General features: G+C 40.3%; 3 protein-coding genes and 2 long non-coding RNA genes across 13 annotated transcripts in view; 3 read left to right on the top strand and 2 right to left on the bottom strand.

Moving 5' to 3' along the window:
• LOC111266393 (uncharacterized) overlaps window positions 1–7,299 on the bottom strand; it is a 23,196-nt gene extending 15,897 nt beyond the window's left edge. The window contains exons 1-2 of one of the 2 annotated variants that reach the window (XM_022843852.2): window positions 6,118–7,299; window positions 3,818–5,073 (exon numbers count right to left, since the gene is read on the bottom strand). In XM_022843852.2, coding sequence (XP_022699587.1) covers window positions 3,818–4,119 — 302 coding nt within the window. In that variant the 5' untranslated portion in view covers window positions 4,120–5,073; window positions 6,118–7,299. The remainder of the gene's footprint in view (window positions 1–3,817; window positions 5,074–6,117) is intronic. The other variant, XM_022843853.2, reaches the window with a different exon arrangement.
• A 715-nt stretch (window positions 7,300–8,014) lies between these two features.
• On the top strand, window positions 8,015–12,103 carry LOC111266395 (uncharacterized). The gene is made up of 3 exons (XR_015313421.1): window positions 8,015–8,085; window positions 11,583–11,690; window positions 12,090–12,103. It is a non-coding gene; the product is annotated as an uncharacterized LOC111266395 (long non-coding RNA).
• Window positions 12,104–15,939: 3,836 nt separating this feature from the next.
• Window positions 15,940–68,176, bottom strand: LOC111266396 (uncharacterized). 4 transcript variants are annotated; one of them, XM_022843861.2, is made up of 23 exons: window positions 67,502–68,176; window positions 53,127–53,350; window positions 49,685–49,910; window positions 47,207–47,304; window positions 44,490–44,611; window positions 44,093–44,178; window positions 43,516–43,643; window positions 42,993–43,124; window positions 42,392–42,495; window positions 41,552–41,792; window positions 40,636–40,850; window positions 40,084–40,254; window positions 38,925–39,081; window positions 37,712–37,941; window positions 36,813–36,967; window positions 35,723–35,944; window positions 33,805–33,922; window positions 33,028–33,172; window positions 32,474–32,604; window positions 20,886–21,119; window positions 20,544–20,645; window positions 17,077–17,549; window positions 15,940–16,643 (listed from the first exon to the last, which is right to left on the bottom strand). In XM_022843861.2, exons 2-22 carry the CDS (start codon window positions 53,311–53,313, stop codon window positions 17,382–17,384), a joined length of 3,372 nt encoding a protein of 1,123 aa, XP_022699596.1. In that variant the 5' UTR covers window positions 53,314–53,350; window positions 67,502–68,176; the 3' UTR covers window positions 15,940–16,643; window positions 17,077–17,381. The 4 variants fall into 4 exon arrangements, with proteins under 4 accessions (XP_022699596.1, XP_022699594.1, XP_022699593.1 ...); XM_022843859.2 differs by having other exon boundaries at window positions 67,642–68,176; XM_022843858.2 differs by lacking the exon at window positions 67,502–68,176 and adding an exon at window positions 53,612–53,931.
• LOC111266397 (solute carrier family 25 member 35) lies at window positions 18,668–30,266 on the top strand. 5 transcript variants are annotated; one of them, XM_022843864.2, is made up of 4 exons: window positions 18,668–19,858; window positions 21,763–22,004; window positions 28,729–28,890; window positions 29,073–30,266. In XM_022843864.2, exons 2-4 carry the CDS (start codon window positions 21,963–21,965, stop codon window positions 29,934–29,936), a joined length of 1,068 nt encoding a protein of 355 aa, XP_022699599.1. In that variant the 5' UTR covers window positions 18,668–19,858; window positions 21,763–21,962; the 3' UTR covers window positions 29,937–30,266. The 5 variants fall into 5 exon arrangements, with proteins under 5 accessions (XP_022699599.1, XP_022699601.1, XP_022699604.1 ...); XM_022843866.2 differs by lacking the exon at window positions 21,763–22,004; XM_022843869.2 differs by lacking the exons at window positions 18,668–19,858; window positions 21,763–22,004 and adding an exon at window positions 26,707–27,015.
• On the top strand, window positions 33,562–40,211 carry LOC111266399 (uncharacterized). The gene is made up of 3 exons (XR_002684066.2): window positions 33,562–33,722; window positions 35,469–35,665; window positions 40,125–40,211. It is a non-coding gene; the product is annotated as an uncharacterized LOC111266399 (long non-coding RNA).
• Window positions 68,177–72,089: the final 3,913 nt, after the last annotated feature.

The following is a 72,089-nucleotide window of genomic DNA, read 5'->3' as shown; positions in this document are numbered from 1 at the left end:
TTTAATAACAGCATGATTTTGAATTCGCTGCAACTGCACAAAGGGCATATCCTTGTTAGATTTCCAAGTAACTGATATAGTTGTCCGCTCGAGCAGTCTCTTCGTCCCGTTCCGTGTCGAATGGTAGATTTACGCGTCTATCAAACCGACAAGCGCTGCGCACTTTCGTACGAACGACACCCACCTCTCAGCTGTTGCCGCACATCCGCTAGAACTAAATCCGCAAGAGTTTTCTCGATGGCTGGAGTCTGTTAGACGTCGTCACTTCGACACGACGCTGAATTTCAAAGGTCTTACCATTTGGCCATACTCATTTCGGCGTTAAAAGAGAAATATATTCTTCTCTAGTAATACTGCTGATTCACGCAGATCTCCAAACGAATATTACTAATCCACCCGTGCTACGACTGCGATCATTTGCGCTTCCCTGTTCCTTTTCGAGAACGCCTCAAGCTGAGTGATCGCCATGTTGATTCAAGCATCCCTTACGAGAAGGCCACACCGGGCATAATGAACTGGTATCAAGAATCCATTTTGCAGACACTTCGAGAACGGACCGATTTTCATTGATATAGTATTTGACTGAACCTTAGCGACTATTTAGATGAAAACAAAACAAAAACACAGCTAAATATTGTCGGTGTTATTTATCAAGACCGCAACAAACAGCATGGGCTGTTTCTATGTTGTTTATATATCGTATTCCCGTTTAATCGCGGTCTTAGACGCTTGAACAAAACGCTCTTCTAAAAATCAGATCATGTTTACTGCCCCTCTAGGATATTTGTTTTCTAATCTATTTACTTTATTTATTATATTTATTTACACATCTTAAGATCGTAGTAGAAAACAACACTGGGCAGATGACGGGCTAGCGAGTATTAGTACGTGGTAGCAAATATCAACCACTTCGATCTCTTTCACAATACTGAAATCGATTTGAAACCCTTGTTTTTCCTAATTAGCGTATTGGTATTACGGCTACAGCGTTTTTGTTAATAACATTATCCTACGATTCTGAATCCTAAGTACACGTAATCTCTTCGAGTACCTCATGTAATAGTGATAGAGGGAAATTGGATCATTAACGAACTCAAACTTAATTGACGCCGGCTCATACCTAAATGTATAGTTAAATGTTGCGCTTGATCTCGATATAGTCATTTTGCGTATCTAGGTGCCCGTAGAGACCTACTGTATTGTTTCTATGCGTCTCAAACAGACCAGGTTGAAGCGGAAAAACTAGGCAGGAGTTCTGTTTTTGACGGTCAAAAATTCAACTTGCTGGACAAGCGACGTCCGAAGTTCATCGAAAAGTAACAAGCGGGTAAATCAATAACTTGATTAGAATGAAAGAGTAGTTCCTTAAGTAAATGATTACTTTAATTAACAAAGTGGATCTGGCAGCTGGACGCTCTCAAGTTGTGCTCTCTGTGCTACCGATCCATATGCCGATTAGGAATCTTCTTCCTTAATTTCGTAATTACTAGGAACGTTGGGGTAGTTTTTATCTCAGTATAAAACGAATGTTTTCAACATTACTCTAAATGCATATAGAAGCTTCCGTACATAAAATTTTCCGTGTCGTAAACGTGGCAAGTTTACCAGGTTCCGCATGATAGACGGATCACGAACATAATCCTTAAAGAAGCATGTAGTTTTCTGAGAAGATTGATTGTTCTGTACTAAGAAGTGCATAAGAGTACTTTATAAAAGAAACCTTATGATATCACTAAATACTTATGCGAAATAGAGTCCATGGTAGGCAATACTTGCGACTTTGGATAGAGCCGCGCCCGATGTAGTGATATCTGTTGTTGAAAAATGAGCACCCATTTGTCGTAATTGAATGGATCACACATAGACAACAGGTCAGCTGTAGTTTTAGCTGGACATTATTATTGAGAACCGCACTTTCAATGGCTGCCAAGAAAACCGGGGAACTAAAACATGTCGAAAAACGTCTAACTGATATAAACTAAGCCACAAATCGAAGCACCGTACCGACAGATAAGGCGTATATTGTCAGCATTGACCCCATAGAGCTTATCCCATAGGGATATAACTTAAGCCCATGATTAAAGGTAAAGTATCATTCTGTTCGTCATTTGAGATCCTCCGTTACTAAGTAAGGCGCCTGGTCCAGGAGGAGCATTCATCTGCCCCGTCCGCGTTGCTAGCGCGGCGTATCTTCCCAGAAAACGAATTAAGAGAGAGACTGTCTAAGATAAGGCAAAAAAATACCCAATATTGTCAATTAATTCCCAATATTGGCAATTAATATGTGAGTGGTGTCCTGTAGCTCCGCAAATAACGTGTTTTCCTCCCTAAAATCAGTTTGTTCCGCGCCTCAACTTGTCAATGTAGTCTTCGAATTATTTTATTGAATTTCACAGCCGCTATCACAGTTACCTCGCGTTTCCGACTGCTCGATCCCTTCCAGTATGGACCAAGCAACGCTAACTGCTCATTTGTTTACTGTTACGTTTTAGCGCCTTCAACACCTTTAGGCCGTTATCCTATTTTCCTACCTAATCATATCTTGCCACGCATTTTTAGGCGACCAGGCTAGGCTGGCACACCAGTAATTGGTAGCGCTGGCATACGTAAGGGTAGCGATGCTAATCACCATTGAGTCAGTCACCATAAGACAGTGAGACAGATATGTACAAGCGGCCACAGAAACCTAAATAGTCGACTCGGTGATCGTGATACGTACGTAAGGTTCCTAATCATGCGAACTAATACATTAAACACTTATCAAGGTCGGTAGGTTCACTCCGCGAATGACAAAAGTTGTGACACAATATTAAAGTAGGGACAGAGGTCGTGATGCTACGTGGCGAGCTTTCAAACACCAATTTCATTTCATCAGATAGCATGAGATATTGGGTACTAAGTAATCAGAAATCTTTTGCTAACGACGCCCTTGGTCGAGCTATTGCCGTCGACATCAAAGACTTACCCGAGCGTCTAACATTTGCAATGTAGTTACTGCAAATACTCTACCGAGCCAAAACATAGGATACACCATATTCGATTGATACGGACGTATAGATCGCTAGGTCAGCAGTAGCAGCAACAAAGGATCCTCGTTTAATGCTATAGATTGACATCGCTGAAAGGTCCACTTTTCAACCAAATTTAGATTGGGAAAAGGGCGATTGCTCGGCAGAAAAGCATTGTTCGCATGTAAAAACAGCACAATCCAGCCAGTGTTATACAAACTTCACTGCTAAATCATCTGCTACTATACATTGGGATCTGTTTGAGTAGCTGTATAGTGTAAACCCACCAGGTTCCACAGAACACCGCGAAACGAGTCACGCGCGTAATCCTGTGTGAATCTACAGGGCTCGCGTGTCGTCTTCTAGACAAGCGCAGTGCTATTGTATCTCGAAATAGGAAAAAGATTACCTCGAAAGCCTGATCTGAAACAATGTAATTACCAATTCAAACGGGGCACTGTGACCGGCATTTTTCTAATTTACAAACGATATTTTCGACACTTACTTTTCAAGTTGTTGAAGCAATTGCGATCTGTATCATCCACTAGTTCAAATGTTTCATTTTTTGAATGGTCTCACTGCTAAGTTGTGCACGTTTGTGGGTGGATATTTCATACTGATATGCGTGCTATCGCAACCGCACCGCCGTTAAAAATACACTGTTGGGAAACATTGCGATCTGCTTGGTAATGAATGATTTCGCTCTATCGTTTTAGGCCTTCGAAGAAAATCTCGACAAGAAATAGATTTATTGTCTCTGAAAAACCCCCATCCTAGTATGATCACGTATGGCGTGTGTAGGTACTAACTTTTCGCGGAGTCCCTGACTAAGTCCATTTTTACGAGTTCTTCGGGGCTCACGAGCTGTACTGGTTTCACCAAGTTGAGCACTATCGGCCGGAAGGCCGCCATTAAATTCAGCCTCTGCAGCGGGCGCTGGTGGATCGGTGCAAACACTGCTGGTTTGAATACTGGCCTGCCCTGCCCCTTTAATTTCGCCCTCAGCAGATTCATTGTTGCAGTTTGGATTCTCCTTTACGGCTTGTTTTGGCAATGCTGAATTGCCCTTGTCCACAGAGTTCTGACTGGAAAATGCTGCAGCGGGCTTCATATCGTATCGTTGCTTCGACTACGCAGGCGTGATTTCCTTTAGCTGCCAATCGAGACTTTGTCCTTGTCGCAATATACCGTGCGCCGCTTGTAGGTCGATGGCAGTCGGTAGCCTTTAGGCCGCCCGTGACTCCTGGATGTAGAGCAACTCGCAGGCTAAGCGCCTTGCTCGACCGTTCAGCGATAATCGTTCAGGAAAGTGCAGGAACAGGCGACAGTGCAAGGCCAATTATGCAAGTCAATTTGTAGTTTACGTTCACCACGGGGTGGAACGGAATGTTGATACTAATAACACCGTTACATACGGCCCCATAGATACTCCTATATCGGATAGACAGGGAGAGTACGAGACAGACCACTTGCAGGATAACCGAAACGTTCTATCTTTTTGCTTGATCTAATTTGGTTTCTCGTAGCGCATTATGCTAGGTATTTATGTATGTACGCCTGCCTTACGGTCGCGAGTATTCCACTGTGGCGCGCACAAAGCATTCATATTTTGGCACCCTTTGACTGTTTATTGTTCTGGTACACAATACGTGGGTACAATTCTCAGCCAGTCGCTGCCGCAGCAACAGCAGCTATCGTCTAGTTCGTCGCTTAGGATCCAACGATTAGGCGGTCGACCATTCACTGTCTAAGCGTGACCGATCCAACCTGCCACCGACACGTTTTTCAAACGCTTCTACCGTTGCGACGGCTGTGTTGGTAACGATATTCGTCTCTTGCTGTTCACAGTTCACTTGCTTTGTTGAAACCTGCCGATGTTGGCTCCGTGTTCGCTGATATCCTCGATTGTCATTGCCGATGCTGTTGCCGCAACAGTACTTCGTGTAGAGTTCCCCACTATTGGCCGCTTCGGCACAAGTTTCTTTAGTGCCCTGGCGGCGCGGCGCAGAGCGGACCTGATCCGCCTACAAGGCTTTAGTCAGATCGTGAACGAGATGCTCGCCACCTGAAATTTCGCAAATGGGCTATAGGCATTGAATACGAACCGACGCTATCCGCTTCGAAACTGGACGCTCTACAGTCGCACGGACGTAGCGACACTCCACACGAACGATAAAGCATCACACACGTACGCTTACCACACACATCATCAGATAGATTATATATATATATTAAAGGAAAAACGGCAGACACTGGCATCCGCACAGACACACGAGTTCACTCGCTAACGCACCCACAAAAACACGCTCGCAATAATAGCTACTGAAGTGGTAGCAAAGTTACATGTCTATACATTGGTCGCATGCAGGGCATCCGCTCGAGGTCGAATATCAAAATTACAGACGCTCAATACACCATGACGCCGTTGCTGGCGTTTTTCTGTTCGAATTATTTGCTTAGCTACCAACTAACTATCTTCTAGAAACAACCCTAGGCCAAAAGCCTGACGGCGTCATAATGCTTTTCTAGGGAGCAGCTATAGCGATGAGTGTGACCGCAGCAATGATCACTGCAGCCAATGTGGAGAAGAAATATGGCCTAGAAAAGGATTAGTTAGCCTTCAGCATTTCGCGGGGGAACAACAACAACGGCAATAACGATATGGACAATAAGTAGTACTGAGAGAACTATTGAATGAACAAAGTCGACGGCCGCGGCCCCGAGACAACCAGCTGTTAGCAAGCAAACGAACGATCGAAACGTCCGCCTGCCCATTGGCGTTCGTTTGTCGTCTACTTCTTACGTACATGCATGCACACATACATACATCTAAACTAGCAGTAACTTCTCTATTTCTGGGAAGCAAGAAGGACCAAAGTGTTTGCCGGCCCCATCCAGTAAAACCAGCATTAATAACAGCTAACTACTAAATGACTGCTGGTCACTTCGCTCCGTCTATAATGCTGCTAGGGTGAATCGGTGAAACAGTTACGGCACTGACCGAGCCGATATGTATATTGTACTTTGTTGGATTTCGCTACATACGACCATATTCGACTACGCTAAGTATCTTGTCCAGCCAAGCTACGAGGATAAACAGTTCAGTTACCACGGGGGTCGACAACACCCTGCCTCTTACAGCATCGCTCAACGGCAAACGTAATAACCGCAACCTGCCCCATCTGTTTGTACCACTTTAACTGGGACAGTGGCAAAACGCGACTGCAACACCACTACCGAAAAGTCTTTGCATGTGCAAAGAGAAACAGCAACGATTGATTGTTCGAATAGTTGTGCGCGTCATTCTCAGAGATCATCACATCTCGCCATGATTGGCCGTTACACCAAGAACATGTATTAGGTAGTATTCGTTCAGGCTCTGGAAGCAGGTGGGCAGGCGGTCAGCTACGGGCACTAGCAGAAAATAAATGCTGAACTCATTGAATAATACAACAAATAATGTTAGTGATAGCCTATCTTCCCCTGCACCGTTGCCGCTTTGATACAGTCACAATAGATGGAACGGTCACTCAACAATAAATAGTAGATCCTCAATGTGGACGAAAGCTCGAGTAATATGATTTTTCTGGTTTCGACCGGAAGTCTCCGGCTGTTCGCAATGGTCAGTTGCAGAAGCCTCGTGTCTTGCCCTTGTCAAATATTTAACTATTGCTATGTCTATCCGACTTGGTACAGAATTAGCACAACACAGAAACAATTAGCATTTACGACGAACGAGCAGAGGCGCGTATCTTGCGACTGTGGACATGTCCTATAAATAGGCACGGGATGCCTGCCGACGGAAATCGAGGACTGTCGGAGCACTGCAAGTGTCTATTAGAGAACGATGTTGTCCTTATCAAATCGCGTTTACTTGAGCAATGCTGGCCCCTTTTCTTGTTCTAGGTGTCGTTACAGCAATTATTGCTGTTTGTCTATTGTTCAGCAATAACGACGACTTCCTCATTCTTCGTTTAAGCGAGCACCGAAAACGTCGGCAGTACCCGTAAACACCGAGTATTCTGCATGATAGGTCCTAGCAAAGGTCTCTAGCGCACGACTTTCTACTATTGAGATGTTTCCGTTTACTGCTACGCTCGTTGCTGTTCAGCTAAAATACGTTGATGTTTCTGCGCGCTTTTCTTCCAGCGTTATTGGAGGCAGCACTGCGATATGACTGCGGCACTGCCGGCGGATGCAGTACTGCTAGCCGCAGGAGCGCAGTTCTAACGGCGGTAGTAGTTCCTCGATGTCCGTTCTTGGCCAAAGAGTGGCAGTTGGTTCAACGATGGCTACACGAATAGCTTGTGCCTGGGTCGCCTGACGCCTGTTTGGCCGGCTGACTTATTGACTCGCTCACTTACTGGCTGGCTGGCTGGCTGGCTGATTGCGACGGGTTCACCGCTGGCTTGTCATAGTAGTTCTGTAACGGGCGCACAACGAACAAACCGACTGCAGATAGTCGTCGTCGGACAGCGGCAGTAACAGGGTAGACACGTCGCGGCCGATGTATGTGTCTGGACCCGCGGCGTGCGCCCCCTTCTCCTATTTCCGGCGTTTCATCTTTTACCACCACAGTCACAACGCGACCACTATTTCTTATATATATATACCTTATTATGAGCAACCTGGTATGGCCATATGCTCGGCCTATATACAATCTATGTAGTATCTCGGCGCGGCTCTTTATCTTATTGTTATTACTGTATTGAGACGTGTCGGTCTGTATATCGTGGATATCCATGGTGTCTACTCGATGAATATCACGTTGGGCAACGAGCGACAGGCCCCAGTGATAGCGACGACGACAACTGCGCAACGGCGGTAGAGGCAATATCCGTAGCACGGTAATGCGACTACGGTAGAGGCAACGCTTGTAGATTCGTGCTATGGCCTGTTTCTCTTTCCATTTGTGTCTGGGTGGATGTGTGTGTATGTAGCTGCCTAGAATTGCCATAGGCCCTCTGCTCCTGCTGCTGTCGCCGCTGTTTTTGCTAACATTAGCTATTTCTTTAGGCTATAGGTCGTGCTACTAGAAATAGTGACTGACGGACGGCTCCTGATTCGTTCCCTGAATGTAAGAAACTAGCTCCGCCATTAACACTGAGGCAATGGCTATTTTATCTTCTAAGAATTGTTTATGTTGGGTCCTTTCGACAGGACAAAAAATGCTTGTTGTTAAAAATACAAATGTTGTTGCACCTGCCGCTGCTACTATAAGCGTTGCAGCTAACGTTGTTATTAGTCGTAATACGAACAAATTGCAGCGCTGTTACAAGCGTGATAATGCCAATGACGATTGACACCGGGCAGCCGGGAACGACGACGTAAGGGCGCCTCGGAGCCGTTGGCGGGTGGTGAAGCACTCAACGCCCTATGTACAATACATATATCAGCAGCACTCGACAACTATCGCTCGATAGCCACTCGAGTACTTTGCGGTTAGTCATGCCGGTGGTAACGCGTTCCGTTGACGTTACCATACGTCTACCATTGGTAACTTCGGTGGCAGCCTGGGAAGCAGCGAGCGGCATATAACTGATTCTCCCTCGGACGCAAACGTTATAACGAACTTTCCGTTATTACAGATTGGTGCGTCGTCTGCATTTGTAGTTGACCGGCGTTAATAATCGCATTATGTCTTTAGACGTTTGTCTGCGGTGAAGAACATTACCAGTAAGAGTTGCTTATGGCCGATGAGCATTCAAATTATCATTTAGTGTTTGTTACTAAAAAGGGTAGCTGCAAAGGAAGAATAAGCGACTGGTAGATACGTCTTTCCGAGTAATTAACATTATAATTACGCATAGCTGTTTTTGTTATAGTGATGCGATACATGCTGGCTGCAGGTTCCATGTTCTCTCGGAGGACCTTCCTGAAAGTCATTTAAGAGGTTCAATTTTTTTTCCACTGAGATTTTTATATTGCATCAACAGTTGTTAAATGCATTGAGCTGATCCTACCTACATTCAGAGCTTAACTATAGGAGATAACCAAGTATTAATGGAGGTTAACTTTTTAAGTCACAATTAGGTGAGGGGTCTAATTGTTAAGACGTCAAAGGCGTCATTTCAGGACCGAAATTTACGTAGTTTAAATAACTAAGCTTGATTGTAGTAGAATGGTAATGCAAGAGTTGGGGGAATCTCATATTCTTAATAGTAGCAATTTACAGTTTTTAAGCAAGTTTTATCGTATTGATAACATTGCTAAGGTACATAAGACAACTTGAGATTTTCAGCCTGCGCTTCGAACACATTTCTGTTTCGAAGAATATTGTTTATGTAGGAAGCCTAAGAACTATCGACCAATAAACGAAATTGCAAACACAGATCTAGAATTTAATCAAAAGAATTACCTGCATCGATTGATAAATGTTCGTATACGTTCAAACACCAGTTTGGTAAACCTGTCGAATTTTCTCACAACCCATCGCTAACAGCATTTTCCCTTTTTAAAGGCCAAAAATACGATTCAATGGATCGAGGAAAGGCAACAGCTAGCAGCATTAAATATAACGACAAAAATACAACCTAAGGTATATTGTTCCCCCCGACAAGGGCATAGTGGTCAATGCGGACTGACGAGCTTGTTGATCAGAAGGGAATAATACCAGGGTCCACCCTCGCACTCGTGACAAGGCGGCAGCCGGCACTCGTTTAACAACTACGATCAGTATCACCAAGACTGCCTTCGCCACTAGTTCCATCGACTGCCCTGTGTGCTTCAACCTTCCTTACACCTTCTTAGGTCTGTTTTCCCTTTTCCTAACATCCCGTATGTTAGACCGGTCGGCCTGTTTTCAAATCAGGCCTGGCTGAACGAGCGGCGAGGTTAGAGACACGTTGTTCTCTAGTCCGTAGTCGACTGTCGCGTCTGGGCGAAAATAGAACAAGCGATGATGGTGATGCTGATGACGGCGGCAGCGTCGGTCATGGTGATGAGTGTCTTCTGAGGGCCTCCTGCAAAAAGAGATCTCCGCCGCCGCCGATATTTTCACCCTTCTAACCAACACAAGTAGCATTACTGCTGCTGGTGCCCTTGGTCGTGTTGGGACTGCCGTGCTGCGGCGGAGGAGGCCATCAATTTACGAGGTTGACCGAATGCCCGAACTCTACTGCTTACCCGATTACGATATATAGTCTCTGGATACTCACAGGCTGAAGCTGGAACTCTTCCCTAGAGGGTTGAGTCGCCACGATAAGCCCGTCGAACTCAATGCGAACATAGCAATATCGCCTTGTTTTCCACTTCGGACACGTTCTCTTGGAAGGATCCCCGTGTCGGAGATACCTTGACATAGACTGCTTATGTGGGCGTGAGAATTTGCTCAACGTGATTTACCATCGGTTGAGTGCAGGCCACCGGGAAAAACATTTCGGCCATTCTAAACGAAGCACAAGATATTAATAAACAAGCGGCTTTTATCGACTGTGCTTTAATAAAAGTTGTGATAAATACTAAAAAAATGAGTCGGCCGATCGAGTTGATCTCTTCGACAGATGCAAAATTACCAGGTTAGAAACTATCTACTTCTAGGCTTTTAGGTTGCATGACATTAGCAGTTAAACGACATTACCTTTGCACGTAACTCTGCTCAATTTTGCACGAATGGTTAATTGAGATTCAGAATACATTTTAACATCTCTAATTCCAAGAAAGGCCCAATTCGGCAAAGAGATTCGAGGTAACTGTGGATAAGGCTGTCAACGAAGATGATAGTACCGAAACGTTTTAGTTTCTGCACAAAAAAGCCAAGGCATACCAGGAACCTACCTGGCAATGATAGGGCTCTTACCTTTGCATCCCATAGCTGTCTACTCAGGATTCTCTGCTAGCTATAAAATAGCTCCTAATTCTCGAAATAAAATTGTTGTGAAACGAAAAATACGATCCGAACTTAATAAAGGACGTTGTTCTCTGCAACCTTAAACTGCGTCGAATATCGTTGCGGTTAGCTGTTTAATTTTTTGGCAAAGATTGGCTAATTTTCTGCAAATCAGGAAATATAAACCGCTCGGTTGTCAAGGCCATGACCAACCCGGCTTGCCACAGATTAGGGCCCTCGCAGTTTTTACAGTCTAATCCAGTTTTTCGTTGATCAATAGCTGAATGGATGACAAAACATTCGTGATGTTTACTCTCCTGAGAATTCCTTTTGAGCAGCCATAAAAATATCATTTCCAGGTACAAAAAGGGGATTACAATACAGCGTAGGGTGAGCCATTGACAGATTGCAACATAGGCATGAAAAATTGAACATTGAAGTCTGAACATTATTTAAATATGTCCCGTGTACGATTTACATATAATAAACCGATTTTTTTTTTTTGCTCACAGTTCTTTCTGTAACAGAATGATATTCTGGTTTGCTCAAGGAACAATTGTAGTGTCCTTTGTTTCAGCTTCACGAACACTGGACAGTAGCTATATGGACATTTTTTTTTTTGTAGTTCCGCTATTAGTTTTCTTATAATGAAGTGTGCTATCTTTACTAGTTACCGTCTTCTGCTCTTTTCATTTTAACGATTCATTGCTTACTTCCATTGTATCTCTGTGAATGTGTCCATTTAGCGAGCTTCGAATACAGGTCTCCAGCGTACGTGATTGATACGGACTACACTAATTATGCCATCCTGTGGGCCTGTCAGAGTAATCTTATTAACGGACTTATGCGCCGAGGTAACGAAAGTGGCAAAATGCGTTTTTTTTTTTTTTTTTTTTTTTTCTAGTACCTGTATTCGTTTAGCTTTTATTCGAACCAGAGGAAGAGGATGCTCGTTAAATTCGAGATCAATTAAATATAGAAGAATAGAAATATATAGTGTTTATCATTGTAGCAACGCCAGATAAATCTATTTATAACGAATTATCAATCAAGTTCGATCGACGATCGATTCTCGAATAGACAATTTTTTACTCTTTGTCCAATTAAGACAGTTATTCGGTAGAGTAATAACACAACCGTCTAGCAGTCATAGGAATCTGTAGGTGCGAGTTGTCCATAGCCCAAGTAATTGTTAAAATACGCAAGCAAATCTATAGGGAGCTCCCTAACTAGCAACTAGCATCCTTTTACAGAAAATATATGGATCTTATCGCGTACCAAAACGTTGGATCCGTCAATGAAGAAGTCTCTTATCGATCGTCTCCGTGGAAAAACCTATGCATCTTACTTTTTGATGCCTACGGATCAGACCAACTGCAAATAGCTGGACGGAACGGCCTACGATGAACCGCAAACTATGTCCCGCTTCGTCAACCATAACTTTGCTAAGGGTCGACATGTCAATTAAATAACTGTATGGTTATATTGAAATAAAGACCTGATATTTGCGTAGCGGGTAAAATTTCCATGGAAAGGAGCAAAAAAAAAAAAAAAAAAAAAAAATCAAAGAACTCGTATCGTTTAGAGTGGTTGGTTTGTTGGAATTGTTTATCATGTCCGCCAGTGCGTTGAATAAAATCTGCTTGCCGCGATTAATTACAGATTTGTGCGCATCCTGGGCTGGCCGATAGTCATTGAAACCCCTTACTAGCTTTGTTAGAATCGTTAGCTTTAATATTGTGGTTATTTGGCTATTTTCGTGTTTTTATAAAAACAAACGCTTACCAATCGTATTATGTCATAAACATGTGTTAAATAAAAACGTACTACCATTAGTAGTAATAAAAATTGTTCTGTTGAAAAAAGGTCGTCTACGCCTGTTATTCAGCCTATTTGTACCCTAAGTTATAAAATCAGTACTGATGCATTAACCATAAAAGCAGAGCACACTCTTTATATGCGCCATAGGTAGCATAGGTAAAGGCCATGCACGCAGAACTCAGGTTTTTTTTTTTTTCATTTAAATAACAGGGATAAATCAAAAAAGCATTTTTTTTTGCAAAGAATTCGGGTACTTTCCAAATTAACGCTATACTAATAATCATTTTGTTATGCATAGATAGCATTAGTTTTTGTTATTTGACAGACGGACTCAAAAGCTATCTTTCAACTCAGTACAGATAATTTATGTTTCATTAGAAATCAATTTTTTATCCAGCCGCTGTTGATGACCTTTTTTTGCATTCTGCCATTGTGATTTCTGCAGTGTGAGCTGGTCGAGCAGGGTCGTACTATATATACGTTTAATCTTCGCTGCTTAATATGGAGTCTTTTCATCGTCTCCTCCAATCGTCGATACCACGTATCAGCCATGATCGACAAATCAGAACTTAGTAAACATACTTACGACCTATAAGCACGATAGCTCTCTTTCTATCTGTTTAGAATAATATATTGTTGCTTCAATAGCGTCTACCGAATGATGTCGGAGTCTGCGCTTCTCCGGTGCTGCGTTGCAATTTGCTGCGAGAACGTGTCACTTTTGTAGTGTAAAAGCAGACATAAGCATACGTTTTTACGTTTCCGTCTTTGATGCCTGCTCAAATCATGCGGTACCCAATGTTTTTCTTCATTACTTTATTGAGATGAACAATTTTTATATGCATCAAGCCTATAGCTAATATTTATGTACATTAAAATAGCTTGGCTTCTATAACAGCTTCCAAGTTTTTGTTATTACCTTCGCAGCGGATTTTCCAAGAGACTTGGAGTTTCCTTCCCGGGAATTTCTGTACCGAAGTTTACGGTGTTTTTGGTAGTGGAGCCTTCACCTTAGAAGTTCGTACGACTCGCTACCTCGGCCACCGTAAGATCTTCCTAAGCACAGAAATCTTTCGACCTTCAACAACTCACTACAACTTACCTACTAAAAGCTTGGCTAGTAACAATATCCGAATGAAAAGATTAGCGTCAATATTAACATGGCGATTAATTAACCGTTATAAACTAATTTTACAGTTTTAGGACTCAGGCCTTTCAACAGGTGATAGATGCTAGCAAGCTGTTGGGCATCTTTTCCGACTATAATATTCCAATGACCTTTGCCGCTCTTTCTCGTATATTTGCTAGAACCGCATATGATATTGCATAGGGTCATCATGTGATGTCACACAAACATAATAATGAAGTGTCATCATCTCGTTTGATGGAGAGCTGCAATAGTCAACTATATGTACAAGCATGTACGTTTGCTTTTCAATTTAGGTGCATATATGCCGATGCAATATAAGCTCCTCACACAGTCTTGCAAGTGTCAACCCTCTGTGAGCCTTAGAAGGCCAGCTTTATCGGTACACACAAGCCGCCCTTCAACTTTCATCCACGTTACTTATGACTTAGTAATTCGTATTGCCGATCCTGCAGTAAATAGTAAATTATGCATACGTATGCATCAACTCAAGCACAGCTTTCGGCATTAAGTAAGTTCCTATAGAAAATTGAAGGGTTCTTTGAAAGCAAACGTCAAGTCTACTGCATCTTCATTAACTAATGCAGTAACTCGAAGGACATATATAGCTTGCCGTACGTACTGAGATGCGCCACCTATCGTTCCGCAGAACATGCCTGAATCATTCGAGCAACTTTTGTTTAGATCGTGGATGATCTTCAACTTGAAATCCCATAGCTGTTTTTCTGCGACATTGTCCAAGTCAAGGCACACACGACTAGGGAGAGGAGAGGAGAGGGGGGGGGGGGGGGCATGGGTGAAAATATTTTCAGTGTCGATTTCTACTAATTCTCTAGATTTCAGTGTCAGATCATTAATTTACTGCTGAATTTACACTGTCATGTCGTACGGAAATAAGGACGAGGGCTATAGGCTCTTTAGCTGTACGGAATATTCGCGTCAAGCGCCGAGTAAAGTTGGATGTATACGCTTAACAGTGTTGACGCGTCATTTAGATCAGCCCACCAGATTTCACAGCAGTGTGTACGCTTCAGAAAAATTGTACTTTTAAGAACATGTATTATTGCAAAATTCAGAACTCCTAATAATAGTTAAATAATACTATAAAAAAAAAAAAAAAAAACGCGCGTCTAATTTAGCTAACTAAGTTGTCTAAGGTGATCATAAGAACCCGAAATGGCAGTTGTGATTATGAGAAGATCTTCTATTAATTTAACTACCCCCACGCAGCACTTATTCAAAGTATACCGATGATTATCTTCCAAGCACTGAACGACACGTCCAACATCACGAAATGACCGCACCGCTTTGCTCATACCAATACCTATGATCATCTTCGGAAAAGATCCGTACAACTTAAGACCGTCGGTATATTATTTGTGCTTTATAAGATCGAAGAAGGAATCACGTTTACATGTCAGACTGGTTCGATGTGAGCTTTAAGCGATTAAGACAGCTCTTGTATTTAACATGGAAACAGGCACTTTTTAAGTAAATGCATGTTTAAGAACTTGAACCCCCTGTAAACTTTAAGAGAATCACCGTCTATTCACAGAATACCTAGAAAAATAGCGTTCTACATAATTTCTTACCAACTCCGCGTGCGCGCTAATTATATAGCTATGTATCTGCATTTGGTGCATTTTATCTCATGAACCCGAGGACGATAACAAGAGGCCCACAGGTGTCTTATCAAGTAATATACAGGTGACCGATAGCTGCCCAATCTGATCCATCCGAGCTCAATAGGTTTAGATACGGATGCAACAGTCACAAACAGTTTTCCGGTCTTGGCAATCTTAAGTCTTAAGGGTACTTGGTGCCTAATTAGCAGATTTTCAGCTCGACAGCTTTCGAATTTTGAAGGCCTAAAAATCGAATTCGAATGGGTCCATATGGACGATGAAGGTAATTAAGATCAATTAGAGGCGTCAGGAGCTCCTGGTGGCATAGCTTAGGATCCTTCAGTAGTCACCGAGTGCTGCAACAGAAGGCTACAAGCGTAGGTTGCTGTCAGCGCTACCCCCATGGTCCACTCACAAGGAACCTGTTCTGTTCCTAGGCCAGTTGTAGAGACATCCCCTTTTTTCAGGATAATTATCTTTCGGATCATATAACAAAAATAAGAAAACATATAGTATCACACAGGTATTTTATTTTAAATAAACTTTCCGCCTGGGATGATTATTTGAAAGACGTTCTCGTCGGAAATCAGTCGACCCATCGTACGCTTGGATTATTTTGAAATGAAGGATCTCCTACCTAGACATGCACAAACAGATTGCCCGATGATCAATGAAGCGTGATGATTAATCTCAAAAAATATACAAAGAACATTTTGGTTCATAGATGTTTTTATAATGCACCTCGTTTACGTTGTTGGTACATATCATCTATTGCTTCCTATATACATGAGGAATGTAAGGTATTACACATACCGTGGGTAACTTTTTAATCGCGATCAGACGTAATGGGAGTCAAACCGATTATCAACATTCGCAGCTTTCTCGTATATATACGACTGGGAAGTTGAATAGAAATTGGAAGACTTATCAGAGGACATAGGCATGCACGTAGTAGCTGCCTAAGGTCATTGTATTTTCCTTTGCCAGATTTGTCGTAAACGCGTAGTCGATGTGTGTGTGCTTGATAGGAACATACGGATATAGTCGTTGATCTATTCTGTGTCTGAAGTTTGCGCGACAGTTAGAAAACACAACTCGACTTTGGTCAGGATATATCCATTCACATTAAAAATGTCTAGTATAATGTAACAATTTACGGTGGGGTAAATCCCCTCAAGCTGCGGTGAGTGCCATACGTACGGTAAACAATACATCTGTAAGAACGAATAATAGGAAAACGTTAGAAACAATGTTGATCAATTTCATTTCAACATCTGCTTGAATTCATCCACTTCAAGTCAAGTCAATGTAGTATTGAATTTAACAACTCTGATGGGGAACGGACAGAAATAAAGTACTAATTTAAGACCTATATCGAAATAGAATTTTCGAGTAGAGATGTATATATATATATATATCGATTTTTCATCACCCTCAGAGAGAACACCTGCCGCTACGATGTTATAGCACTACGTAATAGCAGGGATATTATATGTACAGATATATATCAAGCATTTAGAGTAACGACTCTCAACTTTGGAGCTGGAAGTAAACAATGTGCAAAGCTATAGCATGGCCCGTCAAGATACTTATTTAAAGGTTCATATTTTCATTATCACTCACTTCTCAACTATAACTACGGCTTACCTATTTCAAATCTATATAGCTGATCTGTTTCGTTCGTTTCACAAACCGCGAGAGGGTACCGAGATCGTCTGTTACTAAAATTGTTTGCTCTGCAGCCTTTCGGTTAGTCTATTACTGCTTCCTATTTCTGCTAGCACACTTTAGTTTTACTGGTTAAGGTAATTCATTATCTCATATTTATTTTTACTGTAGGGTGACAAGTATAGTGCTTTTTGCTTTGCGTTAAGGTCCACGGGTCCTACTGCCACTCAATTTCTGTGCCTTTGTTGAATCGAAGTAGCTCATGACGCTGATAATAAGCAAGCTTAGTTCTCCAGATCCGGTGGTGATGTTGCTTGATGTTTCGAAGCGCTCCACCGCGATCCCAACGTAACATTGGCTAAGTCTGTTCTTAGACTATTTGATGACTTGGATAAAACCTTTGAAGACTTTGTACTGGAATTCTGGCCTTCCTTTGACCGGGCAAACAGCCTCTGTAAATAGACAAATAGGCAGGCAGGCAGTCAGATAGGCAGGTCGAAATGGCTAACACGAACCGGACAGAACTAGGCGACGCACAAAGCTTCAGAATTCAAAAAAAGCCGCCTTAAATCCTAGTTGCAAATGATGCTTTGCCATGTGTCAAGGCCTCCTGGTGGTGGAGGAGCAAGCCCTTCTGGTTCACGTTCGCCTAGCGTTGTCCGATCTAGCTCAATATACTTAATGAATGAAAACATCGAACGGAAACAGAACGAGACTAAATAATGCTATGGAGAGAAGCAGCGCGGGTATGGGACTACATCTTCGGTCAAGTAAACAACCCATGCCCAGCGAGCCATACATAACAATAGATTTATTACATGCGTAACAAGTACACCCATTTAATACATGTGCCACATAAAATTCATGCATGTGTGTATGTATTGTCATTCATCGATCTGTACAACACACAAGATAAATTTATCGCGAGGTTCATTTTAAGTACCGAACCCTCTTTTAGTCATTAAACATTTTTTCAGTTATTATATTGATATTTTTTTATTTTAACGTCCAAATAAATAATTTGACGTATGAATATTTACATACATGACAGATATACATTTAAATAGATGCGGGTTTTTATATTCAGGTCTGTTTCTCTGCTTCGCATTAACTGACAGTAAATAAGTGTAAATAAGCGAACGATTCTTGACTTGGGGTTTGACGACAAGCCAGCTTCTGCTATTGCAGATACGTTTGCTGGCGTGACAAAAAACCAAGAAAAGGATCGAATTGTAACCACAACAAAGCAACGGGTCGATACATCTCAGCGAAGCGTGCAAAAATATCGTACGCTTCGAGCTTTCAGGCTGGTAATTTGAGCGCAACCTGCGAGCAATGCACGGCACGTAGCTCGTAATCGCAGCAATAGCAAGTAACATGGAGATGTATAATAACAACATCACAATAGAACACATAATAAGCAAACACAGTCACACTACCAGGCGTGCAGCACGTATCATTGAGATATTTGCAGACATACAGGCGCATATAGCTACGACCTAATTAGGCACATTTTGAAACAGACAGACAGACAGACAGACGTCCTATTAGAGGACACCGACAAGCGTAATCTTAGTCTCTTCCTCTGTGCTTCCCTCGAGCGATCTAACACATCCTATAAGTAGGCGCTTGTCTTTTACAGTCGTTCGCCATCGTTACGTTGATAGCACGACTTGTGCTGACTTTATGACACCTTAACAAACGCTTGCTATATAACCCTGATTGTATAGAATCTACTTTGGAATTGATGCAAACTGCAATGCACAGCAGGTCTCTTAATGAGCCTTTTTCAGAGCGGAGCATGCACCGAAAATATCGCTATCTCTACAGTGAGACAACAAAGCCAGCTATGTAAAGATCCTACCGAGAGGCTCCAATTGATTTAATAAGCCAAAAAGAAACAAAAAAACTATTATAACGAAACGGGCAAGCACGCCATCTTCTCATTGCGATAATGACTAAATCATTTATCTGTATTACATAGCCAACGAATCAGCGAGGAAAACAGCCAATCATCGCTATTCAGTGATTATTATATACGTGTGCGTATATCCTGGGCTAGAAGTGCGTTCTTCGGCGTTGACATCGGTAGTGCTTGTTTAACAGTGGCCATTAACTATACCAAATAAATCTGTGCGCGAGTTCATTTAATATGAAGTGTTATAAGGAAGAGCAAAGAAGCAACGACGAAGACAGAAGATTTACCCAAATCTAATCGGAGCTTTAGATAGTTCCGTAGCAGAAGCAGCAGGAATCTGCCCCATAGTTTGTTTGGAAGAGACGGCGTGCGTGGCCGTAGCGAAAGACATTTATCCACGTGTTGTTGCAGTTTTAGTTCTGGGCTTTTTTGGGGGTGACATTTGGTTAGGAATCTCCAAAGGTGGAAAAATCATAGACCGAAAAGGTCAGAGAATAAACATCTTCCGGTCCTGATTGATTCTTTAAGTTGTCTTTAAGTTGCCGGTGTACCAAAGGTCTACTGGAAATTCGAGTCGACCTGAAGTTGGACGTGCTCTTCGCGAGCGCTTCGTGAATTCGACACGGTGACCGATTGTATCTGACGCATTGGTCAGCCATCGCACGACGATACCGACTGTGCGATAGCATTATCATAACGACAAGAAAGAAATCAGGTTTCAGACAAACTACGAAAAAACGTGAACTAAGGCAAAATAACAGGAAGAGGATTCTAGAGCACTAGAAGGTGGTTAAGGGTATCGGCGCGAGGATGCAGCACGGAAACGAAAGGACAATGGTACAGGTGTGTCCATGTTTACTTGCTTGCCGTAGCTGTTGCTAAAAGTAAACTATATCAGGATTCTAAGAGACCTCAACATAGATTGTATATCTCTATTAAAAGTTTTTTAGGGCTTATTTTGGTATTACAGTTAATAGCTTGAGAAATTTATTATTGGCTATTGAAAACCAGGGGGTATTAGTCTTTCAGCAGTATAATTATCTCTACCGTAGAGGGTCATTTGTCAAGTATGTCTTCTGCTATTGTTATTATTATTACTGTTACCAGATATATTTGTCAGTTCGATGGGTAAGGACGACAATGAGAGTTAAAGGTTCGTCATCGTACCACGCTAATGGTGATGCGGCCTTTCGTTAAAATTCTTTACTTAGAACTACCTAAAAGATAGATTTGTAATTTCACCGGGTACACGATTGTCTCCATAGTGATCTCATTACTGATCAGCTAGCCATTAGTGAATATAGTGATACGTGAACTTCAATGGCAGCTGTCGCTGACCAGTTTTAGTAGAGTATTGCCAACACCATTAACGTATAATTCAGTAAATTTTCATTATTAACCCCTATTTTTTGTATTATATAATACGTTGAAAACTCATATCACGGCAATCAATGTATTTAGACTGTTAAGCTTGCAAAATCAACTACATTGCGTTATATTACAGATGAAAATGGGTAGAGCTACTCACTGCGATGTGTCCGGCTAGATGACCTCTATTGCCCAAATACCTAGCGACTGAGTCTCTTTTCTTATTATTGAACCACACCTGACAAAGAAAAATTCCGGGTCCCTAGAAGAACATAGAATGAAATGAAACTATCGTTAAACCTATATGACGATACGGCAAACCACAAACTCAAGACGATTTCTATTTTAGGCTAATAGTAATTCTCGCTAAAATGAGCATTATAGCATCTCAGCATTATTAAAGAATGATCAAAATCAGAAGGAACCTGCAATCCGTAATACATTAATAGAGGGTCGTAGCTAGATAATTCACAGAGGCCTCTAATGTTAGTGCGGTACGTACTTGCAATACAAGAAAGACATTGAAAAGAAAAGCTGCGCCGACAACGACGTAGGGATCCTGGGAATACATGAAAAGGCCTACGAGCCACGGAAGACCAAGTAGAGGCACTAGAACGGCGACACCGCGTGCCCATTTGCAGGCTGATCTTACGAGATCCTCGTCCCGGGCGCTTTTTACTGTCCGCATTCGGTAGAAGACCACCGAAATCGCCAACAAATTTGTACACACTACCACCTGGAAGGTTTTCAAAGTAAATATAGCGCTGATTAATTTTACACGGCTATGGTGATTTGTCTTATTTTCTTTTGCACAGCGAATGATTATTCTCTGTAGACACATACGCGGATCTAAAGGCTAAATCCACCTAGCATCAAAAAGTACGAGAAATTTACTCCCTTTGACAAGAGAAGTTATTTCCAACGCTTTATTTTCCAACATCTGAATCCGAATCTACAATAGGTGCTAGCGCTAATTGTCAAATAACATTGATGGCCAGATGAGCTACTGGCATTTCTGATCCGATCAGATGATACGGTCCTCAGAATCAACAGATTGATAACAATGAATCGCAATAATATTGGTACAAGCATTCATTGCGTTCTTGCCGGCGTTGTTCCTCTCATGAAATACACACGTTTTAAACGAAATATTTATAGGGCTAAACTACTACCTGGATATGGGTATATGGAGCTGTTCTTGAAAAGAAATTTAGTTTATGACCGACCGTATGACAGTAGTTTATAGGAACGGAAAATTTCGTGATAAACCAAAACTCGTTGCGATGTTGTGCGCCGCGTATCCGTTCCATTGGTTCGTAAGAGAGATGCAAATTTCGCGAAATCGATTTTACTTTTCTTTTTTCATTTATATTGAACAGCTATGATGGGAGAGAATAGTTCATAGAAGATGAACGTTCGCTAGGGTGGCTGCGAGACATGGCCTAGTCCCGATAGGACCGCCAAACCTTGCCTTCGGCAAAGTTAGCTGAGCACGGTAGCCGACCGCAGCGACGAACCGGTACGAGGACGGTGGCGACAATAAGGAGGTAGAAAATTTAAAAGATGGCGAAACAAGCGAATGCCCGCAGGCGACGTCAAAGAAAAAGGATATCACTTTCAGGTTCGAAAAGCTTTGAGATTTTCCATCTTCCTTTCAAAAACCAGGTGTTAAGCGTTCTCAATCTAGAAGACGTTGTCCTGAATATAAGGTAACTTCAACAATAGATGTAAAACATACAGATTAACTAAATAAGCACGTCGACAATATAAAAAGGCAAATATTATTTTTTGCATAACTGTATGCTATGAAAAACAAGGAACATTTCGAGTACCACACTGAATTTGGTCACGTCGGCAAAATTGCATTTCGCGCATCAATCGCGTACGTGAATTTTACAAAAGACCCAAATCTCTAGTTGTATAGAGAAATGGGTCGCGTCAAAGGTGAAACGTACTGGACACGTGCAAGCTAAATGGACGCGGGCCTTAAAATTAGTGCAAGTTTGTAGTATTACAGCTATATTTTATTCGTCAAAAAGGCGGAAATATTGGGGCGCAGTTGTCATCGTAATATAAGTATCCATTCGGTAATTACTCACAGCTAGCTGTAAAGATATACATTACCTGATCACAAAATAAGAACAATTGACCCTATAAATTGCGTGAATTAATACGGTTTGGCTACAAGATATATCAGATTTAAACCCATAACTGCAAACGCGGTTACTGGCCATTGGGTCTACCTTCTAAACGTGTCCTAAAGTCCTATTTCTGAAACAACTATATCTTCATATTATAGCAATCATAGCAATTCACCTAGAGTGAATGGCGTATACACATGAAACTTAGCCGTTTTTTTTTTTAAGATGTTTGTAACATGTAGCAATTTTTGCAGAAAAGGGGCGCCATTTAAACCGTACAGTATTTTACGTCGAAGCCTTTGGCTACAAAAGTCAGTCGAACGTTTGCTGTCATCTACGACGTTAGGCCTAACCGTTTCTTCTACATCCTACATGTTAGGGGCTATGACAAAGGGAAAGAGCTTTTCACAGTACCGATGCGTAACCGTTTACCAACGACCAAGATGCCTTGCACGAGAGTATCACTCACGAAATATAAATAATTTCACATAATGCGTTCAGCATTTTCTTGGCTCGATGCGTGCTATAATACTTCAGGCATTACAAAATTTGTGTCTATTTATGTACTTAACTACAACGATTTAATCTTCAGGTATGGAAACTGATTTCACAAGCTGAGGCCTTGCACTTGCTGAGGCCTTGAGTGTGATCTCGGCTGAAAAACGAGTATACGAGAAATACAGAAATTTTGGGCGCTCGCGCCGATCGCCATAACGCACCGTTCGCCAGTGCCGGCTAAGCAGAGAAAACTTATGACCTATGTTGTACGCGAGCTTCTACCCAAATTAAACACAGATGAAATGTTCTGCATAGATAAATATTCCATAGCCGTCGATAGTTGCAAGAGTAATATAGACTGCAAATCTTCTACACAAATAGAAAAGAAAATGGAAGCACTATATTTAACAGATACAATGTGAGACTTTTATATGTTTACAAGCGTAAATCCGAAAATAGCAATCAACAGTACGGTTGATTAATTACAACCTGACACTGGGTTTTGCACGATCGGCGTAAACGTCAAATTATGTCTATTATAGCGGCTCTCAATATGAGAAGTATAAAATCGTCTCACAGACGACACTGGCTCATTCTATTGCGTTTGGTGCAAACCAGCCGTCAAAGCCGTCACTGCTCACTGTGAAGAATAAAAATAACCTAACGATTGACGTTCAGGGGACGACCAAGAAGAAGATAAACAGAAAGGCTGACTTGGACTATTTAGCTAGATCGTAAGATCAACTATCTACCAACCAGTCGATCAGGCACGGGAAAAGGGCTATATCAGTGTCCCTGCTAGTTAAATCTGATGCGTCGAATGATTGATTGCCTCATGCAAGGCAAAACTAATCGACATTGACGGAAACAGGTTAAATTGAACGATGAAGACAGAAACAGGAGTAGCTAATATTATCGTTCAGCAGTGGATCTCCGCAAGCTTCAGGCTGACCGGTCGGACATAGTTATATCACAGGATGGGGACACGTATCAATGAATGTTCAAACTAAAATACACGCACTAACTGATTTGTATCCAGTTCTCAGAAATTGTTCAGATACCAAATATCAGGGTGATAGTTGAGTAAAATAAGTGGATGAAGTTACGCAGATACGCATAACAACCAGCGGTTAATATATCATACTCTTTCAATAGATCAGCAATTACGTACATCAGATGATTGCATTTTCATTCATTAGTGCCCTCCATATTTCAGGTCACGGTGCTACAGTCATTCACCGTGATCGGGACAGAGCTAACCGTTATAGTATCTAACCGCGCACAGGTTCTTATAGCAAAATATCTGTCGAATAGTTACTCAAACACTTTTAGCTGAGCTGTCGTTCCTTTTGATTAGTGGTTTTTCCTATGCTCTAACACCCTGCCAAGCAACACCGAGCGCTGTAGCTCCCACTTTCTTATTTATTGACCGGTCTGCTTTGTATTACGAACCATAATCCTTTTATAATTCTAACTTTAGTGACTACCATAAGTCAGAGAGCTTTCGACAGCTTACAGTTGCACAGTTGTTGCTCGAATAACCGTCTGTTTTTGCTGCAGCGACTTGCAAGGAGATTTTCGCATTTGTCCGGAAGCAAAAAACAACTTGTGCTTATATTCGAGTACGCATAGAACGGGCTATTTGCATACGATAATACTATTTGTTCGATACGAATGTGGGTATGTGTGTGAGCGTCTAAGGATAGGCCGGTTATGGCTTTTTGTCGTTGCCTTTACTTAGAACGGCATTGCGTAGCTCTGGGCAGAACATCGCTTACCGATGAGTGTCCTCCACGAGCTCTCCGTTTGGTCTTTTTCCTGTATTGCCCTTCGACCCCACATGTCAGATCATACGAGATTAATGCCATGCTAGAAAGGAGTTTGGTCTTCATGTGCGTCTTTATTTTGCCTTCGTTCTGATCTGTCCTTCTCTTCTGACGCAAATGCTTCACACAGCTAACCCAGTGAACCCAAGGAAGCAAGAAGAGGAGGCTCGACGGAGAAATATGCCGCTGTTGGTTAAATCAGGGGACCATCTATATATAACTACTCACTCACATCCTCTGCCCTTTGTTCCCACGAAAGGGAAGCATCGTACAAGACGGCCAGCGAGGACTGCCTTAGAAGGATATGAAGAGGCAGGCCTGATCAGAAGGCGAAAACTACAGAAAAACTATGCCGATAAAGTGATATCGGTTTGGGACGAACCTAAAGTGATTGTAAACAAGCTCGTGTGATATTTGATAGAAAATATTTTTCTCATTTTTGATTAAGATAGAGATTTCAAAAAACAACTTCACCACCGGCCTTTGTTTCCAATAAATACGATAATAAGAGATACCATTTTTCGAATACGTATTGCCAATACGGTTAGGACCATTACTGTTATATTCATTATCTAGAAATACTCTAAAGAGCACCGAGTTCAAAGAGCGAATGGCTGTCAAGTGACTTAGTAGACTTTAAGATGGTGAGCGTTTAAACTTACATTCTCTTCTTTAGCTTTTTGATGTCTTGATAGTAAGGCGGATGGAATATACACTGTGCGGTAGCCAAATCCACAGTTAGAATTCGAGGCAATCAAGTCCAACTCAATTAAATTCTCTTCCTCGGATCAAACACTCCAGCCACCGACTTGTAGAGTAAGCTTGCTCCATCGATAACAAGAGTAGTGTTCACCGTCTCTGAACCACAAACGTTCTGAAAGTCGGAATCCACCATAGTCACAAGCCTTCACGCCGGAAGCACCGTACGCAAGGTTATCAGCCTTTCTAGAAAGCGAGAAGTTTCTTCGAGTGCGACTTTAGAAACACTTTGCCGAGTGGTTATTACGAAGAACCGGAAGGCCCTGTCATGCGCGGCTTGCTTCGAAAAAAGACTCGAAGGACCCAGAAACTTAGCAAAAGAAGCCAACATAACACTGCTATTCCCTCGATTGGTAATTGGCAGTCGCGCTTTACAAACGGCCAAAATACGCCATCCTTCTTACTCTCCTTTATTCAAACTGATGTTGAGGTTTATAGCAGCTTAAGCACGAAACAGCTGACAATTGATGATATAACTGTAGGGGATGGCAGTTATATCATTTTTTCTATTAACTACCTACGAATGTTTCTCGCATTGGATGTGTCGGAAAGGGCTAGTTAGTGGAGACGGGTTTGCATAAACCTCGTACAGCAAAAACATTGGTCAGCTAACTCTTCCCTATTGCGTCATGGCTTAAAGGGTACTCGTCGTTGGTCCGCTACCCGTCAATCAGCAGTTACCGATAAATTAACGGTGTCCCCCGTAGCGTATATGCCCACTTCTTTTTTTAACAATACGAAGGCGTTGCGGTGAACTAGAGCTGGCCTATAGGTCGGGACTCGATTGGCGTCACCGTTGCAACTCTTTCCACTATTAGCCGATCCTGGCACTGATATGATAATTTTGTTAAGATCGTCGAGAAAGCAATTTATCGAGTGGAGTTGTTCCATGACATGTGCGCGTAAAGCGAAAACAGTACCGACGGCACTAATGGCCCTGCTGCTTGTCTGTTCTGTCTCGTTGTTCTTTTCTCTTACGTTCAGTTGATAAGACAACCAGGCAGACCTTGTCTATCTGTTAATTTATTACCAAGACTATATACGACGTCTGTGATAGTGCGCTTTCAGCAGCAGGCCACATGCCGAATTTGTGTGGTCTGGACGGCATGTGGTGATTGCATTCTGTTACGCTTTTATCAATGAAAAGTGAAATCTAACAAACCGTCAAATCTCTAGATCCAAAGCCAATGCATCAGAGCAGCTCAACGCGATACAACGATACTGCTCAACTTTCCAATTACTACTTCGACTGTGAACTACAGCAGTAAGAGAATACAGCTGCCCCGGACATCGGCGACACAGATCACATTCACTCTGAGCCATTCCGCCCTTCTCCTTCGGACCTTCCGGTTCGACAACTTAAAGGAATAAAGCGCGTTCGTCGAAGCCCTCGGCGGCGGCGGTGGCGGTGAGTGCCTTTGTCAGTTTGATGATGTCCGATATCTGCTTGGCCCTTTAGCTAGTTCACTAGCTACTATCTTGACTGTAGTTCATGAAGTTGCCATAAATGCCGCTTCCGCCATCGAACGCTTCATATATAATCATGGCGGAGTTCGCCACACGCATCGCACTACTGCGCGCACCTGGGACGTGCCAGCAGGAGATAGAGAAGCCGGCACGAACCGCACCAGTCATAGATAGATACAGCTAGATAATACAGAATCAGTAACGCTGGCAGCGTTGGGCAGCTTGGCTTTTCTAAGACTTTCCAGTGCTCGCTGCAAAAGATTCTACGAAGCCGGAGGCGAACCTCGACGTTTGCTGTTGTCATCGCTAGTGACGCTGAGGACACGCCGCGGTACTGGCATTAGCTAAACCCATGAGTGATTATTCAGTACTTTGCTTCTCGGAAAGCGAAAGAGATACAAGTAGGTTACCTCGAACGGTCGCTAGATACCGTTGACGGTTACCGAACTTTACTCCGCGACAGCTTTGGCGTTGGGTTCGCAGTGTTTCTCTAGCAGCGCCAACGTAAACCTAATGAACTTCAGAGGAAACTATCATTACAAGTTCATTACTGCCACTGAACAATTTTGGCGGTTGACGCGGAATCGGCCAGAAGACGCTGCGAAAAAATGTGTTGTGCGCGCAAGGTGATTATTACGGTTATTGCCGCCATTACATCATATGTAGACATTGCGGCACGAAATTTCTGCGCGTTTAGCTTTCCCACATCTGTAGTTCCTCCGATCAAGTGAATAAAAAGCCTCTATAGTTTATTAGAGGTCCTTGACTTCTTTCGACCACTTCTGATCATCGTTATTTAGGACTAAAGAAGTACAATTTGCCTCCATATTAATTCAACTCAGCTGCTTAGAAAACGCTTCAAAGCCTCGACGAGATTAAGCAGAAGAATTTGTTTAAAAGCGTTCGGGAAAGTAGTATACGTTGTCTCTCTGTAATAGAAGCTAATTGAACCCTAGAAAGCAAGAGTACTGAACACTAAAATATTACCGATAGTCTAGGCAATTGGTAATCATTCTATTGCGGTCGGAAGAGTGATGCAACAAGAGTGGAGACTGCAATATATTCGAGTTGACTAATGTGTCAGTGCGTGACTTGGCGTGTTATACCCTGCGTATGTTGGAATAATCTGCATGTAGACATGGTGATCTGACTCGGTTAGGGCCTGTTAAGGCATTTTTTCTGTTTTTGAATCGTTTGCTGTTGTACGTCAGATCAGGGGACGTGTAGAGCAATTGATGAGCTGGATCAGTGTTTTCGCTCTGCCCAGAATGGGAGTTGGAGACATGTATAGACCGAAAGTTCCCATCACTGAAGTTGATAGAGCCAATGCAACTTGATATTCGTGTATTAATGCTGTTTCAACAAATAACTGTGGGTGGAATAGGATTAGTTAAAAGCTATAGTACGAAAATTCTACAGCAACTTACTCCGTCAACCCTAACCATACTAGGCGTAATACTAATCTTTGCCAAACTGATGCCTACCACAGTGATATTGACTAGAGCTATTCCGAGATTACTATTTTTATTCAGCGTTTGCGCCTAGGTATAATACAGATAAGAAAATAGCATCCTCATTATTAAGGTTTCCTTTTGATAGAAAATCGAAGATTCTTGAACATTGTATGCAGTACTTCATGACCATCTTTTGATAGGTACGACCGGGCGTGCGTCAACGGAGAGACCGCGGATTTGTAATGGAGTTTGTGTTGGGAGGGGTAGCTGCTGCTGGAGCGGGCTTTTTCACCAATCCCCTCGACGTAGTCAAGACCCGTATCCAACTACAAGGCGAGCTTCAGAATCGAGGCACTTATAAGGTAAGCGATGCTTTAGGTATACTTAGCTCAATTTCGTGTGTAAACATTTGCATTTATTTGTATATATATATATTTGTTTGTAGTTGCAAAGTTTCCAAAATGTAACCCCTTTTGTCATTAATATTATGATAAATATTCATAACCAGAATGATTAATTGACGAAGATCTTTGTCTACTTCTAGGTACATTACAATAATACGCTGCACGCATGCTACCAGATCGCAAAACACGACGGTGTGTTAGCCTTGCAGTCAGGCATGGGACCTGCCCTGTGGTTTCAGTTTGTTATGAACGGCACTCGATTGGGCACTTACTCGATCCTGAACAGTTTTGGCTTAACGCGAAATCATCGACACGAACTTTCTTACCCAAAAAATGTCCTATGTGGCGCTTTTTCAGGGGCGATTGGCTCCTTTATCGGCAGTCCCCTGTATCTCGTCAAAACGCAGATTCAGTCTCAATCATTGAGTCAAAATATTGCTGTAGGGTTCCAGCACAAGCATGCTAGTGTGACTCAAGCGTTTTTAAGTGTGTACCGTAAAGGGGGTTGCTTTGGTTTATGGCGTGGGGCGAATGCAGCTATGGTAAGGGTGTCCGCCGGTTCTGCCATTCAGCTATCGACATTTACCACGATTCAGGAGAAAATCATGGAGAACCCCACCATGGCGCTCTATCCGAACACATCAATACTTATTGCAAGTTTCGTAGCTGGTATTGGACTTTGCTTAGCCATGACTCCGTTTGATGTCCTCTGTACGCGTCTTTACAATCAAGGTATTGATCCGAAAACTCGTCTTGGAATTTACTATTCAGGATTTTTTGATTGTTTTATTAAAATGGCAAAAACTGAGGGGTTCTGGGGGTTCTACAAAGGCGTTGGTGCTTCTTATCTTCGCCTTGGCCCCCACACTGTTCTCACGATGATGTTCTGGACCAACCTAAAGGAGCATTACGACAAACTGACGAATGACTATGAATTTCTGGCATTAACACAACTGAGCGCGGCCAGCCCTGACAAACAAAGAAGTTTAGATAATTCAATTTAAGTAGAAATTATCAAAGCCTAGATAGCTACTGTTATCGGGTCGATTGTTCACGGTTTGGCCGTGAGCATCTCTATTAGCTCTTCGAAAAAGGCTACAATAGTGTCTGCGTCACAACGCTACATGCGGTAATACAAAGCGGTAGTATCTTTAACGTCCTGAATGAAAGGCGCTGTATAAAATGAACTTATTTTTATGTCATGAGTATTGAATCACGTCTCGATAGAAACGAGTCTGTAAATGGTGAAACGGTCAACACTACATGTACATATCACAACAGATGTATACACATATTATTTAATAAAGGAAAAGACGGTTGTTGAGGTATGGCTACGTTATTGGCTTCATTTCTTGATGTTTGGTATACCTGATCACACCAGGTAAAATCTTTAAATAATCAATTTGCGCAACTAAGGAACTTCTATGGCGGGAATTAATCAAAGGTCAGTAAATCCTAACGACTGCATAGGGAAATTTTATAGCTTATCATTTAATGGCGAAGCATTTTGTCTCTAATTGTATAAAGTTCTTCTTTCACTGTTTATTATTATGCGCTCCACAGTCGATAGCCAGTTACCGATGAGCACAATAGATCAGTTAACAATGAACGGTGCAAATTTAAACAATTCCGTCATTACGTCGTGCCTACGTCGCCAATGAACCTACAATATGACACAGCGGCACGTGCAAACATCGAAACATAAAACGTGCTTCTGAGAGATGCGTGAAAAATAGAAATACACATGTGTATGCATATGGAAAGATGTCAGCTTTCGAGAGAAAAGTTATCGCTTTATGTGTCTTTCTGGAAATAGATCGTCATGGGCTTGAAGTTATTTTTAGTAACCACCAATAAACGCCAAAAAGGCATAGTCAGCAACTCGTCTCAGCAATTCTTTGAAAAACCACAGTCAGAAATATGATTACATTGGCACTTTAAAGGCATATATACCTTAGAAGTTATGACCTTAGGGCATTTTTTTAACTGGCAGGGTTCAGGATTCACTCCTGGAAACTGATACATAGCTTGCTCGCCCAGCAGTGTCTTATTTTAAAAATAGCACAAACAATAAAGGTAATGTTTTTATGTTAGTTGATTACCTCAAATACAATACGAACATTTGTCTATGATGACACGAGGCGTTTTTCTGAGAATGCCGGATATCATTCTATTGAGGATACATTATAGGCGCAGTTTACTCTCGTCCCTTGACAGCATGGATCAGGCCCCTACGACAACATCTCTGCTCATACGTTTTATTTCATTCTCTCAAACAATATATACATACTCAGCAGTCACTGACGTCGTTGTGTTAATTAATAGTGAATGGCCAAGAGAAAAACATTCTCGGAAGCAAACAAACGAGGTTATGGAAATCAACACGCGCCTCACCTGTTTCGAATAAGGGGATCGCTTTTCCCTAGGCGTTTAGTGACATCCTCCGTGAAAAGGCTGAATAAAATAATCGAAGCAGTGCTTATCTTCTAATGTTATGCTGTCTGCATTCTGCGAAAGCTACGTACTTCTTGGCAGAGTCAGCTAAGTACGTGTCCGTGTTTAAGCAGGCGATCTTACTCGCGGTAACTTGCTCTTAATATTCATAGTTGTGTACGATGGTAGCAGAAACCTAACTTAGCTTTTTACTGATCAAAGGACCCCATGGCATTTAAAGCCACATTGTTTCATAACTCTCGGGCTTCGTTTGGGGCAAATCATTACAAGTATCGCCAATCTAAAAGCGTAACCTCGTTATAATATCATGTGTGATACGTCATTTACGTTTAAACATAAATAAAATAAATGGCAGGATTTTGATATAAGTACCGTGTGCTTTGTTTTGCTTTGCAAGGTTTCTGAATTATATTACAGCCTTTCTGATGCTATCGTCTCTGATGCTGACTAGCAAAGTTTAAGTAATTAGTCACACAACAGCGCCGTCAAGCATTTCTTCGGTCCGTTTTAAAATTCAGACGTATCAAGCTAACTCTCCAACCTCTATTGAATCCGCCAATTATGTTTTCGCAACAGGAATATATAGGAGAGGTGTGAGTAGGTTTGAAGTAGGATTAGGTAGAGCTCAACGATTAGAAGAAGGATTAGGTTTACTATTCAAAATGCGACCTCTTAGCGGTTCTAACAGCATCTTTGAGTGCTTTATACACTCCATTGTCGTAATTGTGAAGCCCACTATTATCTTTCAACTTTTCCCTTCTACGACTAAAACGCCGCATTTATTTCTTTGCCCATAGCTATAAACTCAAGAGAACGGACGGCGGTAAGTATTTGCTAATAACAGAATATTAACCGAGGTTTTTCCAAAATCCCATTTTGTTTGTTACCGATTTTTTACACTTGATAAATAATTCGTTTCTATAGTAACAATGCATAATGTAAAAGTTTAAAAATATTGATGAGGATAGCGTTACTTGGTATACTTACGATGCTGTTTAATTGGTCACATTTACATTTATTATGATATTTTACAGTTTTTATGATATATTGTATGATTGAAATCGAAAATGATGAATCAATTACTCACCACAAGGGGAACGATAAAGGTAAAAATAGCGAAATTTTCCCTCGTAAGGAAGCATAGCTGCGCTGTACGATCATAAGGTTCTTCGAAACCCCAGAAAGTGGCTGCGACTATGGCCAACGGGGTTAGGTAGCCTGAAATATATCGAATGTTAAAGGTTCACGTTTGAGGACTAAACGAATAACTATACTATAATTAGAAAGAGGTAACAGCTCCTTGATTTTACACCGCCTTATATTTCTGTGCGTTTTCAAATTACATCGAATAACGTTTTGGGGTTTGACAGGTCAGTTTTGTCGTTGCTTCAAATCGAAAAGCGTCTGTTATGAAACAGCAATTCCCGCAAATGATCATAAAATGATGCTTGCATCACCGAATTGCTCTACTTGTATGGTGATTTTCAGGGCCTGAAAAATGAGACCCCTTTGGCTGCATGACCATGTCCGTAGGAAATCGCGTACTCGAGCAATGTATTATAGGGTTGAGTCGATATATAATTGATCGAGTAACTCCTGCAGCAGCTAGGATAACAGACCCAACTATTGCGATTTACTAACCCAGTACATAGTAGAGCGCGGTGGGAATATTGCTTCTAACGAAGACTATCCACATCACATGAATGATATGAACGCCTTCGAGACCCATCCAGCAGAGTGCCGAGAGGAAGGCTAAATGAACCAGGGCACCCAAAAGAGTGCAATCCTGTAAGGCAATGTAAAAAAAGGAAGATCCACATCCGTAATGGTCAGCAACGAAATAGCTAATAAGTTGATCGCTGATTAGAAGTAGAACTGATTTATGCTTGAGTTAAAACCTCAACCGAAGGGCTGATTCTTAGCCTAAACACGTTTTCATTTATAGAGAATTGGCAATCAGAATTTGGCATACTAGGAGCCAGTAAATCGTCGCAAATGGCAGTGTATCGTTTCTTCATATGGTCACGCCTAGGGTAAACGTACTTTCGATTCAATTTTCCTCAAGCAAGCGTTATTTGCTCTACGGAATGAGTTTGCTAGATGTATGTAAGGCTTAGCAGTAGTTTCCAGGAGGTACTTATCAATCTAGCTAACTGATCCATAATTCTTGACCTAACTTTTGCATAGCGGCTATAAATAAATCTCCCAGCGCCAAAATCCGCCAGTAGGCAAAGGACCTGTGTCATCCTGAGGACTAGCTTCGAACGTGTGTTTATATCGTATAGAAGGGCTAGCTAGCTACTCAAAGCAAGCTTGCAGATTCGAGCGAATAGAAAGTAAGTCTTCCGACCATTTTACTATCGTACTGTAATCGGTCCTTATTAACAAATCCATATAGTTATTGAGTGAATATTTTACCTGAAACTTGTTTATTCCGTAACTGGCTACCAGCAGGAGAACGTCGCCGAGCAGCAGAGAGATACACAGGTTTTGATGAATCATATTTCGTTGCTCGTGCTGCTGCTGCTGCTGCTGCCTGTGAACGCATTAGTTGGCTATGCTTATTATCGAACTTTTAATTGTGGCCTACTGGCAGGCTTTGCTTTCCTTTATGGTACGATTGTTGAAACATCTCAAAAAAATTAGGCTATGAAGCTGTTCTTCGTAGTCATTTTTGACTGAAGAAAAATTATATTTATAAAAACTATTCCACTTACAAACACGTTGTTGGACTTCCGGACAAGTGTGGTAGATTTTTGAAAAATTCATATTAATCACTGCAGATGTTTGTCATCACTCGCGCATATCAATGCCTATGTTGTCATCGCGCCATCTTGGAAAATTGCTTATTGTTATTCAACAACCAGGTATACATACCGTAAGGACTATGAGCGATGCGTCAAACAAACTGTTTTCAGAGCAGACATGGCGACTGATGTTATTTGTGTCGGATTATAGCTTCCCCATTTTCACAGGCGTAATTGCGCTCAGTCGGTCTGTCTGTCTTTTCGGCGATTCCTAGTTTTTCCATCAAGTTTAAATTTTCCGAACACCTATCGGCAATAAGTTGTCTTGCACGATATTTCCCTAAGGTAATCCCAGGAAAATTGTAACCCTATCACGCTGGTCACTATTATATTTTGCCGTTCGTTTATCTAATCGGTACCGAGTTTCTTTTTGGAGTAACCTTTGTCACCGGGGTTAGCGGTTTACTGCGAACATAATGCAAACATTATTTCTCGTTTCAGTTAATAACAAATAATTTTCTTCTTACATTTAATTGAAGACACACAAATTCAGTTTCTTGGAGAGAACAAAGACATCGTAAAGGCTGTGTTCAGTTGAAAACTTCAGTATCAATTTTTAACGTACAGTTTTATAAAACGACAATTTGTCTTTTAAGTCTGTATGAAAAAACCCATATGCACATGCAGCAATCATATTATATAGTTGAACATATGTTTGCTTTTTAATTCTATTACGAAAGGGGATGAAAAGGTAGGTTGCGGAAGGTTCCGATTCCTTGCCGACGTGTTACCATGGGAAAAAGTCTTAAGAACTTGTCTGATTATACTTATATTATTCTACTCAATTACACTCGTGGTACACTCGCAGAATTATTACGTATTGATAACACGGATCAATGATAAGAATGTTAATTTTTAGGATTTTTTGATACGAAACCTTTTCGGTTAACTCTATATGCAGGGTCAAGTTTTCCTTAGCTGACCCTCGATCTAAAATCCCTTATAACTTTCTGGCTATGAAGCCTTTTGATCATATTCAGGGTACTTGCAATTAATTGAGATAACATTGTGAAGTCGACCTGAGCAAAGACAGATATTTAGATAAAACTTCTTCACGTATGCACCTCTTATGAGTCATTTCCGATACGAAACTGCTGTCTCTAGTACGTTTTTTTATATTGACTATAAATAATGTGATACTGATATGTGTCAGTTTGCTGACATCATAACCAAGCTACATGCGAAGAATCTAGCATTTGTACGATTGGCGAAAGATGCGCTCCTCTTGACCGCTATAGAGAGAGGTTCTTTCACACGACTTTTACATCTTTTCAGCCGTAATCGTTATTATGGATCGTTCACTCTGCTTCATAGAAATCTGTCTCAGATTTTCCGGAAGCTCCATAGAAACTGTAGGCCACATAAATCGTTGATCCTAAATATCCAGAGGATCCAACTCATAACTTGGATGAGGATTTGTTCAGCACGACAGGACTGCGACAACTATTGCTTGATCTTCGCGACTCTAAATGGTACATTTTGTTTCTAAATCAATTTAGCACATATTGCAATGAATGAAATACACGTACCTGACAAATGTGAAGATGACAATACAGATGGCAAGGCTAAATATCGATAGGGGCATGCCAATCACCGTCATATACTCGAGAAATTTCAGTTGAACGAGGCTTAGCTGAGTACCCGATGGTAGCAGGAGTGCTGCGTAGGATGTTGTGTGGTTACACACGCAGACCGTAAACTCTGAGGTGGATCGTTCTGATTCATACTGACAACCGTAACCGGAATACACACTATAAAGCATCCAAAAAGTATGTGTTTAAAGGCCCAATATTGAGTCACGTTTAATCAATAAGCTACTTACTCATCGACGTATTTCCTCGAATTAGAACATTTTTCAAATTTATGTGCATAATTACTCAGCGGCATATTCCGCAAACTCTAATTAAGCAGCATAATCGCAGATATTCTGTGAGCTGGGGGTTCCTGGGTAATCGTTTACATTGGGTGCTCAGCAAAACCCCTGTGCTTCGCGATTATAAATTCCGCAAGTTCGCAGGAAATATACTCTATCTTCAAGACATGTATGTTGGAACCAATGAATTAAACGTCTGAATGTCCCATGTAAATGCGTTCCAGATCATTTTGCATGCTTTCGAGAAAAAGAATAGAATCATAACACAGCCTGACTTCTGCTACTGCCCATTAAGAGTATATAAACTTGGGGTCGAACTATACCGTCACCGCACGGAATAAGTAAATGAGAAAATAGATATTTGGGCTATGTCTAGTCCGATCATTTGCCCTGCGCCCCACATATACAACGTGATGTACGCAAACATTTTTACCATGAATTCCGGGCAACAAACGTGCATCCGCGTGCGCTAATTTACGATTAATTGAAATTGCCCATTGTATTTCTTCACGGAGCTACTAGAGTTTTGATGATGGAATTACGTGTTATTTTCTACAAGGGTTAGGCACTATTACGGTCTGTTCCTGTCGCAACGTCAGGCGTCAGGCGTGATAAAGAAAAAAAAGACGTGTTTCCTGACTAGTGCAAGCAGCCAGTTAAAAATGCAAAGAAAACCGTTGAACAACGGTTGAGCAACTGGAAACGCGGCTATTAGCTGGTAGATGTTTGTTTAGCTGGATACTAACAGGTTTTCGGTGTCATAAAAGACACATTTCATTTGGTCACGAGCTTTTTTTACACGGTTATGCTTGAAGGATATTCGTATTTTCGAGTCAGAGAACTTCAGGGCCTTGTGTAAGCTTCCCTCAGTAATAAAGAACTCCACAACAGGCGTGTTCACCTAAAAATGAGCACGATAAACAACGCATTAAATTGTAACGAAACAAAGCTATCGATTTTAATCAATGTTTTTATTTCAAATCATTGATCACCATTTACGTCAACTTGAACTTAACGAAGTCGAAGTGGTCTTCTCGAATGACCATAACAAGTAGACTTCAATCTACTCTGCCTTTATTATAATCTAGCAAGAATCATTTTTATGCTCATTCTTTATCATAACATGCGTTAGCTAACTAGTTCTTAAGTTAAAATATAGAAAACTCAATTGGTTCTTATATTTTGGTTAGAACGATGCAATTGCTGCGTCATTGCGTCCGTAAGAGTAGTTTTGTCGGAAACGTTTTGCTTCACGAAGTACGAATACGGCCAGGACTCCTTAGTATACTAAGTTCACTTGCTGAGTTACGGTACGAGTACGCTAAATTAAACATTTTTGTGAACAATGTGCTGAATACTAAATACATGTGTTATAATAATATGAGTAATATTTCTTCGAATACAGGGTGAAATAGAAGTCTGCTAAAAGCTTGAGAATCTTCACCTTACTGTTATACTTGGCAGATATATGTCCGCCAAGTATGTTAAAGGACTCTTGGCTCACCCTGTATGGTGCATTTGTGTATAGCAACCTTGTTGCCTTTGATAAAACAAAAGTCATTTAAAGTGTTGTCTATAAGACATGTGAAATAACTGTTTGCTATCTTAATTTCCTATATACATAGGGTAGCAAGGAAAAAATTACCATTGCTCGTGTAGGAAACGCTTCAGAGCCTCTAGGAGCCATGGCGTCTTCAGAAAGTTTATCCATAACAATATGGCCCATAACGACAGAGGGCTGCGATAGGTCGAATTTGCCAGACACCTCCACGAGTGAACCCGCTACCTCAGACAAGAGCCTTCGTGGTATGGCAGCACTCTTTTCTAACTGGCTCGTTGTAGTGGAACCGAACGAAACCTTAGTCAGGGCAAACGCTAAAAGCAAATCGAAGATTGCATCCATCGTGTAGGTACTTTGTAAGCAAGAATCGTCCTCTTGAAGCATATATGCACATTACTAGAGCAGTACTTAATTTCTAAGTGCTGTTCTAGTCTGACCTAAAAGTACACATTCAGCTTAGTTTCATTGACGTCGTGTAAATCAGAGTCTTAGAAAAAAAATGTTGAATATCTGCTATATCATTGCTTTTCTCCATAGGTCACTATTTATTCCTTTACAATCAACTAGAAAATTATGAAGGTCTCGGCCATACCTCTTAAGGCAACAAACCTCAAAATTCCTACGTTACGGATTCGTCGCACGTGAATGAGCTGTCTGTATCTGCCACATATAACACTAACAAAATAAAAGTTCAGAAATATATTTTTTTGTTCCCTCATAAGAAATACTTTGGTTCTTGACGTTGCTGACCCGTACGAATGAACACATCTATTGAAAAAAAATGCACATCAAAGATATAACTGGCCCGTTTTAGCTTTAGTATCAGTATTAGTAACAAATGCCCTATAGAGCTTTCAAAAGAGAGCCAAAGTTGTGGAGTCGAAGGTCCGAAAAATCTGAACCTGCAATTTAGGTGTGAATAAAGTTGATAATATCTTATTACTTCTGACGTTGGACGATTATTATACATGAAAATATGACAATAATGCGAAATAAAGGTCTAGAATATTGCAATCCGAAGTTTACTGATCGTCGGTCGTAAGGTTCGCCAAGATATTGACTTGTTTCTTTATATTCTATGCAAGCAAAGAGCTGATTACACCACCGAATCTGTTTTTGCATATATCGGCATAGAATAGCACGCGCTTATACCCAGAACGACAATGTTCGCTGTCTGCAACGTTTTTCTCCGAGGCAATCATTTCTCTTTTTTTGGACGTTGTGATTTTAATCTTCCCTTAAATGTATGATCAATCATAGCTTCATTTATAATTGAAATATATTTAAGCTGAATTACCGATGTTACTTGAAGCGGGTGCAAGCTCCTTGTCACTGCTTACTGTTTGATTTCTTTCCAGTTTTTCCCCAAACCTCATGAGAAACTCTCGGCCAATTTGGCACGCCTGAGAAAAATCTTTTCTCGATGTTACGCGGTTAACAACCGTCTGCATTACCTGCAAAATCGAAAGATATTGCAGCGTAGTATTTCTAAATGGTCCTAAATAAATAATAGATAAATAATTGCTCAGCCTTATTCAAAAACAATGATGATAATGGTAGGCGTAGAAAGAATTTTTTTCTTTAAGCTGTTTCAATGCTTTCGCCTTGAGAAATGCGCCGATCTGAAATCTGTACTGCTTCTAAATTTAGTATGCCTGTCTCGCGTGTTTTGGACTACTTGTTGTTACCATATCCAGTGGCAGCATCATCCAAAAAAATGATAATACATAAAAATCATATACAATATAAATAAAGGCGGATTTTGTAGATTTGGATGCTTTGAACTACCACTTACATTAATCGATAGAAATTTGCCGGTTAGAAGGCGGTTCCCGCAATATGGGATAGTCGAGAAATGGGTTACCGATTATCTTAACTAAAGAAAGGAGGATTATGTTAGGGGAATCTTTGGGCCGCCCGATAGGGATCTTAACGCTATTTTAAAAAACAGAATTGAAAGTCGGTCAAAAAACCGACTATTCTCTCTCTGTATATATATATATATATATATATATATGTATATATATGGCTCGTGCGAACAAATCTTAGGCGGTGCCCCATTGCTATTGTTAGATCAGAACAAGACGTCGCTCGAATAGATCGCATTTATGCCGGTGCTCCGATATGTATATATATATGAGTAATTATACATTTTTCCATTATTTATCTTAGATATTGCATCTTTTTAATTCTAATAACTGTTGGCTAAGAAGTAGTTCCAATGAGAAGTGAAATTAAATATATCTAATAAAAATTTCATATCTTGCTAAAACGTTTTAGTGCTACCATGCCCAAAGATTCAGAGACAAACAGAGCCATTTTCAATGTAAAATTGCCACCACGCCTCCAGAAACTCTTATTAGATCCCCCTTAACAAACTATGTGTATAAAGAACCATTAATGTGTACGTAACATGCTCCATTTGTTCATTCTGATTAATAAATACCTATATTTACCTCTTGCATAAATTTTTTGGTTTTATTTTCCGCTTCCTCAGGTCCACTGATTAGTTCAGTGAGATTTTTGGCCACTTCCTCTCGTGTGTTAAACACTATATCCAGGGCATCATCGTACTTTGCCAATTCGTCACGAATAAACTGACTCTGGCGATCAAAATTTTTAAGAATCTGAAAGGATTGAAGTCGGACTATGAGCGTACTGCCAGAGGTAACAATAGCGAAAGATATCGACCGGAACGTTTTCTAGCTCAATATTACATTTATTTGAAAGTATACAGCCTATTTAAATACTCCCACAATTCTGGGACGATAGAAGCGAGTCCTTACGATATCCAAGTAGGCTATTGATAGCGGCCTAGCAGTTCACTAGAGACTATTTGGATTCGCGGAGTTTAGTAAAGGGTACATGCATAACAGGAATCGAGCCCTAATCGAGAGCATAAAAAACACTGAATTAATAAAATTATATTGGTTTAAACTGCAATAAGCTATATTCAGACTTGTCCAGTAACACCTAAGCCTAGATTAAATTTAAAAAAATATACTTACGAAGATTCGGTGCTTAAAGCCATCTACACGGGTCGACGCAATGCACGACACATTATGTGACGTCTCCCAATAACCTTGGGGAGAGCAGATCTTCGTAATACTGCCCGTATAGTCTGCACGGATACTTGAACAAAACCTGAAGGACTTCTTCCCCGCAGGAGTTCGCCTCCACGGAATTGAAAGGTTTGGATAGTCTTCTCTGATAGGCGGACAGCCTAGTTATTTTCGTAATAGATACAACAAAAAACAGCTTTTTCTACTTGCTATTGACATTTCATATACAAGTATATACATGTGAAACGGTAAAAGAATCAAGTAGGTATAGTAGTAGGCATGTGCTTAGAGGTATTAACTCAAGTTTAGAATTCAGCATTTCCGCATATGATCAAACAACAATGATGGTGGTTCTCGTCTTTGGTCTAACCTACTTATCGATAGTTATTACGACTGAGAAGCGTATTCAAAATCTCAAACCCATGGGAACTGCAGTCTTGTTATATGGATGCATGAGTATTTACCAGTCTTTAACAATAAAAACCTCATTTAAACTGCTATATACATTTTAAACGTGAGAGCTTGGATTAATGTTTCGACTATTACATCTAAGTCTGCATCAGCGTTACGCCCAAAGAGCTGACCCTCAGCGTGATACCCTAGGAAGGTTCAATGTTTTTCTCTTGGCTGACCTTCAGCCTTGAGTGTCTTAAGCCCTCTGGACCATACGCGTTTTTTACACTACTGCGGAACAGCGCAATTACTTGGCTCCGCCTAACTGACCCGCGCTTTTAACAGAGGGTTTAGTTTACTTGCTTAATGTGGATCTTTATGGAGCAAACAGCATTGACTAAACAACATATTTTTGCTGACTTATTTTTATCACGACTGGATAAATGTGTTTTCCTTTGCTGGTACTTACTGCGAGTTTCACAAAGAATTGTAAAATAATTTGTGCAGTGCGATACGCTCTTCTTAACTTCCCGTCTGCCGAGGTTAACAACGACAACCGGGCAGATAGATAGATTCTTCCCTCTGCGAGGCATTGCCCATAAAATCATCTCCTGTCCCTTCTGGTCTGTTGATAGTGTCTTAATCAAATCCTGTGGAATAGAACCTACGATCTTCAAATAGAACTCCTTCGAGTGTCCCACATCCAGTACCTGTGATTATAAGGGGTTTAAGTTTATAGCCCAAGTTCGAGCAACACATGATATAGAACGTTTCATAAATCGAATTCGACATTTCTTAAACTACCTATCCCAGGCGGCCCAAAAGTGCAACGTACGATTGACTCAAAAGGTTAAAACTGACACACACACTCACACACACACACACACACATACGCCCATATGACCAGCAATAGTAGCAGTAATTTCAAATTGCTGGAAAGTTAAATACATACAGATTGTCTTGGTTCGATAAACGCTTATATGAGAGAAGTATATTATTTATCGCGCTCGCAAAAGGCAAGAACAAGGTTGATCTTAGAAGATTCTCGAAGGCAACCCATAAAAAATAAAACGTTATCAAATGGCGAAATTCATTATAATGCATCTAGTGTGAAACCCTGGCCTGAAAGCGATTCCACAGAGCCGTGACAAGTCGATATAGCGTTTATGTTCGAGTGTACAAAGGACATCGGACAAGGCTGTTCCTAGCCAAATTGGCCAAATTTATTTTATTCAAAATCAATTTTGAAGTCTATTCGAAATGAGAAACTAGCCTTATTACTGAAAAACATCAATTACTACTATCTTACCTTCAACTTTGATTCAGTTCTATTAAAGCAGATGTCAAGCGCATGCTGCGCAGAGCCTCTGATTGGGAGTATGAGGCTGTCTCCGTCTAAACCCCTCAAACTCACTAGATGCACAGACCCGAAAAAATCTATTTTAGTTTTTGTCTATTAAAAATTCTAGCTTTGCTTCGAGTTAGATCTGAATTTGAGGCCTTGAAAATTTAATACTACATCTCTTGAAAATCTAAAGATTTTTAATCTACATTTTTTACAAAATTGTGCTAATTTGAACGTTGAAATATCAAAAAAAAAAAAAAAAGACTCGAAAGGCATTATAAAGCGTCAGTAAAGGGCAAACTTGGATTAAAAAAAAAAACAAATAAATAATACCTTACATAATGTTTCGACACATGTTTACACTATGCGCGTGAAACTTTTCAAAAAACATGTTGATATGTTGTTCTTAACTTGTCTACAGACGGGTTCAAAGACGACACGCATAGCTCGGCAGAAAAAAGTTAGCTGACGATCTTGAATACGTATACATAGATTTAGTAAGGTAAGTGCTTAACTTAAATTCCCGAATTTTGTGAGTTCATTTTGAAATGGCCCATACCCCCACCTGGCCTGTTATATGGCGGTAACTGTTTATCTTCATCAAAAGGATCGAGCTGTTCGTAGCTTGAGCGCTGTTCCTTTTCGATAGTAGCAAACTTGTTAGTCTTGTCATCATCATTCACACTGGTTACTGTTTCTGCAATGGTCACGAGTAGAAAGCGATCATTTTATACGCTTGCAACCATTCTTGTTGTCAGTCAGGTAGGAAATGTTGTGACCACTAATAGAAACACTGTAGGCTACATATATAGTAGTCAATTAAGTATATAACATGAAGTCGGTATAAATCTCAAGCATACAATGAAGGCTCGATGGATATATATATATATATATATATAGGATGGCTGACAGAAGTTTGCTGAATAGCTCTTTTTTTTTTTCTTTCTAATTTCAAATTTCTTCTTTCTTTCAAATTTGAAACAATGTTGAGGGATCTACAGTAACAATATTGCTATTGCAAAATCAGATCGGCGTCGCAAATATGTCCATATTCGATACGTTGTCAATCAATTAAATAGATCATGTACCTTGTACGATAGGAAATTGCGGTACACTAGGGTCGGGCTTCCACCTCTGCGAGATGCATATAAAACGAAGATCTTCGGGGCATGATTTTTCCAAAGAGGGATTACTCAATGAGCAGCGATCACCCGACCTATCCAAATTTAAAAAGAAAAATATTGCGATGAAGTCACTAGTAAATCAAAAAAAAAAAAGTCATAAAACTTTTTTTCTAATGGATCATAATTTTACGATCTTAAAATAGGGTACTACTTCATTTTCGGAAAGCTCTATCTTTCCGCATCATTCATACATTAAAAAAATGCGTAAGCCTGTGCATTGCCGACGCGCGTGTACCGACTCGTTCGTTCCTGGCTGACATTTTGTACCCAATAGACCACTTTCCTATAGGAGATGCCGGTCAGGTTGATTATAATACGATTATCATCCTAGAATGAATGGTGTTGTTCAAGATTATGGGCAGAAACAAACTTTCAGCTCAGTTAAAGTTGTCTAGTGTACCACTCATTAATCAAACCGGAAGGAAATGGCTTTTTAAAAAAATGTAAGGAAAAACGCAATGCGACAACCAGCCATACCTACCGAGTCTCAAAGAGATCAGGTCTTCGACCCTCAAACCACGTCAAGTTGATATCCGGGAAGTGGTCCTTAAAGCATTGAACTTCGTCCTGAAATTCGAGGCATCCTATTTATTTCTAACACACTAATCATTGATAGATCGCTCGAACTGAATCCCGAACGGAAATAGCGCATTCTACTTTCCCACGAGCTACTATTACCGTACAACTAAATTATGTGACAACTGTCCACTTTATCTGTTGCAGATTAATTAATTTACGTGGGTTACGACTGACCTATTTTTGTGCGTATTGGAAGCGTATACGATCGAACATAAAAAAGATTATCCTGTCCCATAGTAACAATAGCAATGCAAATACCTGACATAAATTAAATACATCGAATGGATAAAATCACAAACCTTCGCTGCTCGAAAAGGTAGTCTAGAATTGTTGCCAGCACATCGGTTCTGCGCATTGACAAAAGAGAGCAGATCGTAGTGAACGATTACCGAAAAATTACAGGCGCCCGGTTTAGATGAGACTAAAATGAAGATTTATAAACAAAGAACAAATGAAATGTTAAAACGTAATAGTACATTGGTCTAGTCTGAATAGAACATACGCAAGTATATGCAGTGGTGATATTTACTGTTACTTCGAGAACTGCCTATTTAAATCTTGCCCAATAAATTATTCCGTCGTTCTATGGGTTCGTTCTAGACTTCGAAGCGTTTCAAATCTTGGCGTCACAGACAAAGTTAGGCAAGCAAGAAGACGCGTTTGCTCGTGCTATCTATAGAGCTATCTTGGGTCGCCCTTCTGCGCCATGTTCCATTCAGTTACACATTTAAGTGAAGCTGTATAAACTTGCAAAGACGGTGATGTCAGAAGTGTATTCTCTTCAAAGCTTTGCTTCTCAAAAAAAATTGAGTGCAACCCGAACTCGTGAGAAAATCTGTGCGATACATAGACCCAGTGTCGTAATCAGGGTCAGCAATTGGGTCGCTTGTTCAAAATCTATTGAAAATAAGGCATATCCATGTCGATCCTCTCATTATAAGGATGTTGAAATTTTCACTGAAATCAATCAGGACCCGAATGGCCCAGAGTTGTTGCTGGCGAACTCTTCAAAAATATCTACGAGCTGAAATTACGTGAATCGGAACAACATTTGGATTCCTCATGAACGGACCGCTCACCAGCTAATGAGTCGTGTTTGTACGGCCAATCATCATCCAAAATTAAAACGAGATAATCCCTTTCTTGCGTAGATAGGGCGGGCGGAAATAAAAAGTGAACTGTCTATGGTAAGGTCACCCAAAGTAGATCACCGTGCGGCATCAAAAACGGGCAAGTACCTTTCAAACAAGAACTAAGGCCGGACTCTATTCAAAGAAGGTAGTACGCTCCGTCTGGTGGGGCTGCTTTTCTTAAACACCCAAGACGTTAGCTTGGTCCAAAACTGAACAGCTCGACTGTGTAAGGCCAGGAATCGAAGAAAAGCGCCCAGATATAGCGAAAAGTGGGAAAGTAATGTTTCATCTTGCCAACGAAGTGTCTCACACATCTTTAGAGACCCGTTAGAAATTGTGAATTTTTGCCTAAAAGAAGGTTCAAAAAGTGCTTTTTTCGAAATAAAATTCTATAAAAACATTAAATAGGTTGATTGATCTCACCCATCTTATAGTCCCGACCTTGCTTTTTCTGATTGTTATCATTTGCAAAGCTCGCAGTACTACTTTAATGGAAGGAACCTTGTATCTTTAGAAGGAGCACTATACTGATCAGTTTATCACAAATTAATACGCCCACTTTCGTCAAAATGGAATTGGAATACAGCCTGAATAATGGGCAGGGGTTATCATTGATAACGGCCAATACATCACTGATTGAAATTATCCGGGCAAAAAAAGGGTTCTTATTCAAACTTAAATACAGTTCCGGACTGAACTTAAGCGACGATCCGATACTATGTAATAACTTTGGTAAGCAATATTTGACATGGCAAACAAATTTGTTTCCATAACCGCATCGCGATTGGAAAGAAATGAGCACAACATTTGTCACACAGTTCAATTAGTCAACTGCAGTTAGAACTTTCGCCTCGAAGTAACAGTAGAATTTGTATTGGTCTAGGGTTTGATGAGATAATACGAGATAAAACTTGAGCAGTGAAATCTTGGCTGCGTAATGTGTTAGCTTTTAACCCCTTAAAAAAATATGCGTCTTCAGTCTTCATCGTAAGTACAGCGGTAGCCTATTCGGTTTACGGACACGCGGCGAATGCAAACGCAGTCCGTTTTATGATGGGAACCAGCCTCAGAAAGAGATGCTCAATGGCAATACCATACGTAAAGTCTGAAAGTTTCATTCAGTTTCAGCGACTGCAGCATAAGGCAACTCACGTGGTCGAGACATCTCTGTATCCATAAACATCGAAAAATTTCATCAAATATTACTGTGTCATTTCATTTCATAATAAAAGTCTTCATTTTGTAACTTCAACGTTCCCCTTTCGCGCTATGATCATGTGTGGCAATTGCAGTACTGCTATTAGGTGGTGGCTTATGGTTTCATACTTCGGATAGATTCGAACATATGTTTTCGGGGCCTTGATACTCCAGGGTTTAATGCTTTGTATCGAAACTACATACGTTCCCATAGCAGTTTCTTCATGAAATTTAATTCGTAGTCATCCTGACCTAGACATCCAGGCCCGGCTGATATATGTATACATGCTTTATTCTGCTTCCACTTCATATTAAAAAAAATTAGCGGATAAACACACAATGAGATATACTTATTTGTGAAAATAATGTTGGTAAGAAGTTTGCTTACCTAAGTTTGCAGAACATTCGTAATTAGCTTCTTTGCCTTCAAACCTCAGTGATGAAAAATGCTTTGTAGAGGCGAGACTCAATTTTGCAATAGAGGGTTTTCAAGTTTTAGATTTCAATAGTAGTTTGTAGAAGAAACTGTTCAGGAAATATACTTTTCGATAAAGGTTCGCTCATATGAATGGACCGTGTATTTTTTTGCTAATTCGTAAAATCTAGACTATTTTTTGTAGAAGAGATCATTGTAAACAAATATTTTTTGGGTTTTAGAGATTCGTGAATAAAGAAACACAACACACCTGGGGTGGTGCATGCAACCTGCCTCTTCTCATCGCTTGAGGTCCGCTTGACATGCTGCTTATGTTCGTTATCGTGCAAAAACCAAATGCGATCGAGTCTGAAATGTGAAATGGAGACTTATAGAATGGTCTGCCATGCTGCTCCTACGAAACCACATCAGATGGATTGCACGAACGATATTCTCTATAAGCGGATTACATTGTCGAGATAATATCCAGCACCATTAGAGTTCACTCTGAACCGAGCTGCAGAAAGCGTCTCCCATAAACAACAGGAAATCTTAGTTTTACATTAACAATGTAACATACGTTTCTAGGGTTCCACAATACAATTATCTCAAATCTACGAAGGCAAAATTAGAATAACTCAGAATGATGACCTTTTGCTTGTAATGACTCTCAGCAACGTCAAATTGGCGTTATTTTAAGATGATTTTAATACACTAACCTATTTACTAAATAACTAAATGCCCCTACGTCACCATAGGAACTTTTGCATTCAAATATCAAGACACTTTAGCTTAGAATTAAGTACTGGTTCTCTAAAACGTGATATTCGTGCAGAATTGTATGTACAGATGTATACGATGACCGTTTCGCATCTAAACTAAACATATGCGCACGGTCTTTGTTTACGCGAAAGCCGGCGCGCTCTGTTTTTTGATAATAATGTATGTAACAAGATTGAAAAGTATTCTTAAACAGCTGTGGAAGGGAAAGCACTTACTGAGGCCCGTATTTGGTATCTCAACGTCCGCCTGGATTACTGCTACAACTCAGTGCGGCATCTCCGTAGCGCCCAAGTCCTAGGCCCACATTTGTAGCATTGTATTCTCATGTTGTAGAATGTAAGTGATCTCCTGTTCCGCTTCGACTCAGCCTTTGGCATAATGCCATATGTTTCGGATTCAAGTCGTACGAATGGTCCAGGCCATAGCAGAATGTCAACGCCATCAGCGGTAAGCATTTAAGACACACTGCCATAGGGCATGGTGACTTGTCATGCGGGGCCAGTCTCAGGAATTGGTTTGTCAAAATGACCTCATTCTATTATCGTTCTCAAATATGTAGGGCTCTTTCAGCGTAAATACAAATTACGGCCCACACAGTCATTTAGTTTGGGCGTTCGACTTGTTGGGTTACACATAAATCCTTCGGCCGAAAACGTGTTGAGCATCACTACTCGAAATGCGATCTAACTGAAAAGCATCTTAGAGCTACCTAGCCCATTTGTAAAGCGCGTGGAGAATCTAGCGGATATTTTTAGCTAGATTATAGCAAAGATGATTACCTATTTCGATACGATGTCGAAGGATAGGAAGGGAACGTAGTTGAGACCGTGTTACAAGTTCGTGTTTTTGTTGCGTCTTCAGGATGACCCCATCTCCCATCTCTCCTATTGTTCTCGATGACAGATATACCTAAAGTCTTCCCCTCGTGGATTACGTCGGTAACTACATACGTCGATATTCCAACCCACTCAATACCCTCGTCGCGATTGTTATTCTAGCCATCGGAGTCCGCTGCTTTTCCGTGATTTTTTTGTTCTTTAGAAATTTCTATACGAGCTCACGTATAATTACGAAGAAAATGATCACAACAACGTCGTTGTGATCGGATAAGTAGTAACGGCGCTGTATACAATATATGTATATATAACCTTGGATACAAGAAGACGAAATCAAGTTTCTATCTAACTTGTACGCAGTAGCTACGATATTCATAGACGTCGTAGTGAACAGTTTTTGTTTTGCAAAACGTGTGTAGCAGTTAGAGTGTCGCTATATAGTGACACCATTAGAAAACAGAGAGGGTCAGCTTTCAGATGAGGAACTTTCGTGTTTTTTTCGTTAGTCCGGGTGCAGAAAACGCTTCGATCAGACATAACAATGCGTGAGATTTTTAAGTAGCTTTATTTGATTCGATATGTGTACATACGGGAACAGAACGGGACAAAAGTGCCTTGATGGATCTATATCATTTTTAAAACTATCCTAAAGCCAAATAAGTGGGTATAAATAAATTTTTTTTTTATTACATTATTTGGTCGATATTGCGTACAATTTATATTCGCTAAGCTTATTTCAGTTAGACATCGAACGATAAAGTTAGGTGTCTCCTGTGCAACAGTTGCTATCAGCAATTCACTCATTTTTCTGGGTTATATCTGTCATAAAGCAGTTGGTATTGTCTTGAGGCAGAGCTCAATGTTAACATGGTACCATTGAAAAAACCATCTATTTGCAGGGACTCTCTCAAAGATTTACGTGCAACGTTCAAGCTCTGTTTACGTATATAGTTCGTGTAACTAGTTTTCAGCTTAAGATGCCAAGGGATCCTTGCCTCGTTTAGCCTAAATTAAAAGGGCTAAAAAATGGCCTGAAATAGTCTGGATCAGTGAGTCAATGTGGCCGTACAAATAGAAAATAATGAGGTAATATTCTGTTCGCTTAGTCAAATCAACTTCACTCTACTTACTCATCTAGATGCTTCCTAATGTTACTCTTTTCCCCACCAGAAAAGTGCGATGCCAGTTCGGGCTGTCCGCTATCATCAAAGAATCGAACAAGACATATTATCTGATCGAGACTTCGCCTGGGAAGCGAACCCCCCGCTCGTCTGCATCTCTCATCAGCTTTCGCGTACGTCTCCATCTGTTGAATATAGTGCACGTTGAATGGACACCAAGTCCAACTGTCTGTACCTAAAAAATAAGTATTTCAATGAGCCATTTTATCCGTGTATAAATCATAGTATCGTGCAGAGATTGCTGATCAATTTGCACGGATCATTAATTTCACAGATCAATTACTGATAATTATGAAGCTGTTCAACCTCTCGATAGCATTGTAGCTTTTGGGCAGTGATAACATTAAAGGTCATTGAAATCTAGTAATTTTTAAAAGGCGGCGCTGTATACATTATGTGTATATTAACAAAAATTTGAAAATATATCTCTACGTTAATCGCAGGAAGGCAAGGTCTAACAATGTCATTCTATGTAAATGACGCCGTGTACACGTGTTCTGTTTTCAATCCGCAATGAACCAGGACAAGTTTTAACACGAGAACATTAATCATTCTGTTAAAATGTCGCGTATCTTATTCAATACACTTAACGAAACGTCAATGTTGTACAACAATGATCTCTAGTGTTCGAAAAGAGATCAAATAGCACATAAAACTACGAGTTGGTATTGGCGTAATGTGTGTCTCGGACATGTTCACTTGTAATTTTAAAAATTACTATTTCTAAAAACGTCATTTTCAAGATATTTCCTACTGTGCCTCTGAGTAGCCTTCACATGACCTCTAGGTTCGTTCTAACGGTGCCGAATCAGCTGTACATCGTGTAGCCATGCATTCTTCGTTGCCGGGACCAAACAGATCCTTCGATGGCACCAGTATATTAAGCCGCTACTTCATTCTATGATCACTGGACGCACGTGATCGAAGATCAAAGCTACTGTTATGGTAACGCATTGCGGATATTGGCTGATTTTCTCTCGAGTACAGAGTACACGTATCCAGGTATTCTTCCCGCTGCTAACGCCTGAAGCGCCCTCGGACTTTCGATATAATTCGACGTCTCGTATGACTCGACTTAGAACAAATCAACCGGAAGATAGGCCTATAAATACTGGAACAAAGAATATCGGTTATGTCAGCTTAATTTGTAATTGATTACTAGCCTGAACGATTGCATCTATGACTGTTCCAGCAGACCGCAAGCATAAATCGTATATTTCGACAGACTTCGTTTGACTGTTGGCGTACTTTCCGACGTTCGAATACCCAATATTGTTTAGATCAATAACGAGTACGATTAATAATTGCATAGGTCGGATCGATGTTGTAGATTCGATGTTCCGTTTTATGCAATGAAATTTAGAACAGCTCATCGGTGACTCTGCGGCCACTGCGGTGAACGACGTCGTAAAATGAGTATTTCTCCTTGTGCGACACCTATCGATACTCGCTGCTCCTATTGATCCCGTTTGACTATACAGAGAGGGAGCTTTACTAGTTCCTGCCGATGATTATCAATCACTCCTGTACGAAATCAAGCTTCGTGTCAAATTTGTCACGAGTTTAGATGGCGTCAACGTTTGTCATCAGAAGCATCCCGAGGAGTTCCGGAGAAGCGCCCTTGTAACAAAAATTGTTGCAGATGAACCCTGTTTCTCGAAAATATCGGCTGTGAATGATATGCAATAGATTTATGGGACGTGTGAGGGTACACTTGAAATTATACTTCTATGCTACGCTCGAGATTTAGATATTTATTCTTTCTTCGTTCGCATTTTACGCGCAAATTCTAGGGCAGCAGATAGCCTTGGATAAACGGCAGTCAATCACCATGCCGAAGGACCGGAATGCACGTAGCCGGCCCTATCGCGACCTGAGCTCTATCTTTAGGGTACAGAAAGGCTCATAATATAACGAAATGCACAATCTCTAAAAAAAGCTCAATTATAATTATTTTAAGCTTCTTCTTCGGTTCAGTTACAAAAACAGTTACAGTGTTGCTTCACGTGTATGTATGTATGTATGTATGGAACAAACACGGGATGGGTGATGCTCAAATGAAATCTATACGAACATCTTAAAGTTAGAATTGCAGCTAATATCATAGTGGGCAACATTGAAGTCCTTCAAGATAAAGTTCTCACTCTACAGTCAAAGTTGGCAGTGATTTTTGATTGACAATGATTGGAAACTATTCAAGCTCTAGGTAATAGAACGTTGTGTTTTAAATTGTTTACTTTAATGTCGCTTAAATCGTTTATCTCTATTTGTAGATTTGCTCATTTTACTACAGTTTGACGAAGTTCATATGCAGACAATAGCAAGAAATAGGTCTGGTGTGATCGCAACGGTTGCTAAAAAAGTCCGTGTATCAAAGACATTTCATTAGTTGTCTTTATTTTTCTTCACGAAACTTGTCGATACTCTATTACTTCGATGTTTTTGCTCGGAATAAAAAACAACTGCCGGGAGACGAGGCGGTAGAAAGGTAGAACGAAAGACAATAGCCCTGACAAGTTGGATGGCTGCGGAAGAAGCGTCTTTAAGAGCCTCATCAGAAACAATTTAAATGTAAGGCTGAAATTAAAATTAATATTTTTACTATGTACATGGGCGGAACAGACACAGGAGATACAATGTGGGACAGTTGATTGAAGCGGCTTGAAGACAGAATGGGGAGAACTTATCTCGTGTAGCAGTATGAATATTTACCTTATTGAATATTTACACAATTTTCAGTATTTTCGTATAACTAAACGAGCAGTTACAAGCTTTCAGTACACAATCATTTATGCACACAATGAAAGTTAAAAACAAATTAACGCTGTTGGCCACAAAAGTTGGATTAGCCAACACGATTACATATTTACATCCCCGATTCTTCTAGTCTTCTACTCTTGAAACAGTTCTTCATTGATTATTATAGCTGCAATGATTTCGTAGTGTGTCTATTTTAATGTATTTCTGCATGAATATAGTCAAGTTGATCGCTTGAACGGTCCAGCTGGATGTGGAAATAAGTTAACATGGCCGTACCGTTACTAAATCGTGGAATTGAATCGGCTGTAAAACTCGCATTGGATGATTCAAGACCCGAACTAGTACTATACTTTTTTTGACCGGGTCACCAAACGCAAGCAAGACGATGTTGTTTTAACACTGCACTTGTAACTTAAGTGCCTTATCATATTAATGGGAAATGTTAGATATCAATAATCTGCTACACAGAGACTGGTCGTTTTGCAAGCCATCTTTTATAAATGAAAACTTTTTAGGTAAAATGTTACAGTCTAATCAAATGCTATTGGGTGGGGCGTGCCGAAATCGTAGCTATATAGAGAGAGCTAGATATAAATAAATCTCCCAGTTCGTGAAAGGTCTGCGTACTTACCATGGTATGGCATTTCCTTAACCGGTGCGGTTACACCATTTGAAGTTGTTGCTGACTGTACAGTGCCAACGACTAACGCGGCGATAGCAATCACTGGGGTCTGGTCTGGAAAAGCGCACCTAATATTTCTTATGTATCGCATCGTCGGCGTCCGAATCTCGCGACCCATCGTTAAAAAGAGGGACATCTTGACCGCACATAGCCAGCAAGCTTCCCAGCCACTTCTGAAAGCTCAGAGCAGAGGATACCAAATTTCGAAGGGTCAACGTTTAGCAAACGCGTTCAACCTGTGACGCGTTTCGCAAGGTTCAGAGATTCTGATAATAATGACAATGCGCTAGGTAACATTGAAGGGGCTTATATTTCGTCAAACCTTCAGTTGACGATAGGTGGTTTGAGTTGTGTGTTGGCAGCCTAGGCACAAGTAGGAGCAACGGCACGAAAATACGTAATGACCTTAGTGATTTAACCGTTTATACACTTACCTATGTAGTTTATTCTCGGTTGATTGGGACGAACCCATTTAAATATTAGATTGGTTCGCTTGTTTACTGCTCCTGTATTAGGAAGCATTCAAAAAGAAGGCAAAGCCAATTGGCAAACCTTAAACAGAAATTCTCTAACAAGCGAAACAGCATGCGCAACGTGAGAATATAACAATTATGTTTAACCATCAAAACTTTGTAGGTGATAACAATTGATAGTCATGAGCATTAACCAAGCCCCTCATTCGCAACGATGGTCGGTTGTTACCTTCTTGCCAGGGAAATTTTCCCTAATCTAGGCTAGACGGGAGAGATGAATACAGTTTTCCTAGGATTAGCATTAATCGCACGATGCGTTGCCCTCGTTGACTAATCTTAGGCAGTATCTTTCAATACCCATCTAAGAATAATGTTGTTTGTACGTACTAACTACAGTTATTGCTGCTGATTCAACTCCAGCTCGAGGAACTACTCTTATTCGTTCGAAAGCAACAGACGTTATTGACCACGCCAATACAAAATCAGACGGGGTCATCGTAAATGTAATACAGAATCTAATGCACTAATAGTTTTATGTGACCCTACGAATGGACATAATGAGGAAGCGGATCTATTTGGCGAAGGCAAAGCCCACTTTATCATATAATTTCTTAACTAATTTTGTTTTAACAGGCACAGTGTTCCCATATTGCTGCTAGACCCTGGGCCAGATGAGTCCTGCCGGAATTGTGACGTACCGAAAGAAGCTGTTTAGTCAAGATTTGTAGATGAATTTTCGGCGCAGCGTTTCCGTTGGTGCAAAGTGTAGACGTTGTTTGAATAGTACGCTGACTATACGTGTAAAGTCCACTGTCGTTGTGAGTTATGAGACCATGACGGAAAAGTGCGTAGAACGTGTTATTCAGACATGTGGCTTAGAAAAATTGCAACATAAAAATATAGCTCAAGTAGCTTAAAATATTTAGATTTACTATGCCGATGCTACATGTACACCATTAAACGCGCACGTAAAACATTCTATTAAAAACCATTTCGTCAAATATAAATCGCTGCTCCAAACCAAACTGAGAAAGCATAAAGGTTGTGATAAATCTCCCATAACTTGCAAAGGTCACGATGGTTTACACTTGAAAATTTATTGTCTACTCAATATCAAGAGGAAAAAGATACAAAATTTCATGCCAAGCATCCGAGGCATCATCTACTAATGTGAAAACTAGTAGCCTAGATACTAGAAAACTAGATACTAGTAGCCGTAACCTTGCATCTCTTAATGTATAATTAGGACAGCCTATTTCGAATCTGAAAACTTCGAAGACTCTGCAGACGTTGAGTATATTAAACACAATCTAGTAGATACTCTGGCGAAGTCTGACAACAGAATTAATTGTTTACTTACAACTTAAATCATAGGTATGATCTCGGATCAGATGCTATAATTACTATTATTGATAGAATGTTTAGAGAAAACTGTGGAGCCTTCAGGTTGTAATTAGTAAACGCTTACTTCAAAGAGGCTATACGCCAAAACAGCCTCGCATTAATGGGGTATTGTTAAACACAATATATTATTACGAAAAATGTGTGAAATGAAGTAAGCTATGGCGAAGAATAGTGGGAAATCTAATAGAGAAAATAGTTGAGAAAATAAATTGACCTTTTATAGCATTCCCTTGAGCAATTGCCTTAAGGGGATGTTGTATATATATATATATATATATATATATATATATATATACATACCCGTTGTTTAGTAGTCTAGTAAAATATATCTAAACAAAGACTTCTTTCTCGACTTGAACCGGGAGTTCAAAAAAATCTTTTTAAAAGTCTCGGTTTCATATCCGAAAACCAAAACGTAAATTAGAACAATTTTATGGCACTCGAGCTTAGGGTAAGGATACATCTACTGTTTAATTTACGGCTGCAGTGATGATAACACGGCAAAGGCTAAATGAGAAGAGGTCGTGTGCGGATCTTTTGATGGACCTACAAGGGAACTTTGTAAAATTACTTAGTACCCACGTCAAATTAGATTTTTTTACTACCTTGAATGACGAAAAATTGCTTTTGTCGTAGACCTTCCCAACGTTTATTCAAAAGTCGAAACATACAAAGTACTGTCATTAATACATACACTTAAAGGTCTACATTTGCGTGCCCGACATTTATTTGATCTCTTCTTTCAATCTCGATGTTACGAGTTCGACACGAGTATCAGTCCATCTAACGATGCCGCAACAAAAGCTTGTCTTGTCAACAGACTCAAGAGGTTATTCACACAAATCAAACATCTTGGACCCGATTCGAAGTTTAAGGTATGAAAAGTTCATTCGATGCCAATCGTATACTCAGGTTTTAGTATGACGAATGAATGCAACAAGTTCGAAATTAGCCTAAAAAAAAATGTCCCCACCCACGAATGTTCTAGAATTATTAGGCCTCCTCTGCCTCTGCGAAAGAGCTGGAAACATATTGAGGTCCTGGGTTAAAAAGTACAATTCGCCAAGTATAAAGATTCAGTTGATGAAGCGGGAAAAAAATAAAAAAAATAAATAAAAAAAAAAAAACAGTCCGACTCAAATTTAATTCGTACCGATCTTTCCTTTCTTGTAGTTGGAGCTGCTAGGGTCAGTTATAATGGGGTTGTAGCAATAATTTCACACTGTTATCAATACATCATTAGCGCGCCCGACAGTTGTCGAAATAAGCGATTATAAATAAACGCAAATAGTAAATAAAACTCAGCATTTGTGTGGAAACGATTCCCGAAATATACTTACAGAATACAGCGTACCTAAATAGACCATAAACCACTCCTGACCATAATTGGTCAGAAACCACGTGTCTGACTCTAGCAAGGTTAGGACACCCATTTTGTGGTGCGGGATAAATAAAGTGCTAACGAGCACTGGCAACGCGGGTGCTTTGTCGCCTCATATATCTAAGAAAAAGGAGTGATCGAGAAAAATTCAAATATTCCATTTCCTGAAACAACGTATCGTCTACCGACATTATCACAAGCCACACGACACGGAGCAAAGTGACTCCTCCGAAGATGGTTAGATACATAGGAAACAAAAAATGGCTACAAATACAGACGACGACGACGATACTTTGTTTCGACAGTCGACGCAATTCTTTATAAGTTTAGAGGATATGGGTCATATTAAATAACCGCATCGTGATACAAAAAAGAATTGGAAGAACCCCACATTGGAGGCTAGCTATTATGAAGTTCAAGTAAATAGTGCATCATGCATTGGTCAGGTATAGATTATAGTATTGAACACATGGTTCGACCATGTCCCAACCGTAAGAGCGAGATTCAGTTGTAAAACTAACCACCTCAAGAGTACCAGTGGAAAAATGACCCATCGCTGGCAGAACATCTGATCGAGAATGTCGTAATTATGCGCGGGCCTTATAGGAAGCAAAAAAATATCTCTAGTGGTTTTTAGATAATTTTTTTCGCCTTTTCGATGTGTGATCGAAAATCTGGGTTTCGAAACTAGTTTGCACAGTTGCCCAAATAGAATCACCGCAATACGCTTATTAGCAACGATAGATCACTGCACATATGCTTACACAGAATTGTTTACGATGAACTATTCGAATCGCTCTGTACCACACCCTATCAAACGGATACGCCGAATTACTTGTCAACATATTTAACAGAAACAATGAAGAATTGCGATGAGCGGAAGATCAGTACGAGGGTCACAATCCTCTACTGATTCTGTTTTGACGTCGTACCGAGCCTCCTGAACCCCACGGGTACGAGTCCAGCTGAAACGTCTATTGGACAAAAAAGACCTTAAATCTTTTATTGTCCGGAGAGAAAGACCAAAAACTGACTGAAAAGAATACTTCCACTACCAAATCCCACGTGAAGCGATCGATAGAAGTTTTATAATGGCGGAAATGTACAAGCAAAACTTTTCGTTGTCCAAAGCATCTAAACTAGATACCAGGTATAATTCACAGGAAATTGGGAAACGTAACATTCAGGGTAACAGTGCACGGACAAATTTGGAATGGTTACCCTAAACAACTGAGGTGGAAAAATAAACCCTTCGTAAATAACAAAGTCTGTTTACGCTCGGGTTCAAACCCAGACCACCCACCATGTGCCCCTAACAACAACATGCAAACAAAATAAAGCTATCACGAGTACGAGTAATACCTACTGAATAAAAAAACTACCTCTTTACGAATTATTTGGGACAAATCTCTTTCAATGTCAAGAACGCACGGCATAAGGAAAGCTCTGGTAAAATTGATCAGGACGCGAAAAAAATAGCTAAATAATATATAGAAAGCAAACGTTGATATTCCTTCCAGTCAAGTCTATCAAACTGTCAATTGGTCAGATTATTCAGAATTATCATATAGCTTGAACATAACACAATCCTTGTAGCTCCTATTTGTGTTAGCACTTCATTCCATGATGTATCGTTTCTAGATAAATCGACGATAACTGTTAGGCTTTCCATAGAAACACAATACATCTGTTTCCGTTATTACGATATTCGTAATATACAGGTATCTTATGAAATACGTCTGAGGCTTCTCGCCTTCTGCGTTTGAAAATAATAGAAGCGATTTGATCTTTCAAGCACGACATGAAGCGTGTCTACGCCCGATCTTTAATCTTGACTATCTCATGTGTCCCTAAGTTTAACAGAAAAGCACGCTACCACGCAAATCACAAGGACTTCTTTTTAATCTATATGAATATTTCTAAATAAATAATAATATCCGTCACGCCTACATATCTAAATGTATATATTCCACAGTAAGAGCAGTGTCGTCTGGGCGATCGTGTGGTTTTTTAGATCGTATACTGACGCGCAATTCTCATAAGTCAGAAAACAGAAGGGGATCATGAAATACGCTTCGCTTCTCAGTAAAAAAAAAATTATAATTTCGAATAAATGAGGAGCTTATAGGACTACAATACAGTAATATAGGACAACAAAACGTAGGTCTATATGACGTTCTATGTGCATAGTATGTACAGAACGTATTAACCAATTGTGCTGTTATTGTTGTTTCAGTATTTCTGTCAATCACTGAATGCAAATCGTTAGAATCACCCGTTGATACCGGTTCCATTGTAGCCTGCGTTATGCGTTTTCGGCAGTTGTTTTTCGAAGTATCACGTTAACGTTTTAGCGCCTGCAGCTCTGTTTGTACAATTCGGACTCTGTACAATTTGGACGGTTTCTATGAAACCAATCTGGCAATAGCGGGAACATACAGGATGGGTGTCTCTGTCAATTTATTTCCTAACAGTCGTACATATGTAATAGGCCAGAGGCGCATTAAGACCATTATAAAGAAAAACGATTCACAAATCAAGCTCAATTTTCGATAACTGTTTTATTAAAATCGCTGTGTACTGTTAAACCAATGTCCCAGTGCTAGGGACAGTGAACCAGATTTCCACGCCGTTAAATACAATATTCGATAGCAACTCTGAAATATAATGAAGATCCATATTGGATACAAAGAGTTAGCCGTGGAACCATTCCGGCGACCACGTTTCGGAAATTCATTAAAAAAAAAAAAAAAAATACGTAAAATGAATGTACGTTTGATCCGTGAACGAGCCTATGTCGCAGTTTATATATCAGCTACAACTTCTATACAAATAACAATTGAATCAAGAAGGTTTCGCGAAGTTACACTCTAGCTCTGTATGTAGAATCATTCTACAACTGCAACCCAACTGCACCTTGGGTCAAAATGTGTCCATTGTAAATACTATGTTATGCTGCATAATAGATATACGTAAGTTATATTTATTTATCGATGGTGGTAATAATTATTATACTAATACGAACAGCGATCGTAGTCATAATACATACTTAGAGAAAGGGAATTGTTTACACACACTTGGTTACAATGGAGTTTGCCATTGGCAGACGATTCGGAGTTGGTACAACTAACTGATCATGACAACACCGACAAGTCAACATGACTGTCAAGTAAAAAGAACCATTTGGAAGGATTTTCTGGCCACATTCGGGTTGTCGCTAAATGTCTCGCCAACTATCTGGATACATAGATATTGCACAAACAAATACTTAAAATGGTCTGCCTCGTCTAACTTTGATACGTCGAAAATAGAGGCCTCTGTTCTTGACACATGAACAATGTTAGAGACATCACAGCGGCCCTTCTCCTCACCGTAAATATGTGCTATTCACTTGATGGCTTTTTTGGCCATTTTCGTGTAAAATTTTACGTAATCAACGACGTTGAACACGACACCGGTAGTTAAACGTTCGGTGATCTACGTACGTCGTCTTGGCAGACTCATAGAATAACAGAACCGTCCCGATCATATGGCTTCTGACAGTTTTTTAATGGGTGTAGACTTTCTGGAGATCGAAAAATCACTCTATTTTAGACTGAAAAATTGAGTGATTTATAAGAATGGATTAGATGCTCTGTATTTGACAATGTGATCATTATTTGGCTATGGTCAAAAAGGTAACTTTAAACCGGATGTACTGCTACAAAGGCTACCCCCATGTAGGGAAAAGAAAGGGGTTGCACTAAGCTTGGTTTTACCTAGACAATTCCTCAGTGACATCTCCCCTAAATATCTGGAATCCCTACCTAATTTGTTGAATCGGCAGTAACGATGAAAAGCTTGCATTACAGGACTCCATAAATAGGCGCATTTCGTCTATATAGCACAAGCCACCATACATCCCTTCTATTAAAAAACCATTCTATCATGAGATTTCAAGGTGAAAACGGGGTAAGTAAGTTAGTAGCTTACTTTCAATGCTATAAAAAGCAAAAAAAAAACGCTTTAGCGTTCCAAGAAGAGAGTACATCATCAGTAAACGGGCTCCTGACTCAAAGTGAATGAAAAACAACTCTTAGGGCCTAAAAAAATCAACTTAAATATTTTAATCTAGCTAGCTTTATGCCCTTTCAACTATATCTAAAAATTATCCATACTTCTAGTGGTATTTCAGGAAGAAAAATAAAATGGCCGTATTCATGGGCTCATGATGCTTAATTAATCGATATAAGTCTTTAAAGCTGAGGTCCGAATGAAGCACTTGATCGTATAGAAAGCTAAAACTCTAGAAAACTTGAAAAATATATTAGCTGGAAAAATATGAGGCTTAAATTAAGATTGCTTGATTTTAATTTACTCACTCGGTTATCGATCGCACTAATTTTCATTATTTGATGCATATATATATATATATATATATATATGGACACGTAGATGACTAGAGGGTCATTTACGTTGACTGCTTCCTACAATTTCCACTGGATGACTTGTTTCCCTTAAGAACTATAGCGGCTGGTCGCTATCCGCATTGTGAATATCATCTATAAAAGCATAATAAATCCGTAAGCGGAACTGTTATGAGATAAATTGCTTGTTGCGTCCACTCTCAAACGCTCCGAAATATTAGAATTTATATTAGTATTATGCAAACATAGGAACACAATCTATTTAGCTATTTCGATGGGCATAAGATAGAAATCTGTATGGTACCAGACGAACCTAATTGATTTTGAGATCGGATAGTTCTTCACTAGCAGACGAAATTCGGCAGCTACATAATTTAGTCTTCTGCAATTTGTGCACGAAAACTGATTGAGGTCACGTTCGGAGAAATGAGCGCTTTCTTTTTATTTTTATATTTTAAGTTTTTATTATTCTGATTGATGAAGACATGGCAAATATGTCTTATGCAAAGATGCATTTCGTGGACGGTACACATGCTTCAAGAACGAAGACCAACGAGACAGGTTATTAGGTGTCAGGACCCGAAGGACATGCCGCAATCAAAAAGGCTCTTCACTAAGGCACAGCTTGAAGTTTAAGGGCTCTGTCAGTCACAACTGGTATTTCACACCCAGCCTGGTAAAGAATTACAACGAAAATATTCCAAATGCAGGAACTGAATAAAAATAGGTCCCTTGTGAATTGACTTCAAGCCAGTGTATTCCGCATGCATTGTGCGAAACTTTAGCCAACAAAAAGCTCATCTACGTGGAGCATACAGTCGCAGTAGATAAGGCATGGTTCAATCTCTACCATCGGCCAGAGGAAGACTAAGCGAGAGAATGGCGTTATCCTGGAAAAGAATTGAGTTTGGCGGCAGTTTCGAGTGGGTTCGGGAATCGATTCGGAGGCATCTGCTACGACGAAATGCTCGCCGAAAACGGAACACTTAACCCAGCCCACTATCTCGAGAAAGTCATTGATTGACAGTCGAGGGCACGCAGTCTGGTTGCTTAACGGAAATACTGGACGTCGTCGCTGTACTTTAATTAGTTATTAGCAATTAATTAGAATTAAGCAAGGGAATATCCAGTGTTGGCTTCAACACGCTTACCTTTCCGATGTAAGGGTGTGTGATCAGCAAGCGTTCCATGCCTTAAAAAAGGCTATTAGCAGAGAGGCATAACCTACTATCGATCTATTTCGAGAAGCCATAGATGGAATTACATATGGACACTTGAACGGTATACAAATGTCTCACTTAGGCAACACTCACTTAGGCTCACTTAGGCAAGTGAAAAATAGAAAAGAGCGCCTCTTACACACAAAAGAAGATCATCATTGTAGCTCAAAAGGGATTCAACTGCTTAATACATCTTCTGCATGCCTTACATTTTATTCCTGAAAATGTTGTAACAGTTATTTGTATAATAAAAAAAGGCACAGTATCGTATATTCAATAAATTATGTCTTGTTTTTTTATCCCGTTCCGTAATTGTTCAACTTAACTGCAAAAACTTAATGTGTACTCAAATTAGAATCAACAGGCAGGCAGGCAGGCAGGCAGGCAGGTGTGTGCTTTTGATAACTGCAATTTTCTCCTTGTTCACAAAACACGAATGGAACCATGAACGGACGTTCAGAGTAAACCTCTTATATGTCGGTGCATTGACGATAGTGGAGTCAGTCGTGTACCTGCCTACGGCAAAGGCGATATATGAATAGAAAAAGGTCGAAACCGGTCATCTCCTATTGGACTACCAACAGTAATCTGCCATCTTAAATTCAATGCTACAATGATTCTTCGTGATTATTATTCGAATGTGATTGTTAAACAGGCTTACATCAGGCCAGTCTTCATTTTAGAATATCTCTCTTTCCTTCGCTCCGTGTCTATATATATCACTTTACCAGTATTATTCTATGTAGGTTCTACATAGATAACTGTCGATGCCGTAATGATAATACCGATTAACAGGTTCTTGATCAACCCGGCAATCTTCCAAAAACTTGGAAAATTCCGTGGGGATTTGTATATGTCAAGGGAGTTTTTCCATACTCGTCGCCCTGCTCCGTCCACTTTGCTTCAGTAAGAGCAGCAAAACGGTCATTTATAACCAAACTTACATGAACCGCACTCAGTTGTGTATACATTACCGTATCATGGCCTGCAAGGCCCACTCAATCATCCGAGGTAAAAATCGTAAGAAAATAAAACGCTAAGCTGATTACTAAGCGGAGATCGACTATATCTAAGCTTTATGTTTACGGCAAAATAGATTATTGTGCGCAATATATTTCGAAATCGCTGTTTCGAGGTCCACCGTTTATGAAATCAATGACTGACACACAAATATGAGTGACAAGTTGTATATGTGTAGAAGGTGTGACCGGCCATGATATGTGCCGGTTATAATTGTGTGCCTAGCAAAACTGCTAGCAAAGGTAATGTAGTCTTCATGATATTATACAATCGTTCTCGAGATACTAACTTAAATAGCTAAGTTTCTGAATGACAAAGTTACAGATATAGTTAATTTCAGTCCCAGTACGATGCACGCATACATCCCATAACTGAGGTAGCATATTGAAAAAAAAAACTTACGAGCAACATGTTTTGATCAAATTTTTATAATACACACTTCCAGATTCAACCGACATTCAACGGCTACAGATTTGCAATATTTGACAGCCTATGATATAACAATAATAACGAAAAATAATGAAAAAAAAAAAGCTAGTCTATTTCGAATAGAAACCCACGTAACCACTTAAAAGGAGTTTGCTAATAGAAAGGGCAACGCTCTATTCGACCCAGATGTTTTCTACTTTCCCTGAGGTTCGTTCTTTATTCAATCCTATACAAACATTTCAACCCACACGCATGTTAAGTATCATATTATCTCTTCCGTTATTATGAATATATTACTAAAACGACACCACACAATACACCGCGATATACAAAACGTAAACGCTATATTTAAGCGCAATGTAGCGACGCATCTATTTAGAAACAGTGCATAACTTCATCACTGTCGAAAATATTCTAACTTATGCTACAAACAACTTCTAACCCTGGTCACACTAAGAGCTCCAAGGACGACAGTCCCTCAAACTCGACTGGATAGTAGTCGTATCCACGACTCGTACAGAAACCCGTGGATAAAATGAGTTTCATCACGGTTACAGTCATCGAATAGAGCTATTACCGCTTGACCTTCGGCGGCTAGCACAGAAGTAAGCGAACCTGAAGATTTCTCGTGCAGATGCGTGTCGTAGATAACAACGCTCGCTTAATAATATATACTATTATACAATAGACAGCCTAAATTTTTAAGAACTGCCTCGTTTGTCCCGGAAGACTGACTGTTCGTGTATATATAATACCCGCGTTAAAAAATGTCGTCAAGTGATGCTGAAAAAGCTATTGGTAGCGAAATATAATAAGGTGGAATATAACGGAGTAGGGTATGAATATACTGGAACAGCATAAAACTCTATTGCTTTGAACCAAGTCGATACTACCCATTATACATTATCCTTGTATCACTATGGCTATATCTTAAACCCCAAAGTATTACATAAATGATCTTATTTTATTACAACTTGTATCATAGACTGTATAAGTTGAAGGCGGGCCCCGAATGATGTTTTTTCGTAACAATTTACGCTTGACAACAACTGAGAGCTTTTATAAGGCCTCCACCCTAAACTTACGAACTTGAATACCATCCGTTATTATGATTTTTATGTGTCATAATTCGAATGAACTTCGCAATTAGGTTTTCCCCACGACGGCCGTGCTCACACTTCCCATCTAGGTATGTGTTTAGGCTGGGTTGAAAATTCAAATTTATCCTTATTATTATTATTACAACTTTAACATTATATCTCTGAAGCTAACAATAGTGGTGATTTGTTCTTGGGTTGCATTGAAGAAAACACATCTCATTCATGAAGCTTTCGAAATACTTATTTCTCAAGGGGCAGATGGATATTAGATTATACCTAAAGGCCTTCAAGGAAAGCATGAAACTGCGATCACGATGGGGAGTATTGAATTCAGCATAAAAGATGTCCGACCGTATAAAATAATGTCGCGTCAACTATCAGTCCTATTTCTGCAACAGTCAAGCTCAGCAATGGATAACGACAAGATAACAGCTCGCAGTCATCATTGTGGAGTCAACAACCAACGCAAGGCGAAACGTAAAATGCCTGAAGTCATGTATTATATATCTGTACAAAGAGTAATACTGAAACAATATAGCTGCTCTCTTACTAAACGAGGTGTGATGCCAGGTGGATCCATTGAGTTTTATGCCAGATCTCCAATATAACAGTAATGCTTGCACAATAGCTAAGCAAGTGATGCCAACTCCAGAAACGAAGAAAAATTCCGAGCCGGCCTTAATGGTCCTATTATCTGTCATGGCAAAAGTATCTTTATATTATAATTAGAAACAACATAAATTGTTCTAGATACTCAAACTTACGGATGTGTAGCACAATAACAAAAAAACGAATACTTCTTTACTGCTGAATCTATTATAACTGTACATAAATAACTGGTGCACCATTAGCCTTAGAGGGAACTTAAACATAGTCGTTACTATGGCGAATTATGTATTTACTTCTGAAGTTAGAGTTTAGCTTACAACATAGGATCTCATGTTTTTACAAACAAACGTTTTCTTCTACACAATATTACCGAGCGAAGTACGTATCAACGAATGACGATATTAAAACATGTCACCCCCAAACTAGTAGCTTGTCATCTGTGCTTAATGGCGTCCATCACACCTTGCTTCTCTGTCATGCGCATCGGTAGTACTCTTAAAGTGTTATGATTTTGTAGTAATTATCAATGTGTGCACGTATCATTAATGATCATAATAGAAACGGTCTATTTCGTATGCGAGATACGAGGCTAGCTATAGAGAAAAAAAAAAAAAAAAAAAAAGGCCCAATGAGCTGATCTTCTTCACGCATGATGGTCAGAAATGTAAACTTTTTTTTTTTAAAATGTAAGCCCAACAATAATGTACGAAGCACATTTACATGCTAGAGCTATCTTGTTGACTATGAAACATGGCCGTATAGAGCAAGACGTGTGCTAATTCGGTAATCTTAGCTTAGTTCACATTTGGATCAATTAATTCTATTAGGTTTCAGTCCAACCTTCGTAGAGCGACACTTTTCGTTTTACAAATGGCCCAAGCCAGAATTGCAATGATAATTACATTGGTAGTGGTGATAGTGATCACGCACCGGTCGCTTCTTATAGCCGATCAGTAGGTTTTTTCCCTAGACGACAAGAACTACTGTTATTTCTAAGCATAAATGGGGCTGGACAAACACCGAAGCTACAATGGATATCCTTAGAATACGTATTTTCATTTTCCGTTCTATATTACAGCAGATTGAGCACACATCTAAAACCTTATCCAGTCACTATAGAGCGTACGTACTTGTAGCTGCGACCAGAACTCCCAACTGATAACAACGCTGTTAAAAAACACGAGTGTTTTTGTATGTATGTAAGTTTTGTATGTAGCCTGTGTTCTGGTTCAATTTACTTAGATCGCCCTATTATGAACTATAATTATTTGTCCACTATATAATATACAATTTACTGAATAATTCCAGTGAGTTTTTCTACGAGAAATGTATTACGATAATATTTTTAAATATCCTGTTGATATATGAATTGTGTAATTTATAATTATAATAATGAACAAAAGCAGAATCCATCTAAAATGACGTGTCGGTGTCAGATTAGTTTACCCTCTATCGTGAAAGTGTTTGCCCCATCAGGGCTATTCTGACGTCTGAAAATGGGCACTGCAAATGATACTATTTTGCTTGAAGAAATGAAATCAGATTTTTATTAGCTACGTATTCGCTAAACGGCGCTTTGCTCGGTTTCAAACAACAAACTTATGGTAGCAGGGACATAAAGAAGGGTAAATGTCTTAGTTGCTGCTAATTTTAACGAGCGGCCGACGATCAACTCGCGGGTGATGACATCAGCTTTGCCAGCAGCAGGAGAAAATCGCCGCCTTTCCATTTCGACAAGATAAAAAATCTTTGCTTCCAAGGCCAGAAACTTTTATAAATACAGTTTTAAGCATCCTTCACAATTATGTTACGCGCGTCGCGTTGTTCCCATAACATCCAGAGTAGATTGTTTCGTTGACAGCTAGTGTTTCGTATATACTTCTATCATGGGACAAAAATTTACCCAAAGGGTCTTAATAAAATGCAATGGGAGAACGTCACGCGCGTTGAACGGCAATCCTATGCCACTTTAACATATCAGCTAGAAAAAGAAAACATTTCGAAATCCCCAGGCCGATATTTTGTCCAGACATTTTACTTTTAAACCACAAAATATAAACTAGATTGGACATAAACAACGAGTTAAATACTCACTTATCGTTTAATCCAGCCGTTTTCTTTTGTCTAATCAAATGATTTGGCAACGCTTAGCATTGAAATCATCAATCGTTCAAATGCCATCCTAGATATAAATGGGCAGCTCTGATGACGTCAAAGTGTTAGTAAGCACATGATAAAAATCTATCTATTCACAATGAACCGATAATAAAAAATGCTCATACATTTTATGGGATGTTACAGGTTCTTTTTCAAAGCCCACGACTATCGTCTGGCAAGAAATCGTTGTAACGGCGAGGTATGCACCTCGCTCGTTTTGTTTTTTCTTTCCTGTTGTGAAATTCCATCTGTGAAAGTGATTTACCGGTTTCCGCAAATTTGGAGCACTCAAGCTCCACGACACTTCGAAACTTCATAGCACCCCGTAGAAGACTTCAGAACTACATCTCCGTAGTTCCGTGCACAGTCGACGGAATTTGTTCGTACATAAACAGCACATCAAATAGGAAACAAAAGCTCAGAGTTGTATAAACACGCAGAGACGCACATGTAAAAACAACGTTACGTACTATATAATGGTCGACAAGTGACAACTAATTACAACGCTGCCGATTAGCTCTTTCTTACTTGTCCAGCTAGTAACTAGCCGCGCATAGAAGGTCCGACATGGGCCAAGTTGAGTCGACTACAGCTCCCACTACGTTCTTCTACCACACAGTACTCATGGGCAGATGATGAAGGCAAACGTTATGTTTTGAGGGAGGATGGTCGGACGTCCGCTCAAACAACTCGCGCAAACGGTCGCAGTTTTTCCGCTTCACCCACCGCGCACGCAGAGACAATACAGAAGCGACACGGATGACTATAGTGTGTCTGCCGCTGTATCTGCGGCCATTGCTATCTCTACTGCTGCACCGTGACGAAATGGTGAGCCAGTCAGACGGTCACTCACACGTTCAACGAAGCTACGCAAAAAGAGAGAGGGTTCACGGGGGGGGGGGGGGGGCTTTACGACGTTAAAAGCGTTTCGTCGGTCTCATCGGCTCAATCATCAGCATCGCAGCCGTTGTCGCCAGTCCTGCACCAAACAAATTCAGCTTGTAACAGAGAAGACGATGAAAATCGCTATTAGCTAAAGCCTACAGGTGTAGCGACTATTCTTACGTATGGTTGGCATTATGTGCATATTAGCACGTCTGAGGTATGATATTAAATAGGACCCCTATAGATCTCGGCCACTCCCATCTTGATTACCTAGTCGTGGGTGCCGCCCAGCGGTACGAGGACCGGAAAAGATTCGCTTATATAAAAGGCACGTCGTACGTTAGAGCCTCAGCGTATTTGCAGGTTGTTTTGTTAATAAATGGGGATGTAGGTGTAAAGGCGGAGGTTGTCAAAGACATACATATGTATATCGTCCGTTTACATTGTTCGAACTCGGACTGGGAATCAGGGAGACTCAAAGAAATCGCATGAAAGAACAACCTCTTTTGTCACCGGACATACAATAACGAGTCGTACTGATTTATTTGAGTATCTAAACAATGACCCGCCGCAGCAAAATTTCGAAACGGTAGAGTGGCAAATTGGGCGAAGGAGGGCGCTAGCTTGGGCCAGTGGGTACCTGCAAGCCATATCCCATATTTGTCAACATCTGATGTGAAAATACATTTACTGACAACACTGTCCAAGCAGTATGGAATAGCTAGCATAATAGACGGATTCGAGGTCGGCCCATGGTCGCTTGTCGGAAGTCTGCAAGACAGTGCTGGTCAGCGATGTGTGTTTTGGGTGGAGTCGAGTCGCTACGCAAGAAGGGCTGCCGGCCTCGTCCTCCGCGCCCCAACGTCTCCATCTGTATGGTTCCATATCCAGTCTCGTTTCGACAAAAATCCCCACTTACGATTTTTCATAATACCACGAAAATGTCTGCCGGTCATGCTCGCTATCTACAGCACGAACTAGAGTCCTTTAGCATAGACAGGACAAATCGTGTAGCCTTACACAAGCGTATGATCTGGTCCACATTCCGCGTCGGATCTTTGTGCATTGCAAACACAGACGGTTTTGTTTTAAAGCTCATATAAAAGCTTTTGCCTTATAATTTTTATATTCGAATTCGGCGGTCATTGTTAGGCACTGCATTAAATGTTTACTTCCACGTGTTTACGTTAGGATTCGAATTCGGACGATTATGTGTTCCCCGGTTGTTATATTAGAGATTATACTAATACACGCTGAGACGCGATGCAAACTAAAGTATATTCTGTCTAATTTAGATTCGTCAAATTAGCACGCTACCGTTGCTAAACGCCGCTGAGAGGCCGCTGATCAAACAGCATGCGCCTGCCGAAGCCATTTGTAGATGAATTAGCCGCTAACCACAGGTTAACTTGCAAAAACACGACCGCTATTTACCTTTTTTTGAGGCTTTTCTGAGGTAGCTTGGATAATTGCATCCCAACGGATGTTAATGAGTTTATGGTGACGTCTACTTATACCCTCGCTTGTAATTTGTGAACTAGCTAAGTATAATAAACATTGGCGAAGGCCTAACCTTTTTGCTCAGCATCACCTTTCTTTTGGTTTTCTGCAGCTAAAATAATTCATACCGAAACTCAATGGCCTCAGTTAATTCTAGGACAGTTTTCTCTCTCTGACTGCATCAATGTCAATTGTTTAACACTCAAAGGGATATTGGTAAAAAAAATAACAACACTTATCCCTTTTTCTGTTGACGGTTACTCATAAAACTCTAGCCGTTATTGTGGATCAAAAAGATCACCGGCAGTTTATTTTTAAGTGTTAAGGGCACCAAATAGAAATTTATGATCTCGCTTCATTGTATTCGACTTGCCATCTTGTCAAGTCGCTCCTCTCGCTCCCATGCATAGGAGTTCGTTACTGAACGAAGCACCTACAGAATTAGATGCTTCGAGACGGTGCTTTGTTCTTCAATTTCGCTAGGTACATTTTGCTTACAGTAACTTGTACCTTTGCCTATCTTATCGATATGGGCCGGTACCCTGGCACGCTCCTCCTAGGTAAAAAGGTTTGGACAGAAAACGCGTAGTGATTGGCAAACCATGATGTATTCAGATCATGTTCAGATGACTGATGACAACTTTTTATACCAACTTTAGCTTATTAGTCATTGTGCGTCACTTAAAATTATTCCATCGTTCTTAACTACGTTTAATTGCGTTGTATACGAAGAATGATTTTTGATTTGCCGGTGCTCCAGGGGGTCCAGTCAGCACCGTGGTCGTCAATAATCACAATGTGCCCCACCGAAATCGGTCAAATATGAGCTGTTTAGTCACGATACTGCCGCAACCTTTCTACTTCGGGTGCTATCACAATATGTTATCCTCTTTAGGACATATCAAACCAAATAAATTGCAACGATATCTTATTGGATTGACTGACAAGACGTACTATACAATTTTTCGTGTAAGCTCCTTCACCGTTTGCTTACTAGCGAATTATATGAGCCGCATCCGTTCGTCGAGATATATTCCCCCTAAATACCTCGACTGCGGTTCTTATAGTAAGCGTAAAAATTATATGTAATGGCGCAGTTTCGAAAGAAACAAAAAAATAATACCAGAATATATTGAAGAAGAACAGTATAGTTCATTAATAGGAAAAATTATCGTGTATTATGAACGATTATGCTCGGCTAATTTTACGATCAGTTTGCAACTGATTGTGCAATTGGCGTTTCAGCTTGTTGATAATTTTACGCGCGCTTACACTTAAGGACTTAATAGTTTTCGAATTGCTTTTGAACGAGAAGAACCTTCGTTAACTTTGTTTGAAGGATTTTTCAACTAAATTATGGTCAAGCTGGGGTTTTTTTCTTTTTATTGCTGGTAATTTCCTGTCAGCCCCGTCCTTCATTTGCAATGCTCATTTCCTCCATTTAGCTCAAGACAACCTATTTAGGTTCTATTTTCGAACAAAAGAAGGGAATTTGGAGAAGACATGGAATTTCTGGATCGAACACTTGGTAAAACGGTCGCAGAAACGTACGAAATCTGCCGACATCCTTAACATAATGGTGATTGACTGTAAAGAAGGAACTTATGATCGACAATCTTGGCCACTTCGCTCTGAAACTTGCAGATCTTACCCGTTATGTCAATTTTATAGCAATCATAAGCTCGTAGACATCATTTGTAATTTTTGGAGAAAGCCCGCTTGCTTCCTAATTGTAACGAATCTGATCCCCTCGGCAAAAACAATACTGTGTTTTTTTTTTGTATTAAAATGCGATGCATACTTTTCCTATGAAGACAGGAAGCATGCGGTAGGTTCATATATATACTATATCGATACACATATGGTGATACAAGCCGAAACCTGACTGCATTCAAATGTTACTGACAGACACTCCGAGTGGCATTCCATGGGGTAACAGGTACTTTGTCTTTCTTGAAACCTCTCCAAAAGAAATAAATAAGGTACGTTTCCTTTCAGATTCGTTTTGGTTGTATCATTATTACAAAATTAAGGCTAACAGCACTGCAGCTCCAATTAGAAGATGACAGATAGTTTGTAACTCTTTCGGGGAAATGGTAGTTGACAATTCTATATCGCCGTCAATATTATTACAAGATTGTTATTAATACTAATTATCGGACTGACAAAAGAAGAGAAACTTTTTACGCTGAGCAGATCAGCCCGACCTATAAACTAATTAAAAGAGGACGCCTAGTGAAACTTTTTTTTACCTGATTGATATCAAAGGTCTTGAGATTTTAGGCAAGCGCAACAGGTTACGTTATCATTCTACTTTATTCGATGCAG

Source organism: Varroa jacobsoni, unplaced genomic scaffold (assembly GCF_002532875.2).
Source record: "Varroa jacobsoni isolate VJ856 unplaced genomic scaffold, vjacob_1.0 scaffold_1080, whole genome shotgun sequence".
Classification (NCBI taxonomy): domain Eukaryota; kingdom Metazoa; phylum Arthropoda; class Arachnida; order Mesostigmata; family Varroidae; genus Varroa; species Varroa jacobsoni.
The sequence above is the reverse complement of the archived record's forward strand: the minus strand, read 5'-3'. Positions and strand labels throughout refer to the sequence as shown.

What these genes read in the sequence shown, in the direction of transcription:
- LOC111266396 (XM_022843858.2), bottom strand. Translation starts at nt 53,649, where the DNA reads ATGGGTTCGTCCCAATCAACCGAGAATAAACTACATAG. An exon ending in ACCGAGAATAAACTACATAG is followed by an intron (nt 53,351 to 53,611) that starts GTAAGTGTATAA and finishes CTGAGCTTTCAG; the next exon opens with AAGTGGCTGGGAAGCTTGCT. An exon ending in CGTTTCCTACACGAGCAATG is followed by an intron (nt 36,968 to 37,711) that starts GTAATTTTTTCC and finishes GCTCATTTTTAG; the next exon opens with GTGAACACGCCTGTTGTGGA.
- LOC111266397 (XM_022843864.2), top strand. Translation starts at nt 21,963, where the DNA reads ATGCCCGCAGGCGACGTCAAAGAAAAAGGATATCACTTTCAG. An exon ending in AAAAAGGATATCACTTTCAG is followed by an intron (nt 22,005 to 28,728) that starts GTTCGAAAAGCT and finishes ATCTTTTGATAG; the next exon opens with GTACGACCGGGCGTGCGTCA. An exon ending in AGAATCGAGGCACTTATAAG is followed by an intron (nt 28,891 to 29,072) that starts GTAAGCGATGCT and finishes GTCTACTTCTAG; the next exon opens with GTACATTACAATAATACGCT.